The 72,089-nt window shown below is 47.5% G+C and overlaps 1 protein-coding gene across 2 annotated transcripts; it reads right to left on the reverse strand.

The window, feature by feature from the left end:
• Positions 1 to 12,534: 12,534 nt before the first annotated feature.
• On the reverse strand, positions 12,535 to 35,014 carry LOC134943855 (galanin receptor 2b-like). Of its 2 annotated transcripts, XM_063932451.1 has the most exons (4): positions 34,831 to 35,014; positions 17,126 to 17,243; positions 14,744 to 15,134; positions 12,535 to 14,427 (listed from the first exon to the last, which is right to left on the reverse strand). In XM_063932451.1, exons 3-4 carry the CDS (start codon positions 15,115 to 15,117, stop codon positions 13,692 to 13,694), a joined length of 1,110 nt encoding a protein of 369 aa, XP_063788521.1. In that variant the 5' UTR covers positions 15,118 to 15,134; positions 17,126 to 17,243; positions 34,831 to 35,014; the 3' UTR covers positions 12,535 to 13,691. The 2 variants fall into 2 exon arrangements, with proteins under 2 accessions (XP_063788521.1, XP_063788520.1); XM_063932450.1 differs by lacking the exon at positions 17,126 to 17,243.
• Positions 35,015 to 72,089: the final 37,075 nt, after the last annotated feature.

The raw sequence follows: 72,089 nt of genomic DNA on the forward strand, positions 1-72,089 counted from the left end.
GCAGGGGAGAGTCCTGGGAGCCTTCCTCACAGCGGAGCTGAGCAGTAAAATGGCGCTGAGTGCTGAGGAGAATAAGCTCCGCCCCCTTTTCGGCAGGCTTTTCTCCCGGGTTTTGAGATATCTGGCCTGGGTTAAATACATACATATAGCCTTAATGGCTATATGTGATGTATTCTTTGCCATCAAAGGTATTAAATATTGCTGCCCAGGGCGCCCCCAGCAGCGCCCTGCACCCTCCGTGACTGGTCAGTGTGAAGTGTGTAGCAACAATGGCGCACAGCTGGCGTGCTGTGCGCTACCTTCATGAAGACTGAAGAGTCTTCTGCCGCCTGTTTCCGGACCTCCGATCTTCAGCATCTGTAAGGGGGATCGGCGGCGCGGCTACGGGACGAACCCCAGGGTGACCTGTGTTCCGACTCCCTCTGAAGCTATGTCCAGTAGCCTAAGACTCCAATCCATCCTGCACGCAGGTGAGTTGAAAATCTCTCCCCTAAGTCCCTCGATGCAGTGAGCCTGTTGCCAGCAGGACTCACTGAAAATAAAAAACCTAAAAACTTTTTCTAAGCAGCTCTTTAGGAGAGCCACCTAGATTGCACCCTGCTCGGACGGGCACAAAAACCTAACTGAGGCTTGGAGGAGGGTCATAGGGGGAGGAGCCAGTACACACCATGTGATCCTAAAAGCTTACTTTTGTGCCCTGTCTCCTGCGGAGCCGCTAATCCCCATGGTCCTGACGGAGTCCCCAGCATCCACTAGGACGTTAGAGAAAGGGGTATTGCAGGGATAACTTGTGAACACTCCTCCAGCACAAAGCATAACAGTTACAGTGGATCCTATATCAGGGCACCTCCTCCAGCGCATCGCTTAGTCGCAGCGGCATATATATGGCGAACATCAGTACGTACCAGGGCATTCTGTGACCAGTAGTGCTACACATCAGGTTGCCGTCTCTCTCTCTCTTACTTAGCGAGGATTAATTTCCATGGGGGGCTTCTAATCACGCCGCGTGGCTATCCGACCACTTCACCCAGATACCTCTCGAGATTCTTTTCCATAGGGGCTTTTAATCACGCCGCTTGGCTTCCGACCACTTCACCCAGATACCTCTCGAGACTCACACCTTTAGCACACTTTTCTCCTGGCATCACCCTTTCACTGGATTCTGCATACTGCTGCTCTCACACTGCAATGTCTCCCTCTGTCAAGTGCCTTGCTGTGGCTGGCATCACTCCCCACCAAAACATGTGGGGAGCCCTCACTGGGGCTACATCTTTCTAGCTAATCCACCACACTTCTGCTAGCTAATACACGTGCTTCTCCTCACTGTCTGTCTGCTCTCTGCTGTAGTTGTGTCCTCTCTCACTGCAGGACAACCTTTTTATAACCTTGTATTCCCAGGGACACATTCCATCTGGGATCTCCCGCTCTGAGTTTCCCGCTCTCAGTTTGCAAATGGGTGAGTCATGCCCTTTGCATTTTGCAGACTGATCTGTATTGCTGTGAGCTGGGCTGTTAACTCCTTCTGTACTGCAAGCTGTAGGCTGCTGGCTCTGTTCTATATTACACAGCCATGCTGGCACCTGTAGTGCCACAGTTGATTTGTGCTTGCAGTTCCAGGGTATTACACAACTACTAGGGGCAAAGAAACGGGGCACAACTACTGGGGGCAAAGCAACATGGGGCACAACTACTGGGGGCAAAGCAACAGGGGGCACAACTACTGAGGGCACAGCAACAGGGCACAACTACTGGGGCATATCTACAGGGGGCACAACTACTGGGGCAAATCTACAGGGGGCATATCTACAGGGTGCATAGCTACAGGGGGCATATCTACAGGGTGCATAGCTACAGGGGGCATATCTACAGGGTGCATAGCTACAGGGGGCATAGCTACAGGGGGCACAGCTACAGGGGGCATATCTACTGGGGTCAAATCAAAGGGGGGGCACAACTACTTGGGGCAAATCTGGGGGCACAGCTACTGGGAGCATAACTGTGGCCACACCCCTCCCCTATGAAGCCACGCCCCTATTTAAAAAATTTGCACGCGCTGTTTTGCCACAGGGAGGGGGGGGAGGGTTGGGGGCAGTGGAAATTTTCACACTGGGCGCCACAAGGTGTAGAACCAGCCCTGTACCCAGAGAAAGCATAGCATAGGGAGAATATACAAACTCCACACAGGTAGGGCCATGGTGGAAATCAAACCTGTGAGGTAGTAATGCTAACCATTACACCATCCGTACTGCCCAACGTATTTGTGGTTCTTTCTGACAGGTGTCTACAGGGAGCTCAACGTAAGCAAACCTTTGAAAATCACACCAGCTTCATCACCCCAGGTGCCACGTTGTACACGGTGGTGGCAGTGTATATTACTTGGCACTGACAATTGTGCATATACAGTAAGACTTCCGTGTGGTGTTCTATGTGCCACAGCTTTTCCTGACGCTTGTCTGAACAGCAGAGGTAAACAGGCATCAGAATCATTGATTTTCAAAGCAGGCTGCTGACGTCGCTTTGTGGTGCTAAGAGTCTGAGAACGAGCCCTTAGAGCTTCGCATTTTCTCCGAGAACGACCCCTCTTGTAGTGTGTGACACTGCTGGCCATTCATCATCACTGATTTCACATGGTATGTGACTGTCATCTTCCATTTGACCTACTTATGCTGTAATTGTATTAGGTTACAAATAATACAGATGCGTCCTCATACACTGGGCGCCTGTATGCCATACAGCACGAAAGCAGCATGCAGGACTGAGCTGCTCCAAGAGTAGTAGTGTACATACATTTTTACATTTTCCACCTCAGTCGCATCACAGATGCAGCTTAAACCCCCCCACAGTGTGTACTAGAGTCGCTGGACTGTGTCTTTAACTGCACAGGAATTGGTTTTATGCTATGCAAACACGCAGATGAAGCACAACAAAACGTGGCGTGAGGGAAAGCCGCAGCCTCTGCTTCTTACGCAGACTCGGGCCCTCATTCAGCTATGACCGCTAATATGGTCGCATCGCAGATTGCTAAATTACGGCAAACTGCGCGCTCAGCTGCCACAGCGCGCCTGCGCGGTCTTACGCATTGCGGTCGCATTTCGGAAGGATGTGACCGCAGCATGATTGACATCAGCGTCCGTTGGGTGGGCGTTTGTGGGGCGGCGACGTGGCATTGTGGGGGGGGTGTCTGGAGCATTTGCAGGGTGGCTGCGTAACGTCACACGCAGCCGCTCCGATTGAAAAAATGGCAGTGGTATGCCAGGCTTCACAGCTGGGCTGTGCAGGCAGGGGTCAACCATAGTTTGCAATCTAATTGCGAGGCGATTGCAGTTAGATTGAATCGCATCACGGCGCAGCGATTCTCACGCTGGTCGGCCTGGCCCTGCAATGGGCGGCCCCCAGCTGAGATTTTTCCAGTTTCTGCTATCAGACTGCACAAATGTCGCATACCCCAGTGGTCAGTGTTCACTGGCAGTGCAGTTCCGTTGCTTCTAGTTGTTTTATTTATGTGTATAAGACGCACAGGTTGTGCCAAAAAGACCCTCAGCTCAGCCACGTCCCACCTGGAGCACCTAGAGGGGCTATATACGGCACAAATGAAGCAAGAGACAGAAAAGACGCATCTGTAAAAGACAAATTTCCCTGATTGTACATTACCTTTACCTGGATTTTACCTCAGAAAATATTCCCAGATACAATATTTTCTACCGGTATAGTACTAAGAATGCAGACAGTACATAAGGAATATAACAGTTCTTGAAAATGCATTAGATGAAATAATGGCAATAACACACATTTTATTACCAATCATATTAAAGCGATTTTGGGGTATGTTTGAGATACATATGACAGGAGGGAAGAAAAACACAACGTAAACCGCTCAACTGACATCTGTCAGTGACCAGTCACTTATACCCAGAGGGGGGATATTCTAGAATGATCGCGGAGAGAACACCTGGAATAGGCGTGTCTCAACTTCTAGAAATTTGGCATATGCTTAATGCTAAGGTCCCTATTAATTAGTGATGTGCACCGGAAATTTTTCGGGTTTTGTGTTTTGGTTTTGGATTCGGTTCCGCGGCCGTGTTTTGGATTCAGACGCGTTTTGGCAAAACCTCCCTGAAATTTTTTTGTCGGATTCGGGTTTGTTTTGGATTCGGGTGTTTTTTTACAAAAAACCCTAAAAAACAGCTTAAATCATAGAATTTGGGGGTCATTTTGATCCCATAGTATTATTAACCACAATAACCATAATTTCCACTCATTTCCAGTCTATTCTGAACACCTCACACCTCACAATATTATTTTTAGTCCTAAAATTTGCAGCGAGGTCGCTGGATGACTAAGCTAAGCGACACAAGTGGCCGACACAAACACCTGGCCCATCTAGGAGTGGCACTGCAGTGTCAGATAGGATGGCCGATTTAAAAAATAGTCCCCAAACAGCACATGATGCAAAGAAAAAAAGAGGTGCACCAAAGTCGCTGGATGGCTAAGCTAAGCGACCCAAGTGGCCGACACAAACACCTGGCCCATCAAGGAGTGGCACTGCAGTGTCAGACAGGATGGCACTTCAAAATATAGTCCCCAAACAGCACATGATGCAAAGAAAAAAAGAGGTGCACCAAGGTCGCTGGATGGCTAAGCTAAGCGACCCAAGTGGCAGACACAAACACCTGGCCCATCTAGGAGTGGCACTGCAGTGTCAGACAGGATGGCACTTAAAAAAATTGTCCCCAAACAGCTATGTTTATATGTTGTATAAACAGGACATGCACACTTTAACAAACCCATCATTTCAGCGACAGGGTCTGCCACACGACTGTGACTGAAATGACTGGTTGGTTTGGGCCCCCACCAAAAAAGAAGCAATCAATCTCTCATTGCACAAACTGGCTCTACAGAGGCAAGATGTCCACCTCCTCCTCATCCTCCGATTCCTAACCCCTTTCACTGTGTACATCCCCCTCCTCACAGATTATTAATTCGTCCCCACTGGAATCCACGATCTCAGGTCCCTGTGTACTTTCTGGAGGCAATTGCTGGTGAATGTCTCGACGGATGAATTGATTATAATTAATTTTGATGAACATCATCTTCTCCACATTTTCTGGAAGTAACCTCGTACGCCGATTGCAGACAAGGTGAGCGGCTGCACTAAACACTCTTTCGGAGTACACACTGGAGGGGGGGGGCGGGCAACTTCAGTAAAATAAAGCCAGTTTGTGCAAGGGCCTCCAAATTGCCTCTTTTTCCTGCCAGTATACGTACGGACTGTCTGACATGCCTACTTGGATGCGGTCACTCATATAATCTTCCACCATTCTTTCAATGGTGACAGAATCATATGCAGTGACAGTAGACAACATGTCAGTAATCGTTGGCAGGTCCTTCAGTCCGGACCAGATGTCAGCACTCGCTCCAGCCTGATGAGGGGAATGACCTGACTCAGGCTGGCAGTGTCTGAACTGACTTCACGTGTGGCAAGTTCAAAGGGTTGCAGAACCTTGCACAACGTTGAAATCATTCTCCACTGCGCTTGAGTCAGGTGCATTCCCCCTCCTTTGCCTGTATCGTAGGCAGATGTATAGGCTTGAATGGCCTTTTGCTGCTCCTCCATCCTCTGAAGCATATAGGTGGTTGAATTCCACCTCGTTACCACCTCTTGCTTCAGATGATGGCGGGGCAGGTTCAGGAGTGCTCCAGTCTTCGGCACGCGGTGGCTGAATGCCGAAAGTGGCCCGCAATTCTTCGGGCCACCGACAGCATCTCTTGTATGCCCCTGTCGTTTTTAAAAAAATTCTGCACCACCAAATTCAATGTATGTGCAAAACATGGGACATGCTGGAATTTGCCCACATGTAATGCACGCACAATATTGGTGGCGTTGTTCGATGTCACAAATCCCCAGGAGAGTCCAATTGGGGTAAGCCATTCTGCGATGATGTTCCTCAGTTTCCGTAAGAGGTTGTCAGCTGTGTGCCTCTTATGGAAAGCGGTGATACAAAGTGTAGCCTGCCTAGGAACGAGTTGGTGTTTGCGAGATGCTGCTACTGGTGCCGCCGCTGCTGTTCTTGCTGCGGAAGGCAATACATCTACCCAGTGGGCTGTCACAGTCATATAGTCCTGAGTCTGCCCTGCTCCACTTGTCCACATGTCCGTGGTTAAGTGGACAGTGGGTACAACTGCATTTTTTAGGACACTGGTGATTCTTTTTCTGAGGTCTGTGTACATTCTCGGTATCGCCTGCCTAGAGAAGTGGAACCTAGATGGTATTTGGTACCGGGGACACACTAACTCAATTAATTGTCTAATTCCCTGTGAATTAAAGGTGGATACCGGACACACGTTTAACACCACCGAGGCCTTAGTTATCTGCTTTGCAGCAGGTTGACTGCTGTGATATTTCATCTTCCTCACAAAGGACTGTTGGACAGTCAATTGCTTACTGGAAGTAGTACAAGTGGTCTTCCGACTTCCCCTCTGGGATGACGATCGACTCCCAGCAGCAACAACAGCAGCGCCAGCAGCAGTAGGCGTTACACTCAAGGATGCATCTGAGGAATCCCAGTTAGGAGAGGACTCGTCAGACTTGCCAGTGACATGGCCTGCATGACTATTGGCTTTCCTGTCTAAGAAGGAAATTGACACTGAGGGAGTTGGTGGTGTGGTTTGCAGGAGCTTGGTTACAAGAGGAAGAGATTTAGTTGTCAGTGGACTGCTACCGCTGTCACCCAAAGTTTTTGAACTTGTCAATGACTTCTGATGAATGCGCTCCAGGTGACGTATAAGGGAGGATGTTCCTAGGTGGTTAACGTCCTTACCCCTACTTATTACAGCTTGACAAAGGCAACACACAGCTTGACACCTGTTGTCCGCATTTCTGTTAAAATAATTCCACACCGAAGAGGTGATTTTTTTTTTGTAATTTGACCAGGCATGTCAATGGCCATATTCATCCCACGGACAACAGGTGTCTCCCCTGGTGCCTGGCTTAAACAATCCACCTCACCATCAGAATCCTCCTTGTCAATTTCCTCCTCAGCGCCAGCAACACCCATATCCTCATCCTGGTGTACTTCAACAGTGACATCTTCAATTTGACTATCAGGAACTGGACTGCGGGTGCTCCTTCCAGCACTTGCAGGGGGCGTGCAAATGGTGGAAGGCGCCACCTCTTCCCGTCCAGTGTTAGGAAGGTCAGGCATCGCAACCGACACAATTGGACTCTCCTTGGGGATTTGTGATTTAGAAGAACGTACAGTTCTTTGCTGTGCTTTTGCCAGCTTTAGTCTTTTCATATTTCTAGCGGGAAGATGAGTGCTTCCATCCTCATGTGAAACTGAACCACTAGCCATGAACATAGGACAGGGCTTCAGCCGTTCCTTGGCACTCCGTGTCTTAAATGGCATATTGGCAAGTTTACGCTTCTCATCAGACCCTTTTAATTTAGATTTTTGGGTCATTTTACGGAACTTTTGTTTTTTTGGATTTTACATGCTCTCTACCATGACATTGGGCATCGGCCTTGCCAGACGACGTTGATGGCATTTCATCGTCTCGGCCATGACTAGTGGAAGTGGATCTTGATCTTTCCCTATTTTACCCTCCACATTTTTGTTCTCCATTTTTTAATGTGTGGAGTTATATGCCAGTAATATATCAATAGCAATAGCCTACTGTACCGTACTGCTATATAATTATATACTGGTGGTCAGCAAAATTCTGCACTGTCCTCTTACTATATAATACTGAGCACAACTAAAATGCACCACAGGTATGGATGGATAGTATACTTGACGACACAGAGGTAGGTAGAGCAGTGGCCTACTGTACCGTACTGCTATATATTATATACTGGTGGTCATCAAAATTCTGCACTGTCCTACTACTATATATTCTGCGCACAACTAAAATGCACCACAGGTATGGATGGATAGTATACTTGATGACACAGAGGTAGATAGAGCAGTGGCCTACTGTACCGTACTGCTATATATTATATACTGGTGGTCAGCAAAATTCTGCACTGTCCTCCTACTATATAATACTGCGCACAACTAAAATGCACCACAGGTATGGATGGATAGTATACTTGACGACACAGAGGTAGGTAGAGCAGTGGACTACTGTACCATACTTCTATATAATACTGGTGGTCACTGGTCAGCAAAATTCTGCACTGTCCTCCTTCTATATATACTGCGCACAACTAAAATGCACCACAGGTATGGATGGATAGTATACTTGACGACACAGAGGTAGGTAGAGCAGTGGCCTACTGTACCGTACTGCTATATAATTATATACTGGTGGTCAGCAAAATTCTGCACTGTCCTCCTACTATATATACTGCGCACAACTAAAATGCACCACAGGTATGGATGGATAGTATACTTGACGACACAGAGGTAGGTAGAGCAGTGGCCTACTGTACCGTACTGCTATATATTATATACTGGTGGTCATCAAAATTCTGCACTGTCCTACTACTATATATTCTGCGCACAACTAAAATGCACCACAGGTATGGATGGATAGTATACTTGATGACACAGAGGTAGATAGAGCAGTGGCCTACTGTACCGTACTGCTATATATTATATACTGGTGGTCAGCAAAATTCTGCACTGTCCTCCTACTATATAATACTGCGCACAACTAAAATGCACCACAGGTATGGATGGATAGTATACTTGATGACACAGAGGTAGGTAGAGCAGTGGACTACTGTACCATACTTCTATATAATACTGGTGGTCACTGGTCAGCAAAATTCTGCACTGTCCTCCTTCTATATATACTGCGCACAACTAAAATGCACCACAGGTATGGATGGATAGTATACTTGACGACACAGAGGTAGGTAGAGCAGTGGCCTACTGTACCGTACTGCTATATAATTATATACTGGTGGTCAGCAAAATTCTGCACTGTCCTCCTACTATATATACTGCGCACAACTAAAATGCACCACAGGTATGGATGGATAGTATACTTGACGACACAGAGGTAGGTAGAGCAGTGGCCTACTGTACCGTACTGCTATATATATTATATACTGGTGGTCAGCAAAATTCTGCACTGTCCTCCTACTATATATACTGCGCACAACTAAAATGCACCACAGGTATGGATGGATAGTATACTTGACGACACAGAGGTAGGTAGAGCAGTGGCCTACTGTACCGTACTGCTATATATTATATACTGGTGGTCAGCAAAATTCTGCACTGTCCTCCTACTATATAATACTGCGCACAACTAAAATGCACCACAGGTATGGATGGATAGTATACTTGACGACACAGAGGTAGGTAGAGCAGTGGCTTACTGTACCGTACTGTTATATATTATATGCTGGTGGTCAGCAAAAGTCTGCACTGTCCTCCTACTATATAATACTGCGCACAACTAAAATGCACCACAGATATGGATGGATAGTATACTTGACGACACAGAGGTAGGTAGAGCAGTGGCTTACTGTACCGTACTGTTATATATTATATGCTGGTGGTCAGCAAAAGTCTGCACTGTCCTCCTACTATATAATACTGCGCACAACTAAAATGCACCACAGATATGGATGGATAGTATACTTGACGACACAGAGGTAGCTACACTAACTACAGGAGCTCAGGCCTGCCCCCCGGGCCTGAACCCCTGTAGTTAGTGTTAGGGACTTAAACAATGAGAGGCTACATTGGTGCAGTGGGTAAGCTCATAGCCCTGGCCAAGATTATGCTAAATGCCTCTGGTTATTACAGGTTGAGCTAGTGTGAGATAGTGCACCTGCACCTTTTTCCCCTTGTATATTGAGGTAACATTTATAAAGTGCATTCTATACAATTATACATAGCAGCTAATTGGTTGACATGGGTAAATTCTCCACTGGCTCACTTCTCCACTCTTTTCACTGCTTCATGAATAGACTCCTCAGTCCTGTCTCAATGATGTCACTAATTCTGAGTGATTTGATAGGCTGAATATTGGTTCAGCCCACAAAATGTCTGCTTGCAAGACAATTTAAATGGGATTACACAAATGAGGCCTTTATTTGGAGACACTTTGCCAGAACAGAATAGTTCAGTACAGCATTGCATTCAGTTGTTTATACATTTGTGAAAGGAACAAACTATCCAAAAAGGTCCCAGAGATTCTCATGTACAACATAACAGGAGCAGAAATGCTGTATGTAATGTATGGCGCTGCCTTATACCAGCAATCCTTGCATGCCGCATTTGCTCAGTAGCAGGTGCCGAGGCCGGTTCCGTCATCCGCATGATGCCGATATCTTTGCACACAGAGGTTAATGCCACATCAAAGCTCAAAGAATTAAATCATAAGTCTGCACTTCTCTATGAAATCCCAATGTCCACTGTCCGTTCACTGCTGTAAATCTTCCATTGGCTTTGTAGCCAGCAGCTGCCCTTTTCACATACTGTACTCGTATCATACACAGATCCACAAAAGTACCTCGCGGGGAATCTCAGATGTCTGCAGCCATCCACATATATTACAGTAACAGGTTGCCATAGCAACGGGTGCAATTCAAAATAATTTGCCATTAATATATATATATATATATATATATATATATATGTTAAAAACAAATTGTTAAATGAAACATTTGTGCGGTCAGGTTTTTTTTCCATGTCCCAAAGCAACCGTAACCTTTGTGATATGATTATCTCCTATGTATTATGGTCACACAGCTGGCGGCACTTTGGTTGCGGTTTAATACTGTACTTGAGATTTGCACTTCTTATATATGTCACTGTTGGCACTCAGTCGGACACTCTATTTAAGGCCACCGCTGCTGGCGTCTAAGAAATTGCGCTGCCTGTTCTGCAGATAATAAGCTTATTTAAAGTCATAATGAAGTACTGTATAAAACGTACTTGAATATGTTTATTTTCACGCATGTCATGACCTCATCACACACATATACAGATGTGTCCTCATACATTATTGCTGCAGTTGCGCCAAAGAGCCCTTCGTGGCGCGACCTAGTCGCAAAGTGCATCTTAGTCGCAATGTGATGTGACTAGGACGCAACAGGAGACTGTGCTGAGTAATTTGATAGATGACACTTGTATATCTGTGTGCGACCGAGTCTCTGAATCTGTATAGGAAGTGCTACAAGGCAGCAGCCACAGTTTTTTCCAATACAAGTTCCGCTGTGCTCCGTATACAAGTGTCACGTATCACATTGATCTGTGGAGTTTTCTGGTGTGTCCTAGTCGCAGTGCATTGTGACTAAAGGCCCGTACACACTGGCCGATATATTGTCCATTCTCGTGAACGGACGATATATCACGGGTCCGTCGGCCAGTGTGTACGGCCGATACGTCTGTGAACTTCGTCGTTCACAGACGTATCGCGCCGGCCCCGCAGCACAGGCGCCGGCCAATATATCTACCGATATATTGGCGCGTCGCTGTGTGTGTACGGGCGGTCGGGCGGGTGTACACGCCCGCCCAGTTCATGATGTCAGTCCCCGACGGATCGGGCAGTGTGTATGCTCAACACACTGCCCGATCCGTCCATAGATATATCTGCCGATCAATTGATCTGCAGATATATCTTCCAGTGTGTACCCACCTTTAGACGCATTTTCAGTAAAAAAAAATGAAAAGGATGCCCAATGCCTGCAGAGTCGCACAGGATCTGGCAGCTCACCATGCCATTCATCTCACATAAGATAGTGTACTGAGGCTAGTTGTCTGAGGACACATCTGTAATGTTAACCATAGACGGTCAGCTAAAAAAGCTGGTTACTGTGAAGTACCATTAGTGCGGTCGGCTACATAAATGTATTGTGACAGGGATCAGTATTATTTGACGATGGACGGGATGCCGGAGGTTAAAATACCGACAGCGTCATCCCGTCTATCAGAATCCTGACAGCCCCCAGTAAGCCCCCTAACCCTCCTCTGCCCCCTACCCTAACCCTCCCTCATAGGTGCCTAACCCTAACTCTCCCCCCTGTACCTAGCCCTAACCCACCCTGCTTTATGCCTAACCCTAACCCTCCCTACCCTGCTGCCTAAACCTAACCCTACCCGCTAGTACCTAACCCTAACCCTCCCTTCCTTGGTGCCTAACCCTAACCCTCCCCACTAGTACCTAACCCTAACCCTCCCTGCTTTGTGCCTTAGCCTAACCCTCCCTTCCCTGCTGCCTAAACCTAACCCTAACCGCATGATACCTAACCCTAACCTCCCCTTCTATGTGCCTAACTCTCCCTCCCCGGTCCCTAACCTTCCCGGCCCTGTAGCCTAACCTTAACCCTCCTTCTTCTGCCTAAACCTAACCCCCAACCCCCCCCCAGGGCAGGACGCCAGTGCGTCCCGCTGTCCAGACGATCGGAATGCCCGTCTGACGGTAATGTGATGCTGGCATCCCGTGCGTCGTCGGCATCTCAACGCCGGCATTGCCTCCTACTTCGGGATCCCAGCGTCGGTTTAACTGCTTCCCTTGTTACACCAATCTATCGAAATAAGCTTGCACTTTTTTACATTGTATGTAAAAAAAAAATTTGTGTCCTTGTGCACCCCCCGTGCTGCCTCATTGCATCACTCAGCAAGCAGTAATGTTCTAGATATTTGTAAACCTTAATAATACTTCACGGTATTGGCACAAGTCATTAGTGAGTAGAACAGTCCGGGTCATTAGAACAGGCTTAGGCCTTGCGTTCCACTGTTTTCCATATATGCCAATAGTAACAGTTTTACTGAGACAGCACAAATATTCTGTGGTCCAAAGAGGTGTGGATGTGGCTTGGCATGGATGTATATGACTGGCTAGCTGCAATAGTGGGAGTGTGAAGACCTGAACATTCTCGCTTCAGTCTGTCTTAGGACGGAAGTGTCCCTGTTGCCTTCACAGTGTGGAGTTAGATCATCTGCACTGTTACAAAAAGAGAAAGCAGTCACATCGCTGAGGCACTTTATCTTGCCCACAGTTCCGATTTCCGTGGGACAGTGCCGAATTGCCCTGGCAACAATGGGTTTAGTTTAACATAAAGTGGATATGTCAAACGCCAAAAGAAATAGGAAATCCTGAGTACTGGTGCAGTGACCCCTACATGTATAGACGAAGGTGGGTTACTTCATTTGCCTTGTTTAAAATAGGGGGGAGATTTGGAAAGATCTGAAGCGCTGTCAAAAATGGCCCCATTCTGCAAAGGGGCCATTGTATACTTCCTGTCCAAACCATTCTCATGCATATTTATCCATCCCTCAAGATGGTTGTCTCCTTGAACGACCTGCACTTTAAGTGCAAAATTTCTGAGCCACAACAAGTTTCCTACTTTTTAATCCTCTGTAAAATATAACTTTTCAAATGCACTTAAAAGTGTTCCATTAAATGAACGTCAAATAGTCCACTGGTGTTCATGAGGGACAACAAGGTCTTGACCAAATTTGAGATAAAATGTCACTTCCAGCCCATGAAGTGCAACCACTTCTTGGGTGGAGTGTTGGCTCTATGAAATGTTTCTGATGGTATATTGTCTTCTGCAGACAGTAATCATTTACAGTTAGGTACTCTACGGTGGAGACATTTCAGCTACTCAAGGATAGTCATCTTACACACCTTTTACTGGTCTCTTCATACAGTCTGTTCCAGACAAGGTGTGCTAGCTTAAATGTGAGTACCCGTATCCTTCTTTGAGTCTCTTCTCCTTGTACAGTTTATGGAGTGCCCAGTGGTCTGGAAGAGTCCGACTGATTCCCAACTGCCTGCCGGACTTTCCTCTTTCCGTGGTCTTCATTTATGTGGGAGACTTCTGTGGAAGCGGCGTCAAACCCGGGTTCAATGTTGGCAGTATTAACCACGTGTACCTTGTTTCGACCCTTCTTCCTCAAGAGGCAGCTGAATACTTTCTGGAACCCTTTCCGGAAGTGTTTGGACACTAAAGCGTAAACGATGGGGTTTAGGCAAGAGTTGGCATAGGCCATGCAGTGAGAAAGCAGTCGGAAGGCATACGTGGCTTGGTTAAATGGAAAGTCACCATAAAGGTAGCACATAACCACGACATGGTGAGGAAGCCAGCACAGGCAGAAGAGGACGGTCACAATAATGATCATCTTGGTCACTTTTCTCTTAGCTTTTTTAGACTCTGACATGTCTTCCAGAGGATCAACAGCAGTCCACAGATACTTAATGGTCCTGGTGTAAGACAGACTTACTATAAGCACAGGGATGACATACCCTACAATGAAGGTGCCAGTGTCCATAATTTTGCGAGTCTTCTCTTTCCACCCTGGCATGCAAATGTGGCTGGTCTCAAAGTCCATGAGATCATAGTAGCTTAAATAGGGCCCTGCAAAGACCACAGAGAGTCCCCATATTATGGCCATGGTGGCTACTGCATTGCACGGCGTCCTTAGTTCCCGAGAGCGCAGAGGATAACGGATAGCAAGATATCTGCAACAGAAAACAACATTTTTTATTAGTTTTCTTATTCTGTTCTAGTTGCCACATGATCTTTTAATTACAAGATAGTTTACTTTCTGATTTTTTACTTAGCTATACTCAAGTTTTTATGCTGTGGGATAAACATGTATCTTTGATTTGTAGATCTTTCTAGAACTGCCCAACATATCATAACCATTTCAGACTTCACTCCATTTCCTTCGCAACGAGTTACAAAAAAAAATCCTCTGCTGGGTCATAAAACTTCTTATTTAAATTCTGCAGAGCTTGAGATAATGGATTCTAGTACTGCAGACAGAAGACATACCTGTCAACAGACACTGCTGCCAGGGTGAAGCTGCTTGCATACATGGTCAAGTAGATGAAGAAGTGGACAGCTTTGCACATAAATGCCCCGAAGACCCAGTTTTCCAGGGAGTAGATGGTGGCCTGGAATGGTACACAGAAGATGATGAAGGAGACATCTGCTACGCTGAGGTTGAGGATAAAGAGGTTTGTGGTGTTGTGCGTCCTTTGGCCACTCCGAAGAAGCACAGCTAGGACCAGGCTGTTCCCCACCGTGCCCAGCAGGAAGATGAGGGAGAAGATAACTGGGACCACCACGCTGGCTGGATTGAAGAGACTGAGGTCGGATGAGTTCCAGGGGCCAGCTAAGTCTGCAAAATCATCGAGTTCCGACATGGACCCAGCTGGAGGAGCTGAAGGAGGAACGGTAAAAGTAAGTTAATGACACTGAATCTCCCCAAGCACCTCAAAGTCTTATCCGTAGGTGACACAATATGGATTTTTTACTTACTGAAGCAAACATATGTTTTGTGTGACTGTATGTGTTGTCTAGAACAAGGGCGCCATTAGATTGTAAGCTCTGTTGAGAGGTGAGCTTTTTCCTTTTGTGCCACTTGTTCCACTGTACCCAGAAATAGTTTTTATTTCCCAGCTCTGTACTGTTGTAGAACATGTTTTCATTTTGCAATCAGGATAGGTAAGAGTAAGTAATATGGGTTATAATGTACCGTTTCTGTGATGAGGTGATGACATCAGAATTCACTGGTTCATGAGTGATCCCCATTTATACAGATACTATTTGCAGGAGCTATTTATACTTACTAGCTTCAGCTTTTGTGTTATAATTACAGTAAACACCAGTTCACTTTCTCTGGTAATTAATCCATTGCAGCCACCGCTACTTTGTTCATTTGTGTTGAGTGTCATTTGTGTAATTTACATTTGTGTGGATTTTATAGTGTGTATTTTTTTGTTACACTAAAATAATGTATTATGCTATGCGTGTTTTTTCTGGCATTTTATTGTATGCAGTGGAACATTAATGAGACACCACTGACAAATTGTTTGAAACAGCATTACATGGAATATCAGTAGAAGGAACCTTTGGATTCTTGCATTGGAGACTGCATTATAAAAGGACAAAACCACCCTCATAAGAAAAGTGACATATATGTACTCTTAACGCCGGTACAGGGATCACTTGGGGCTAATTCAGACCTGTTCGCTAGTAGGCGATTTTTGCACTGTTGCAATCAGATAGTCACCGCCTACAGGAGAGTGTATTTTTGCTTTGCAAGTGTGCGATCGCATGTGTAGCAGAGCTGTACAAACAGATCTCGTGCAGTCTCTGCGCAGCCCAGGACTTACTCAGTCGCTGCGATCACTTCAGCCTGTCCGGGACCGGAACTGACGTCAGACACCCGCCCTGCAAACGCTTTGACACGCCTGCGTCTTTCCAGAAATCGGTCAGTTGCCACCCACAAACGCCCTCTTTCTGTCAATCTCCTTACGAACGCCCGTGCGAATGGATCCTTCGCACAATCCCCTCGCTGAGCGGCGATCCGCTTTATACCCGTGCGACGCGGCTGTGCATTGCGGTGCATACGCATGCGCAGTTTAGACCTGATCGCTCGCTGTACGAAAATGCAGCCCAGCCATCAGGTATGAATTACCCCTTTATTCTTTGTCTTTCCTTGTGTTAACTTAGGGGTATGAGGATTGCCCCACAAGAGTGACTGTATTCTGGCGGCTTCGCTCAGTTGCGCACTGTGACGTTCCATATTCTTGTTTTTGTGCAACAACAGTGGGCCGATGCGCAGAGAGGACTTCTTAAAAATAAGCCTTCCTTGCGTATCCGCCCTCTGTGAATTCTTCCTCCAGGTAGGCGATGCTCCACTTCTATGTGATGTCACGATGTCTGATGTCACATGGGGGTGGAGGCATGCGGCACAATAAGGGGATGGTGCTGCCTATTTTGTCAGTCCTGGTGCCAGGCATTACAAGGCAAAAACATTTCCGGAGTGCTGCCTGCCGTCAACATATGCAAACCTTTACAAAAGTAATTGATGGACACTGAGCGGGTTAGGCATGCGTGACCGCCTGTCAGGAGACCGCCGGTAAGCATACCTCCGCCGAGAAGGGGCGAGCGCAAGAGGCCCCTTTGCGTGCTGGGTGGCGTTCACTCTATGGGTATCATGGACACCCACAAGTGGGAATAGTCACTGTTGATCGGCGTGCCGGCCTTCGGGATTTTCAGGGAGTGGGATGTAGGGGGAGGTGTTGTGACTGGTGGTCTCCTGAGCGCCGGTCACATAACTACATCCCCACTATACATGTTCCTGTTCTTCCTTTTTTGAAGGTACAGTATTACGACTTTTAGTAAGACTTTTCTACTGTTAGTCACCTGCGATCAGGACTACTGTGGCAGGATTCACTCACTAGATCCCCAAGCTTTGCCGGGTATTCGGGCCACGCTTTGGTTCTCCGGGTTAGAAAGGATCTGTTGTGCTGACAAAGGTCTCCTATGTGAGAGAAAGAGGTGAAGCATGAGGAGCAGCACAACACCTATAGTAGAGGGACTGACCCCACGAGTGCCACTGAAAACATTCTCACGTGCCATGACTTTGTGTCACTAGTGCCAAGGGTTGCCTATGCTTGTTGGCACAATGAAAGTGTCTGGTTGGCTGTGCAATGGTAATAAATGAGTCCCAGTGCAGGCTGCCATTGTCATGACAACAACTATAGTCCTTGTAATATACCATCCTTCTTTATTTGGAACTATTTCTTCTGGCCAGATGATAGAGCGGCCTTTACTTTCATTAGCGTCTCTTCCTCCGTACAAATGCAGTCTTCAGATACTTATTGGCATGACACTGAAATAAGGATGTCATGGGCTACCATTTTGTTTTTTCTACAGACCTCAGCTGAGATCATTTGTTTATTGTAGTGCCTCGTTCCCATTGTAATGATAGAAAAGCACTTGTAAAATATAATCCATTGACTTTATGTATTACATGAAAATATCATTTATCACATGATCATGTTTTTAGGACAAACTTTTTCTAAAGGGACAGTCATTTACAAGGCAAAACCATACCATGCACGTCCTGCAAACTCAGACTCTATTGCATCCCAGCCTATAGCTCAAGATATGATTCTAGAGATGAAAGTGGGGAAATTTTGTCTGCAACCAAAGAATATGCGTGTAATGAAGAGCGAGTGCTTAAAATAAGAATTTACTTACCGATAATTATATTTCTCGTAGTCCGTAGTGGATGCTGGGAACTCCGTAAGGACCATGGGGAATAGCGGCTCCGCAGGAGACTGGGCACAAAAGTAAAAGCTTTAGGACTACCTGGTGTGCACTGGCTCCTCCCCCTATGACCCTCCTCCAAGCCTCAGTTAGGATACTGTGCCCGGACGAGCGTACACAATAAGGAAGGATTTTGAATCCCGGGTAAGACTCATACCAGCCACACCAATCACACCGTACAACCTGTGATCTGAACCCAGTTAACAGCATGATAACAGAGGAGCCTCTGAAAAGATGGCTCACAACAATAATAACCCGATTTTTGTAACAATAACTATGTACAAGTATTGCAGACAATCCGCACTTGGGATGGGCGCCCAGCATCCACTACGGACTACGAGAAATAGAATTATCGGTAAGTAAATTCTTATTTTCTCTGACGTCCTAGTGGATGCTGGGAACTCTGTAAGGACCATGGGGATTATACCAAAGCTCCCAAACGGGCGGGAGAGTGCGGATGACTCTGCAGCACCGAATGAGAGAACTCCAGGTCCTCCTCAGCCAGGGTATCAAATTTGTAGAATTTAGCAAACGTGTTTGCCCCTGACCAAGTAGTTGCTCGGCAAAGTTGTAAAGCCGAGACCCCTCGGGCAGCCGCCCAAGATGAGCCCACTTTCCTTGTGGAATGGGCTTTTACAGATTTTGGCTGTGGCAGGCCTGCCACAGAATGTGCAAGCTGAATTGTACTACAAATCCAACGAGCAATAGTCTGCTTAGAAGCAGGAGCACCCAGCTTGTTGGGTGCATACAGGATAAACAGCGAGTCAGATTTTCTGACTCCAGCCGTCCTGGAAACATATATTTTCAGGGCCCTGACTACGTCCAGCAACTTGGAGTCCTCCAAGTCCCTAGTAGCCGCAGGCACCACAATAGGCTGGTTCAAGTGAAACGCTGAAACCACATTAGGGAGAAATTGAGGACGAGTCCTCAATTCTGCCCTGTCCGTATGAAAAATTAGGTAAGGGCTTTTATAGGATAAAGCCGCCAATTCTGAGACACGCCTGGCTGAAGTCAGGGCTAACAGCATTACCACTTTCCATGTGAGATATTTTAAGTCCACAGTGGTGAGTGGTTCAAACCAATGTGATTTTAGGAACCCCAAAACTACATTGAGATCCCAAGGTGCCACTGGAGGCACAAAAGGAGGCTGTATATGCAGTACCCCCTTGACAAACGTCTGAACTTCAGGAACTGAAGCCAGTTCTTTCTGGAAGAAAATCGACAGGGCCGAAATTTGAACCTTAATGGACCCTAATTTTAGGCCCATAGACAGTCCTGTTTGCAGGAAATGCAGGAAACGACCCAGTTGAAATTCCTCTGTAGGGGCCTTCCTGGCCTCACACCACGCAACATATTTACGCCAAATACGGTGATAATGTTGCACGGTTACATCCTTCCTGGCTTTGATCAGGGTAGGGATGACTTCATCCGGAATGCCTTTTTCCTTCAGGATCCGGCGTTCAACCGCCATGCCGTCAAACGCAGCCGCGGTAAGTCTTGGAACAGACAGGGTCCCTGCTGGAGCAGGTCCTTTCTTAGAGGTAGAGGCCACGGGTCCTCCGTGAGCATCTCTTGAAGTTCCGGGTACCAAGTCCTTCTTGGCCAATCCGGAGCCACGAGTATAGTCCTTACTCCTCTCCTTCTTATGATTCTCAGTACCTTGGATATGAGAGGCAGAGGAGGGAACACATACACTGACTGGTACACCCACGGTGTTACCAGAGCGTCCACAGCTATTGCCTGAGGGTCCCTTGACCTGGCGCAATATCTGTCTAGTTTTTTGTTGAGGCGGGACGCCATCATGTCCACCTTTGGTTTTTCCCAACGGTTCACAATCATGTGGAAGACTTCTGGGTGAAGTCCCCACTCCCCCGGGTGGAGGTCGTGTCTGCTGAGGAAGTCTGCTGTCCACTCCCGGAATGAACACTGCTGACAGTGCTATCACATGATTTTTCGCCCAGCGAAGAATCCTTGCAACTTCTGCCATTGCCCTCCTGCTTCTTGTGCCGCCCTGTCTGTTTACGTGGGCGACTGCCGTGATGTTGTCCGACTGGATCAACACCGGCTGACCCTGAAGCAGAGGCCTTGCTTGACTTAGGGCATTGTAGATGGCCCTTAGTTCCAGGATATTTATGTGAAATGACGTTTCCATGCTTGACCACAAGCCCTGGAAATTTCTTCCCTGTGTGACTGCTCCCCAGCCTCTCAGGCTGGCATCCGTGGTCACCAGGACCCAGTCCTGAATGCCGAATCTGCGGCCCTCTAGAAGATGAGCACTCTGCAACCACCACAGGAGAGACACCCTTGTCCTTGGAGACAGGGTTATCCGCTGATGCATCTGAAGATGCGATCCGGACCATTTGTCCAGCAGATCCCACTGAAAAGTTCTTGCGTGGAATCTGCCGAATGGAATCGCTTCGTAAGAAGCCACCATTTTTCCCAGGACCCTTGTGCATTGATGCACTGACACTTGGCCTGGTTTTAGGAGGTTCCTGACTAGCTCGGATAACTCCCTGGCTTTCTCCTCTGGGAGAAACACCTTTTTCTGGACTGTGTCCAGAATCATCCCTAGGAACAGCAGACGTGTCGTCGGAATCAGCTGCGATTTTGGAATATTTAGAATCCACCCGTGCTGTCGTAGTACTACTTGAGATAGTGCTACTCCGACCTCTAACTGTTCCCTGGACCTTGCCCTTATCAGGAGATCGTCCAAGTAAGGGATAATTAAGACGCCTTTTCTTCGAAGAAGAATCATCATTTCGGCCATTACCTTGGTAAAGACCCGGGGTGCCGTGGACAATCCAAACGGCAGCGTCTGAAACTGATAGTGACAGTTCTGTACCACAAACCTGAGGTACCCTTGGTGAGAAGGGCAAATTGGGACATGGAGGTAAGCATCCTTGATGTCCAGAGACACCATATAGTCCCCTTCTTCCAGGTTCGCTATCACTGCTCTGAGTGACTCCATCTTGAATTTGAACCTTTGTATGTAAGTGTTCAAGGATTTCAGATTTAAAATAGGTCTCACCGAGCCGTCCTGCTTCGGTACCACAAACAGCGTGGAATAATACCCCTTTCCCTGTTGTAGGAGGGGTACCTTGATTATCACCTGCTGGGAATACAGCTTGTGAATGGCTTCCAATACCGCCTCCCTGTCGGAGGGAGATGTTGGTAAAGCAGACTTCAGGAACCGGCGAGGGGGAGACGTCTCGAATTCCAATTTGTACCCCTGAGATACTACCTGCAGGATCCAGGGGTCCACTTGCGAGTGAGCCCACTGCGCGCTGAAATTCTTGAGACGACCCCCCACCGTACCTGAGTCCGCTTGTAAGGCCCCAGCGTCATGCTGAGGACTTGGCAGAAGCGGGGGAGGGCTTCTGTTCCTGGGAAGAGGCTGCCTGCTGCAGTCTTTTTCCCCTTCCTCTGCCCCGGGGCAGATATGAGTGGCCTTTTGCCCGCTTGCCCTTATGGGGACGAAAGGACTGAGCCTGAAAAGACGGTGTCTTTTTCTGCTGAGAGGTGACCTGGGGTAAAAAGGTGGATTTCCCAGCCGTTGCCGTGGCCACCAGGTCCGATAGACCGACCCCAAATAACTCCTCCCCTTTATACGGCAATACTTCCATATGCCGTTTGGAATCCGCATCACCTGACCACTGTCGCGTCCATAACCCTCTTCTGGCAGAAATGGACAGCGCACTTACTCTTGATGCCAGAGTGCAAATATCCCTCTGTGCATCTCGCATATATAGAAATGCATCCTTTAAATGCTCTATAGTCAATAATATACTGTCCCTGTCCAGGGTATCAATATTTTCAGTCAGGGAATCCGACCAAGCCACCCCAGCACTGCACATCCAGGCTGAGGCGATTGCTGGTCGCAGTATAACACCAGTATGTGTGTATATACTTTTTAGGATATTTTCCAGCTTCCTATCAGCTGGCTCCTTGAGGGCGGCCGTATCAGGAGACGGTAACGCCACTTGTTTTGATAAGCGTGTGAGCGCCTTATCTACCCTAGGGGGTGTTTCCCAACGCGCCCTAACCTCTGGCGGGAAAGGGTATAATGCCAATAATTTTTTAGAAATTAGCAGTTTTTTATCGGGGGAAACCCACGCTTCATCACACCACCTCATTTAATTCATCTGATTCAGGAAAAACTACGGGTAGTTTTTTCACACCCCACATAATACCCTTTTTTTGTGGTACTTGTAGTATCAGAAATGTTCAAAACCTCCTTCATTGCCGTGATCATGTAACGTGTGGCCCTACTGGAAAACACGTTTGTTTCCTCACCGTCGACACTGGAGTCAGTGTCCGTGTCTGGGTCTGTGTCGACCATCTGAGGTAACGGGCGCTTTAGAGCCCCTGACGGTGTTTGAGACGCCTGGACAGATACTAACTGATTTGCCGGCTGTCTCATGTCGTCAACAGTCTTTTGTAAAGTGCTGACGCTATCACGTAATTCCTTCCATAAGACCATCCAGTCAGGTGTCGACTCCCTAGGGGGTGACATCACTATTACAGGCAATTGCTCCGCCTCCATACCATTTTCCTCCTCATACATGTCGACACAACGTACCGACACACAGCACACACACCAGGGAATGCTCTGATAGAGGACAGGACCCCACTAGCCCTTTGGGGAGACAGAGGGAGAGTTTGCCAGCACACACCAGAGCGCTATATATATACAGGGATAACCTTATATAAGTGTTTTTCCCTTATATAGCTGCTGTATTGATTAATCTGCCAAATTAGTGCCCCCCCTCTCTTGTTTTACCCTGTTTCTGTAGTGTAGGACTGCAGGGGAGAGTCAGGGAGACGTCCTTCCAGCGGAGCTGTGAGGGAAAATGGCGCTTGTGTGCTGAGGAGATAGGCTCCGCCCCCTTCTCGGCGGCCTTTCTCCCGCTTTTTTAAGGAAAAACTGGCAGGGGTTAAATGCATCCATATAGCCCAGGAGCTATATGTGATGTATTTTTCGCCATCTAAGGTGTTTTTATTGCGTCTCAGGGCGCCCCCCCCCCCAGCGCCCTGCACCCCTCAGTGAAGTGAGTGTGAAGTGTGCTGAGAGCAATGGCGCACAGCTGCGGTTGCTGTGCGCTACCTTATTGAAGACAGGACGTCTTCTGCCGCCGATTTCCCCGGACCTCTTCTGTCTTCTGGCTCTGTAAGGGGGCCGGCGGCGCGGCTCTGGGACCCATCCATGGCTGGGCCTGTGATCGTCCCTCTGGAGCTAATGTCCAGTAGCCTAAGAAGCCCAATCCACTCTGCACGCAGGTGAGTTCGCTTCTTCTCACCCTTAGTCCCTCGGTGCAGTGAACCTGTTGCCAGCAGGACTCACTGAAAATAAAAAACCTATACTTAAACTTTTTCACTAAGCAGCTCAGGAGAGCACCTAGTGTGCAGTGTGCACCCTTCTCGTTCGGGCACAAAAATCTAACTGAGGCTTGGAGGAGGGGTCATAGGGGGAGACCAGTGCACACCAGGTAGTCCTAAAGCTTTTACTTTTGTGCCCAGTCTCCTGCGGAGCCGCTATTCCCATGGTCCTTACGGAGTTCCCAGCATCCACTAGGACGTCAGAGAAATTAGCGCAAACGACCGTAAACTTCGAGTAGTAGGATTGTATGAGCTTCACACAATTAGGTTAGGTAATCAAACAGTTAATAGGACTGGAGCAGGAACCAGTTAGGTTAGTGGGAGTGTTTAGGGAGGAGCTAGCAGACATTTTGTGTGAGGAAGTAATATGATTCTTCCTCTTTCTCTTTGGATTTCCCAGCCTCCTCCCCAGTCACCTTTTTCCACCCCCGTTTTTTCTATTTCTATGCCGGATGGGGTTTGTCAACCTATATGTGGCGGGAATAACGGCAGTTACAGTGGCTACTGCGCTGCTGTTTGGAGGTGCGCTCTTTGCCCAATACATGTATACTCTGGCCTTCCTTACCGGGGGTCACTGGCTTGGCTGTCTGGACGGCCCTATCATGGTGTATTGGAGAGAGAGTTGGAGACTCAGCACTTATTGCCCGTGGACATGCGTAGCGGCAATCAGTCGTAATGTCACTGATGATCTGGCCGTTCTTGCTTATTGCCACCATACTTAGTTAAGTATTATAAATAAATAACGGTTTTAATGGCATTTCAGTGATCTGTGACGTTATTTCCTAGAGATAAATGAGTTTAGTTAATTTTAGCAGGTAAGAATATTGTGTGATGATGTCATTCGAGCCAACTGCCGATAGAAAGTTTATGACGTATTAATATCTGCTATGGTCATGGTTAGCCTGAAAAGCTGCATATTCCTGATATCGTCCGGTGCAGCACCAGCGACATGCTAAGTAGGGGTAATGTGCCACCAGCAGTAATACGCCCCCTGCAGAAAGTATGAGGACATTACAAGTCACCTCACTTGCTTCCGCAGGGCAAGAGTGCAGCAGATTGTAATATCCTTATTATGGACAGCAGAGTATTCAGAGTCTGGAATTTACAAGCGGTGTATCCTCTCTCCGCTGGAGCATGAGGAGAGGACAATGGGGATGGGGATACATAGATTTGTAACTGCTCCAGCAGGAAGACTGGCAGAGGATCAGATAAATCACTTTATTACTAGTCATGCTCTCCCTTGCGTCACGCAGGCTCATTACTATAGCTGCAGTTTGCTGTTTATACTTTATGTGGAATACATACGTTTGACTGGCGGACGGGATGCCGCCTGTCAGTATACCGACAGCTGCATCCTGTCTGTCGGAATCCTGGCAGCGAGTCCCCTCGCGGGCTCGCTACACTCGCCACGCTTTGGGCCTGCCAACCGAGTGGGAATAACCTGTGTTGTTTGGGATTCTGTCCGTCGGCATTTCACCGGCTCTCAGGATTCCGGCGTTGGGTCTCCTGGTCACCGGGATCCTGACAGCCGGTATATTAATTGCATCCCTTTTACACAGTAGCAGACTATGCAAATATACAGTATTATCTTGTTGCTGTAATAGTATTTCCTATTTCATATCTTATCGTGGAGTGTAGGTTTGTGAAAGACATTGGAAATGTAGATATGTATATATATATATATATATATATATATATATATAAATAATACAATAGAAAGTTCCATCAGCGTACATTATACAGTAGGTCATTACTGAACACATCCCAGTCACCATGGGGACTGGAGATTTCACCCTGGTGACCTGGATAAGTTCCCCCCTTGTTAAGCAGCAGAGGCAAAAACTGGGCCACAGGTGACTCTGTAAACGCTGGGCGCTGTCTGGCTTATGCTGGCTGTTTTTAAAAGCAAACGCCACTTTTGTTTTTACTTTTTTTCCATTCAAGGATAGATGAGTGTAGCTGCTGCATGGTGCCCCGTAATTACTGTCCGCACCCCTCCAAACACCCCTTCATCTGCACATGTTTACTGATACTCGGCCATGCAGGACACCGGTAACTGGGAACATAACTCCCTAACCTCCAGGCCAATCAGTACAATGCAGTCCTGATCAGGACGGGGGCACAGAGCTTTCAGTTGAGGACTGTCCCACCAAATTCAGTAGAGTTGGGAGGCAGTGTTGGACTTGGGCACGAAGGGCCCACTGGGGAATGCAATGGGAGGGGCTCAAGCTTAAGGGATGTGGCCAGCCACCACAGAGGGACTTGTCCATCCATTAAAGAGAACATGCAGTGAACAGGGTCCCTTTATTAAGCAGGGGATAGTGGTGTGTTAGGACCACCTACTTAGTTGGCAGAAGGACTAAAGTTTGTGTAGTTTCCACAGAAACAGGTTCAGCCATGATCCTGCTCCATAAAGTTACTGACCCATGGTGCGAGTGGGGCCCTCAGGCAGCGAGGCCCACCAGGGATTTTCCCTGTGCACCTGTGGGCCAGCCTGGATGGACTATTAGACACCATTTTGCAATAATAAACCCTATGATTCTACATTTTTAGGGTTTTACCATGGTGTTTTCACTATGGTCAACCCTCTGAAGACAAAGGGAACTTAATGGCAGGTTAAGGGGTAAATGTATCAAACCTTCCAAGGAGTGCGGAAGTGAAGAAGTTACCAGACATCTCCTAACTAGTATTTATCAGGTACATTAAATGATAGGTATAAGCTGCTACCCGGCCACTGAGGAGGAGCTGGCATTTTGGTGCCCCCCTCTGGAAGGGTGACACCAGGAGCAGGCCCACCCCACCCAACCACCCCAGTGACACCACTGGTACCAACCAACATACAGATTGATATAAGGTCTCACATTGAAGAATTTAGTAAGAATTTAGCATCGCTACGATGTACGTTAGTAAATCCCGCTGTCTACGTAGAATGATGCTTGAGGGGTGCCTACTCTTCCAGGCGTGCAGAGGACTACCCAAAAAATTGTGTGTCTCCCGCAGAGTAGGCAAGTATGCCTAATTTGGATACTTGTAAAATAGCATATGTTAGTAAATCTGGCTGATAGAACACTCTATGGACCCCGAGCACTGAAGATCCTGAGTTGCGGTTTGCCACAGAAGCCAGTTACTATTTTATTCCCATGCATGCTTCCCTACAGGCAATGTGAGGATCTGTGTCTGCAAGTGGGAAGCTGCGCCATTCACTGATTATACGCCAGCCTCTGCAACCACCATAATTCAGCATTTGTGCCAGCCCCATGCTAGGTGCAAGACATCCATCAGAGACAGACGTCCCTTCCCTATATGCACGACTCAGAATTGCACAGAGCTTTACACTCCCATGGCACTCCTATGACACTACCGTGACACTTCCATGCTACTCCCACAGCACTCCTACAACACACCCACAGCACTCCCGCAGTACTCCCACAACACGCCCGCAGTACTCCCACAACACGCCCGCAGTACTCCCACAACACGCCCGCAGTACTCCCACAACACGCCCGCAGTACTCCCACAACACGCTCGCAGTACTCCCGTGATCTGTCTTGCATAAGACAGATCTCTTGTGTGTTGCCGTTAGTTTCAGTCCATTTCAAAGATACACAGATCCGGTAGAGATTAGACCGACTCGGAATAGGACGGACATACGCAGGAATGTGTAACATTAGCATCTGCACACGCTCTGTATGCTAACAGGGGTACGGATAGCGACACTGCGGTGTGTGTTGCGGGATGTACCACGGATGCCTAGTACATCCCGCCCTGTCTGGTGCTGGTAAGTGGCGCCGAGAGATGGTGGCGGGAGGGTACAAATTACCTGGGCCCAGGTCTGATAGAGGTGCCCAGGTCCATGCCTCTTTGGATTGGGCCATGTGCCTCGAAAAGTACCTGGGTCCAGCCAGGCTCTCTACTGCACTGGCTGGGAGACATGCCATTCTCCTGTGAGTGGGTGCTTTTGGTGTGCTACTCAGAATGCTGTGGTCACACCCTCTCCAGTGGGGGCAGGGGGGCCCAGGAAGTTGTTGTACCGAGGCCCAGTATTTCTTTTGGCAGCCCTGGTGCTGGTTACCGCACTCACATTATGGAGATCTATTTTAGCAGTGAAAACAGTAGAGAAGTTGCCCGTAGCAACCATTTAGCTTTGACGCACATTTATCAAGAGCACTCTATGAAACGGCATGTAGAGGCTGATCTCCCCCTGTATGTGGCATCTGTCCCTGAGCTGCAGCAGTGCAGGAGATGAGCAGACGGGAAGCGCGGCAGTCAGGGCTATCTGTGGACGTGTAGCTGTCAGATGCGCTGTGATCATCCCCCGTTGCCTGGGCAGCCTGGCTCTCCGGCTGCTGTCAGTCCCTCCGCTGTGCTGTGTATAACACCGGCCCTTTCCCATCATTCAGAATTCCCAGTGTGTGCCCCTGATCTGGTGCTGTAGATGTATAGCGTTCCCTCCCTCTCTATCTGACCAGTCATCAGTCACACCACCACTGAGATGACATAATGAGCAAGAGAATTAATAGCCTTCGTCCTACACTGAGCAATTAAGAGATGCCTAGCCAACCGGGGCAGTAGCAATCTCCTTGCCACGTCTGGACTATACACACACAGATCTGCCACGTGCCACGCTGTCAGGAGTACTGCCAGGTCACAAATCATTATAGCATGGGAGAACTAGCAGGCATTACAGCATGTCATAATGGCTTACCCACCGCCATCACACTGCACAATCTGTACAATGAGGGTATACACACAGCGTGTGCCCGGTACACTTCCTGCACTGCATCAGGCCTAATACACCTGTGCCGCGCGTGAGTACTACTCCTGTGCCACATGAGTACCATTATATACACCTGTGCCACCTGAGTACCATTATATACATCAGTACCACGTGAGTACCATTACATACACCTGTGCCATGTGAGTAACATTTCATACTCCTGTGCCACATGACTTCCATTACATACACCTGTGCCACATGAGTACCATTTCATACACCTATGCCACGGGAGTACCATTATATACATCTGTGCCACATTACTTTTTTTTATACACCTGTGCTATGCGAGTACGATTACATACACCTGTACCATGTGAGTTCCATTACACCTGTATCATGTGAGTGCCATTACATACACTTGTGCCACGTGAGTGCCATTACGAGAGTACCATTACATACACTTGTGCCATTACATACACTTGTGCCACGTGAGTACAATTGCATACAGTACACCTGTGCCACATGAGCACCATTACATAAACCTGTGCCACATGAGCACCATTACATACACCTGTCCCACGGGAGTACCAATACGTACTCTTGTGTCATGCGAATACCATTAGATACACTTGTGCCACGTGAGTACAATTGCATACAGTACACCTGTGCCACATGAGCACCATTACATACACTTGTGCCATGTGTGTACCATTACATACACCTGTGCCACGTGAGTACCATTACATACACCTGTGCCACGTGAGTACCATTACATACAGCTGTCCCACGTGAGTACCATTACATACACCTGTGCCACGTGAGTACCATTACATACAGCTGTCCCACGTGAGTATCATTACATACACCTTTGCCACGTGAGCACCATTACATACAGCTGTCCCACGTGAGTACCATTACACTCACCTGTGCCACGTGAGTACCATTACATACAGCTGTCCCGCGTGAGCACCATTACATACACCTGTGCCACGTGAGTACCATTACATACAGCTGTCCCGCGTGAGCACCATTACATACACCTGTACCACGTGAGTACCATTACATACACCTGTGCCACGTGAGTACCATTACATACACCTGTGCCACGTGAGTACCATTACATACACCTGTGCCACGTGAGTACCATTACATACACCTGTGCCACGTGAGTACCATTACATACAGCTGTCCCGCGTGAGCACCATTACATACACAAGTACCACGTGGGTACCATTACATACACCTGTGCCACGTGAGCACCATTACATACACCTGTGCCACGTGAGTACCATTACATACACCTGTGCCACGTGAGTACCATTACATACAGCTGTCCCACATGAGTACCATTACATACACCTGTGCCACGTGAGTACCATTACATACAGCTGTCCCACGTGAGTACCATTACATACACCTGTGCCACGTGAGCACCATTACATACACCTGTGCCACGTGAGTACCATTACATACACCTGTCCCACGTGAGTACCATTACATACAGCTGTCCCACATGAGTACCATTACATACACCTGTGCCACGTGAGTACCATTACATACAGCTGTCCCACGTGAGTACCATTACATACACCTGTGCCACGTGAGTACCATTACATACAGCTGTCCCACGTGAGTACCATTACATACACCTGTGCCACGTGAGTACCATTACATAACCTGTGCCACGTGAGTACCATTACATACAGCTGTCCCGCGTGAGCACCATTACATACACCTGTACCACGTGAGTACCATTACATACACCTGTGCCACGTGAGCACCATTACATACACCTGTGCCACGTGAGCACCATTACATACACCTGTGCCACGTGAGTACCATTACATACACCTGTACCACGTGAGTACCACTACATACACCTGTGCCACGTGAGTACCATTACATACACCTGTGCCACGTTAGCACCAATACATACACCTGTGCTACGTGAGTACCATTACATACGTTATCCCCGTGGGTAAGATGTGGACTGTCAATATCCCGAAAGCGGCATCCGCCCGCCAGAATGCCGGTAGCGGGCCGAGCACTAAGATTCCCCTTGTGGGCCGCTGTGCTGGCCACAGGATCTATTCCCACTCTATGGGTGTCGTGGACACACACAGAGTGGGAATAGATCTGGTGCGCCGCGATTCTGCCTAGCAGCTGTTGGGATTTCGCGTCGGTATCCTGAACGCAGGTATCCCGACAGCCGGCATTATAACTGCATCCCATACCACGGGAGTAACATTTTGTACCCCTGTGATGTGTGTTATGACAGGTCATCCCTTGTGCTACATTTTAGCTCTTTATAACACATATTGGTCATTACTTACTTTCTGTATGTTTCCTGGAATAAGTGAGTTCTGAGCCGAGTTATTATCTTACAGAGCAGGTATCACAGTTTACATTATAACCAGCCCATCACTGTAATTATTCCTGCTGCGTTATTACACATACATCATACTGCCTGCCCCATATAGCTGCAATCAGTCTGACAAGTGTTTAGGATCTGCGGGAGAGCTTGGGTTAATGAATGAAAGTCTGCAATGATATGGACTGAGGTTTATATACAGTAGTGGCGGGATATTGCACAGCATACAGTGTATACAGAGGGAAATGTTATTACCGAGACACAGAATAATGGCGGTGTTGTTAGTTCCATGCAAAGCATGCATCCTTTATAACTGACTATGGGCAGAGGTGTAGCTAGGTGCCATGGTGCCCAGAGCAAGAGTATGTTTTAGCGCCCCCCTCCCCTGTACTGAATTGAGAGCCTAGCCAACATGTGGTGGCATGTTACAGTTTAAAATAAAAAATATTTAAAAATCCTAAATTGGTGACAGGGCCGGTTCTAGTCCTTGTGGCACTCAGGATACATAAAAAATATAGGGGTGTAGCTTCATGGGGAAGGGGTGTGGCCACAGAATACTACCAAATCACATTACACAGCATACTAGTGTCTGTTAGTCACATTACACCACACAGTAGTATCCCTTATACACAATATGCTACTAGGGAGGCCAATCCCGGGGCATTTTTTCAATCCCGGGATTCGGGATTGAAAAATGCTCAATCCCGGGATTCCCGGGATCCCGGGATTGCAGTAGGGATCAGTGTAGGGAGCAGGGAAAGTATATGTGGAGGGCAGCAAGGCAGGGTGGATGTAGGGAGCAAGGGAGGGTGGGTGTAGGGAGCATGTAAGGAACAGGAAGGGAGGGTGGGTGTAGGAAGCAGCGGGAGAGTGGGTGTAGGGAGCAGCGGGAGGATGGGTGTAGGGAGCAGCGGAAGAGTGGGTGTAGGGAGCAGCGGAAGAGTGGGTGTAGGGAGTAGTGGGAGGGTGGGTGTGTAGTGAGCATGTAAGGTACAGGAATGTGCCGGTGGGTGTAGCGAGCAGAGGGAGGATGTCAGGAGCAGAGAGTGTGGGTGTAGGTAGCGAAGATAAACAGTTACTACTAACGGGCGGGCCGCGGGCACCAGCCATGGACACACACACACTGACCGCGCTGGCAGCATTTCAAACGTAGCGCTGGCCGCCAGCCAGTCAGAACTGGCAGTCCGGCAGCCAATCAGGGGCCGCGGCTGCTGCCGCTTCCCTGATTGGCTGCCGGTCTGCCAGCTCTGATTGGCTGGCGGCCAGCGCTACGTTTGTGAATGCCGCCAGCGTGGTCAGTATGTGTGTGTCCATAGCTGATGTAACTCCCTCGCTGACAGCCGGGCAGCGCTGAGCTATAGTGCTCAACGCTGTCCGGCAAAACTGCGCATGCGCACTCTAATCCCGTGAATCCCGGGATTGGAGGCTCCAATCCCGGGATTCAAATCCCGGCATTTTTGGGCCCAAATCCCGGGATCCCGCCGATCCCGATCCCGGGATTGGCCTCCCTATATGCTACATAGTAGAGTCCCTTATTCACAATTCACCATACAGTAGAGTCCCTTATACACTTTACGTCACAATAAGGACACTTATACACATTACACCACAGTATAGCCACTTATACATGGGGCACAGAGAGGTGCTGCAGCAGCTGGGTCAGAGAGTAGTGCTTCAGAAGCCTGGTCAGAAAGAGGTGCTGCAGCATCTGAAGTAGAGACATATGCTGCAGCTTTCAGGATAGAGAGAGATGCTGCAGAATGTGGGTCAGAGAGAGATTATGCAGCAACTGGGGCAGAGAGAGGTGCTGCAGCAGCTGGGCTAGACAGAGAGAGGTGCTGCAGCAGCTGGGCTAGACAGAGAGAGGTGCTGCAGCAGCTGGGCTAGACAGAGAGAGGTGCTGCAGCAACAAGAGTAGAGAGTGGTGCTGCAGGACAGAAGTAACCATGCTGCACAGCTACAAGCAGACAGGGGTGGTCATTCCGAGTTGTTCGCTCGTTGACGTTTTTCGCAACGCAGCGATTAGGTGGAAAATGCGTATGCGTATGGTACGCAGCGCGCATGCGCTAAGTAATTTAACACAAAACTTTGGAGATTTACACAAGCTCGAGCGACGTTTTTTCAACGCTTGAGTGATCGTAGTGTGATTGACAGGAAGTGGGTGTTTCTGGGCGGCAAATCAGCGTTTTCAGGGAGTGTGCTAAAAAACGCAGGTGTGCCAGGTAAAAACGCAGGAGTGGCTGGAAAAACGGGGGAGTGGCTGGCCGAACGCAGGGCGTGTTTGTGACGCCAAACCAGGAACTAAACGGACTGAGGTGATCGCAATCTGTGAGTAGGTCTGGAGCTACTCAGAAACTGCAAGGAATTATTTAGTAGCAATTCTGCTAACCTTTCGTTCGCTATTCTGCTAAGCTAAGATACACTCCCAGAGGGCGGCGGCCTAGCGTGTGCACTGCTGCTAAAAGCAGCTAGCGAGCGAACAACTTGGAATGACCACCAGTGAGACATATAAAGAGGGCGGCAGAGCTCCAGCATGTACCGTCTGTCAGTGCCACCTGCTGTATTGCCTCTGGCCTGCCCTGTTTCCTACCTATGGGTTTCTCTGAGTCAGAGACAGTGTGCACCCCCTCTGCTCCTGCTCTGCAGCTGCATATACAGCAACCCACAGTGCAGAATGAGGAGGGAGGGTGGCAACGCGCCCTCTAACTTTTTGGGCGCCCGGAGCTTGCTCTCCACCGGAGCCACCCTCGCTACACCCCTGACTATGGGTTAAATGTAAGTACTGTTGACATGCGGGGGGAATCAGTATCAGCGCACAGTATGTGTTCTATACCGCGCTCCTGTCCATATCGGCGTTGCTAGCTCTAAACTAGCAGGTTTATATGTGCTGGCAATGTATGAATGGACATCGCTGACCATTCCGGCACCTGCAGCTGTCCATTTCAACAGCTGCAGGTGGCGATTCCTGTACAGCACAGCAGGGACAGGGCAGTCCCTGGCTGTGGCCAGTTCAGGCTCCGTACTGAGTAGCGAGATCCCGCACATGCAGAGAAGTCGGCCGGGAAGGAGACACTGCGAGTCAGCACTGAGCTGATGCGTGGTGTACTCAGGGGGACAGCGCCGGGGGGGGGGGGGGGAAGGTGGGGGGCAGAGGTTTCACTCCCCCACTTCGGCAGACAAGATGTTAATACATCTTGTCGATGTCCCTTTCTGCTTCGCCTCAGTAATGAAGTTTTATAGCAGCATGATGCGTTTAACCATATATGATCCACATTAATACGTTATATGACACAATAAGCATGGATCAACTCCATAGACCAGGCAGAGGTAATCTGCAACTCTCCAGTTGTTGTGGAACTGTAAATCCCAGAATGCTCTGCCAGCTAAACACTGCCACAAATTGCCTACTGTCCCATAGGAGTCTGCTCTGAGCTGTAATTCCAGACCCTACAACATGACCCGCCCCACTAGGTACAAAATGCTCTGTTTCTGGACTTCCCTCTTAATTTATTATTGCCATCACCTGTGAAGAAACAGCTTTCTTATCATTTAACTGGTTCAACACAGGTGATGGAAATCATAAATTCAGAGGGAAGTCCAGGAACAGAGCATTTCGTACCTAGTGGGGCGGGTCATGTTGGAGGGTCTGTAATTCACGTGTCCTGGACAGTATTCCCAGTATAATTCCACTAGCCACTTACCATACATACATACATACTGTACATGCATACATTACATACATAATACATGCATTCATACATACATACAAATAGTACATATATAATACATGCATACATACAGAACATAACTACATACTGTGCATACATATACATACAGTACATACATACTCTACATACATACATAAATACTGTACGTACGTACATACAGACTACAAACATACAGTACATACAGTACATACATACTGTACATACAGTACACACATGCATACATACATACTGTATATATATATATATATATATATATAGTTACATACTGTACATACATACTGCTTTTCGACATATATTTTATGATATGAAGAGCATTTCATACCCAATTCCCCAATTCCCTGTGTACTCCTCACTGTTTGTCTGACGTCAGCCGGACCGTACTGTATGTGAAGTTGAGGAGACCCTGTACTGCATTCTGCCCTGCACACTGAGGAGCTTGGCTACTATGATACAGCTGTGCCCCAGATGTGCCCATATAGGTGACACAGGTCCTATGACCACAGGGTACCCTGCACTACGACCATAACCCCAGCTCCCTGCACCTCACACCCAGGGTTATCCAGCCCTTAGCAATCCCCCACAGCCTGCAGGTAGAGGTACTCACCAATCCACTGCTGCTGTAAGTCCTAGTGGGGGCTAGATACACGTTCCATAGAGATGAGAAGACTGTACATCTGAGGTACCGGTAACAACCTGCTCTCTCTCTCTCTATCACACATTGCAGCTCTGTCTCATTAGCACTACTGAGTTCTCTCTCGCTGCCAGGCGTTACCTTGCAAATGATGAGATTACAGTACTCCTCCTCTGCCTGCCAGGCTCACACAACACGGACAGCCCCAGATATATCATTCAGTGGTGACAGGAGATGGACCAGATGGGGAATGGTAGGGTGGAGGGGTGGCAGGGACAGATAGGAAAGTGTCTGTGGGGATTTTACTAAAAATAAAGGTCACAGAAGAAGAATAGCGGACTGGCAAATAGATATGTCATTGCTACACATGGATCTCTAAGTCCTCTGATACCACATTTCCCAGCCCCCTTTGCCCATTGCATTATACTAAGCCCTTGTGAAGAAACTTAGCAGGGGGGTAGATTCATTTATTTGCTAACAGGAACAGTTCTCATTGTTAAAGTTGGTGGAGGATGGAGAAGTCATGGAACAGCAATAGGAAAAAGCCTCTAGAAGGGGACTGATCCTGTAAGCTGCAGTAGTGTACCATACCTCCCAACTGTCCCGGTTGTGGCGGGACAGTCCCGTTTTTCATGGTCTGTCCCGCTGTCCCACCCGCGGGTCGCAGTGTCCCGCGGGTGGGGGGGCAGTTGGGAGATCCCCCCTGTCACCCGCTGCTCTCCTCAGCTATGCGCTATTCCCCGACAAAGAGGGACAGGGGGCATGGCCAGCAGCTTAGTGAGCGCTGTTCATGCCCCCATACTGACGGAAACGGGGGGCGTGACCACGCCACCTACCAACAAGGTCACGCCCCCACCCACTAAGCCACGCCACCTAATTTCGTCCGCGCGCCTTCGCCGCGCAAAGGTGTCCCTCCTTTGCAGCTTCAGAAGTTGGAGGTATGGTGTATCCAGGGCCAGCAACAGAAATCTTGTGGCCCGGTACAGTGTTATCTCTAGGGCCCCCTCATAATATATATATATATTGTGGTGAGAAGGCTTGTGTCTCACCACAATTGCCCACATTCTGGTGGGATCAGCTCTCTCCAAGGGAGAAGAAAACAAGTCCTGCACATTCTGCACAGCTGCAACAGGAGAAAACAGAGGCCCAGGTTTTCCAGCTCACCCAGAGACAGCAGTCAGGTGCAGGTGAGGGGTTTAAAAATCCCATTTACCCACAGTGCATGGCGCTGATGCCTGTTAGAGGCCAGTGAGCAGGGAACAGTTTGTAGTGCCAAGGACTGTGGACATTGGCTGTGCCAGGAGAGCATGGCATGTGCGGCTGTAAGCCACTACAGGAGAGTAACTATTGAGCACAAGAAGTACTAGGACCTTTTATGTTCATCTGTTTATTTTCTGAATGTACCCAAGTTACCATTCCCAAGCCTGTGTGTGCTGTTCTACAGTTTCTGATGCCAGCAAAGACACTGTGGTTGTAACCAGAAAACCTGACTGAGAGTCCTTATTTCAAGTACCTGTTTTACATTTGGTGGCCCGTACAGAGAAAATTGCGCTACTGAGTTGCATCGCAAAAGCCAGACGCCTCCAGCGTGGCCAAAGGATTTAAAGGCAAAATACCGGTTACTTGAGTACTGGTTTGAGGGACAAAAAAACGTAGTTATAGTAAATCTGAGTTGTGTTATGACAAGTTACTACTGTAAAGTTTAACAGTTGCTATTTTTGTTTTTTTCATAAGTGCAAATGTCTGCTATTCAAAAGACAGGTTTGGCTGCTGTGTAATCAGAGACACCTTAATGCTGCTTTCACATCGCAAAACCTGCTTTTGAAATGGTTATTTAAACGGTTCTTAAAACGGGTCTGAGCAGTTAAACCCCCTTCACATTGCATGTTGTAACCAGTATATTACCATTTCATTACCGTTTTGGTACCTTTCACACTGAACCCGTTTCACCCATACAAAACAGTGGTTGTCATTTTAAATGTTTATTTCCTGCTTATGCCTGGTGACATCACACATGGAGACAGCCTATCACCTTCTGGGGCTTGCAAATACCGTTTCAGACCCTTTCACACTGCACAATGAAACTGGTCTGAAACGGGTAGGATCCTGCTTTTTTACCGTTTCAAAATACCGGTATTTCGAAAACGGTAAATTGAAGGTGACCCTTTCACATCGCAGCTCGAACCGTTTAGGAAGCCTTAAAAATCGGCAATTTACCGGGTTCAAGCTGCGGTGTGAAAGGGGTATAAGTTGAACAGAGCAGGGCACACATTGAGGTTAATTAAGCACTGCACTGCTGAAGGGAAAAACAAACACATTCTTTTTTTCTGTGTACTGTTTAACCCCTGCATTGCTGGGAGAGAAAAAAAACAGTGTTTTGTTTTTATTGTGTGCAGTACTAAATAGCTATCAGTTTGTGTAAACTGGATTCTTATTTAAAAACACCAAACTTTTTGTATACTCCGTCTGCTGTAAACACGGGGGAACTTTTTCGCACTGTAGTAAATCTGCTAGCCTCACATCAAAAGACACAGGAGCCGATGTTACAATTAGTCATACTTACCTTCTGTACTGTACCTCACCCTCTCCATGAGGGAGAAAATGCTCTGTTCCTGGACTTTCCTGGTAATGTATGATTGCCATCACCTGTGGTGAGCTAGTTAATTGATAAGAAAGGTGTTTCACCACAGGTGATGGCAATCATACGTTACCAGGAAAGTCCAGGAACAGAGCATTTTCTCCCTCATGGAGAGGGTCCGGTAGGCATGTATGCAATAAGTGACCCAAACAATGGGTACAACAACTGCTGCAGGGCAAGAAAATATCTGCGTCAGATGATACGAGGCATATTTAATAGAAATCACGCTCTAATGGTGTGTACACACGGTGAGATTTTTTTCTTACAATTTTGACACTATAGTCAAAATAGTAAGAAAAGTTAGTGCAGATCGCAAGGTGAAAGTCACCTTGCGATCCCGATGCGCGGTTGGCATCGCAAGCCTAGATAGACTGTGCAGGCAAGTCAATTTTGACTAACTCTTAGAAAAGATAGTCAAAATTGACACTTATCCAAAATCGCACGTAGTCAGTATCGCAAGCACAGTCATTATGTGCTTGCGATACCGACCTAGCCCCTATCGCATAGGGAGAATCGGGGTTAGCCTGAATCTCACCATGTGTATTACACACCTTAAGGCAGACTTCCTCCATTACAAATTCATGCTCTCATCCTTCTTGCCCCTGTCAACTCCTTCCTCTGCCCACCACCATCTCCTCTCCCTTCCTCGTTGTCTGCTCTTGACTTTGCCACTTATTTTACATCCAAGATTGACTCCATACGTCAGGACATCACATCCCACCAGACCAGCCACCACCCATCCCTTGCCACCCCTCCCCATCCCTATCACCAACTCTGACATCTTTCTCCCATGTATTTGGTAAGGAAGTCATGGCCCTCATCAGTTCCTCCCCCCAAACCACTGCCTCAGTTGACCCTATCCCCTCCCACCTCCTCTGCTAAACCTCTCCTTCTGCCTGTTCCCATCTTGCCCACCTTCTCAATCTCTCCCTCTCATCAGGCACTGTCCCCTCTGCCTTCAAGCATGCACTCATCTCCCCTATTCTTAAAAAACCTACCCTTGATCCAAACACCCTCTCCAACTATCGACCCATTTCTGTCCTCCCTTTTGCCTCCAAACTCCTTGAGCATATTGTCTATAACCGCCTCACTGCCTTTCGTTCGGCCCACTCACTGCTTGACCCATTCCAGTCTGGTTTCCATTCTCTCCACTCCACTGAAACTGCCCTCACAAAAGTGTGCAATGACCTCCATGCAGCCAAATCTAAGGGCCACTACTACTGCTTATTCTTCTTGACCTCTTTGCTGCTTTTGAGACTGTGGACCACCCTCTCCTTCTGCAAATCCTTCACTCTCTTGGTCTGCGTGATACTGCCCTCTCCTGGCTGTCGGTAGCAGATCTTGCCACGGGCAAGCAGGACTTTTGCCCGGGGCGCCGCCTTCCGGACGGTGCCGGCGCCATCCGGAGGACGCCGCACCATGGCAAGATCCACTACTGCTGTGCCCCCCACTGCCCGCTGCCCGCGTCTAGTTTCCCTTCGTGGAGAGGACCTTTGCTGAGCAGTGCGCGATGACGTCATTGCGCACCGCACAGCATTTCAGCGGCGCTACTCTACTGTACAGGGGGCGTAACTGACCATGCCCCCTGTATGAAGCCATGCCCCTATTTCCCGCACTGGGCGCAAAAAGGGCTAGAACCGGCCCTGCTGGCTGTCCTACTACCTCTCTGATTGTTCCTTCTCTGTCTCCTCTCATGACACTACCTCCCCCCCACTTCCACTAACTGTTGGTATCTCCCAAGGTGCTGTTCTTAGTCCTCTCCTTTTCTCCCTCTATACGTCCTCTTTAGGTGAACTCATTAGTTCTTTTAAACTTCCAATATCACCTCTATGCTGATGACACTCAAATCTACCTTTCCTCCCCGACTCTCCTCACTCGTACCTCCAACTGTCTCTCTGCTATCTCTTCCTGGATGTCCCAGCGCTTTCTTAAACTCAACATGTACAAGGCTGAGCTGAACATCTTCCCACCCTCCTGCACAACCTCACCTCCCACAATCTCATTAGCCATTGATGGCACGACTATCTCCTCTAGCCCCCAAGTACGCTGTCTTAGCGTAATCCTTGACTCCTCCCTCTCCTTCAAACCACACATTCAGCACCTCTCACATACCTGTCATTTTCATCTCAAAAACATTTCCAGGATTAGACCCTTTCTCACCCAGGATGCCACAAAGACCATTATCCTATCACTGCTCATCTCCAGGCTGGATTACTGCAATCTCCTCCTAACTGGCCTCCCTGACAATTACCTCTCTCCACTCCAATCTATCCTCAATGCTGCAGCCCGGCTCATCTTCCTCACCAAATACACTACGTCCACCTCCCCTCTCCTACAAGCCCTTCACTGGCTTCTCTTCCCTTTCAGAATCCAATGCAAACTTCTCACTCACTTACAAAGCACTCACCCACTACTCTCCCAGTGACATATCTGACCTTATCTCCCTGTACTCTTCTACCCGTCCGCTTTGTTCTGCTAATTCACGCCGATTCTCCTGTCTTCTGATTACTTCCTCCAACTCCTATCTCCAAGATTTTTCACGTGCTGCTCCCTTACTCTGGAATTCTCTACCTCTCCCCCTCAGACTCTCCACTTCTCTACAGAACTTCAAATGGGCTCTCAAGACCCACTTCTTTACCAAACCCAGCCAAATCTCATCCTAACCCTCTGTCCCACACTCGGTCTACCCCATCTGTGTCACCCCTGTCTGTCTGCCCGTCCCCTTTAGAATGTAAGCTCTCACGAGTAGGGCCCTCTTCCCTCATGTGCTTATCCTTTTCCTACTTTAATAATCCTCAACTGCCCAAATCCTGCAGTTCTCTGCCACCTTGATACTTATCTCAGTGTCGTCTCCTGATGTAGTTATGCTTAGTTACCCTGTACTTGTCCCATATTGTCTTCAACTGTAAGTCACTGGTTTCCTGTTCTGATTATGTGCATATGTACTCTGTATGTGGGCGCTGCAGAACCCTTGTGGCGTCATATAAATAAAGGATAATATAATAATAATAATAATGTGAAAGGGTGGTGTCAAAGTCAAAAATAATACATGCACACAACATGCAAACTCCAAACAGAGCGGCCTCTGTTCGGTCGCGTTGCCGCCGTGCGTACACATACACGCACATTACGTACACAGGTTCACGAGCCTTGCGTATTGGCATGTGGTATGAGTATATATAGTAGCATACGCATTTGCACAGAAAAGCCACAAAGACATATTCAATATTCTATTCATATAGTGCAAAATTCACACATAGGGGTATATTTACTAAGGTCCCGATTTTGACCGAGATGCCGTTTTTTCTTCAAAGTGTCATCTCGGTAATTTACTAAGCAAAAATCACGGCAGTGATGAGGGCATTCGTAATATTTTGGAAGTCCTAGGAAAAAATCACGAATCAATACACCATCGGTCAAATACGCCTGCAATTTGGTAGAAATCGGTCATTTACTAAAAAGTGCAAAACACAAACACTGCCGACAATAGCCAAACACTGCCGTGCTAAAATACAAATCGTGAAAAAGTGCTAAAAAAAACCAGACCTGCTTTTTTATCCCGTGTTTGTATAGGCATGCACGGATCTATGAGATCCGTGCATGTTTTTCAGTGGGAAGGGGTGGGAAATGTTATAATTTTTCCAAAAAAAAATGCGTGGGGTCCCCCCTCCTAAACCAAACCAGCCTCGGGCTCTTTGAGACGGCCCTGGTTGCAAAAATATGGGGGAAAAAATCGACAGGGGTTCCCCCATATTTAAGCAACCAGCACCGGGCTCTGCGCCTGGTCCTGGTTCCAAAAATACGGGGGACAAAAAGCGTAGGGGTCCCCCGTATTTTTGAAACCAGCACCGGGCTCCACTAGCTGGACAGATAATGCCACAGCCGGGGGTCACTTTTATACAGTGCCTTGCGGCCGTGGCATCAAATATCCAACTAGTCACCCCTGGCCGGGGTACCCTGGGGGAGTGGGGACCCCTTCAATCAAGGGGTCCCCCCCCAGCCACCCAAGGGCCAGGGGTGAAGCCCGAGGCTGTCCCCCCCATCCAATGGGCTGCGGATGGGGGGCTGATAGCCTTTGTTGAAAGTAATGAATATTGTTTTTAGTAGCAGTACTACAAGTCCCAGCAAGCCTCCCCCGCAAGCTGGTACTTGGAGAACCACAAGTACCAGCATGCGGCGGAAAACCGGGCCCGCTGGTACCTGTAGTACTACTACTAAAAAAATACCCCAATAAAGACATTACACACACACCTTGAAAGTATAACTTTAATGCATACATACACACCACCATATACACATACTTACCTTATGTTCACACGAGGGTCGGTCCTCTTCTCCAGTAGAATCCATGGTGTACCTGTTGAAAAAATCCTACTCACCAAATCCAGTGTAGAGGGCTCCTCGGATAATCCATTTGTAATCCACGTACTTGTAAAAATAAAAAAACGGGACACCCGACCACGAACTGAAAGGGGACCCATGTTTTCACATGGGACCCCTTTCCCCGAATGCCAGAAACCCCCTCTGACTGATGTCTAAGTGGGTTTCTTCAGCCAATCAGGGAGCGCCACGTTGTGGCACCCTCCTGATCGGCTGTGTGCTCCTGTACTGTCTGACAGGCGGCACACGGCAGTGTTACAATGTAGCGCCTATGCGCTCCATTGTAACCAATGGTGGGAACTTTGAGGTCAGCGGTTGACCGAAAGTGACCTCACCGCTGACCACAAAGCTTTGCTGCTGCTGGGAAGACGATAGGCTGCTGGTAATAATTAAAATTGAAGGAATAGAGGAGAAAGACAGCGGAAAACATCGAAAGAAACCTTTGATGTGAAAGTACACCGCACCTTGAAGTAAGCATACACGTGAGCATCCTATATACCCAGAGACCTACTCGTGGGTGCTTGATTATTTTGGATACTGCATTTGTATGGGTGAAAGAAACCTTGATGTGATTTATACAATTGTTTTAGAAGTAAGCACATGTAAGCAGTCCATTTATGCGAGTCACTGAGGTGGACCTTACGAGTAGAACTGCACATCCCAAGTACTGAATAGTCGAAGGAACCTGGGTGTACATTTTGTTCCTCTAATACCCACAGAGACTGTACTGAACATTTGTGTTTATATTGTGTTTTTTTTCATACATCATCTTTGGACGACGGATTCATATATGAACTCACTTGTATGAAAAGGAACGGACTTTAGCCCACACGGGTAATTTCTTTGGACTTTTTACTATTTGCGCCACCTAGGGATTATTCTAATATTCCCTTTCTAACACCATGGATTCTACTGGAGAAGAGGACCGACCCTCGTGTGAACATAAGGTAAGTATGTGTATATGGTGGTGTGTATGTATGCATTAAAGTTATACTTTCAAGGTGTGTGTGTAATGTCTTTATTGGGGTATTTTTTTAGTAGTAGCACTACAGGTACCAGCGGGCCCGGTTTTCCGCCGCATGCTGGTACTTGTGGTTCTCCAAGTACCAGCTTGCGGGGGAGGCTTGCTGGGACTTGTAGTGCTGCTACTAAAAACAATATTCATTACTTTCAACAAAGGCTATCAGCCCCCCATCCGCAGCCCATTGGATGGGGGGGGGACAGCCTCGGGCTTCACCCCTGGCCCTTGGGTGTAGGGGGGACCCCTTGATTGAAGGGGTCCCCACTCCCCCAGGGTACCCCGGCCAGGGGTGACTAGTTGGATATTTGATGCCACGGCCGCAAGGCACTGTATAAAAGTGACCCCCGGCTGTGGCATTATCTGTCCAGCTAGTGGAGCCCGGTGCTGGTTTCAAAAATACGGGGGACCCCTACGCTTTTTGTCCCCCGTATTTTTGGAACCAGGACCAGGCGCAGAGCCCGGTGCTGGTTGCTTAAATATGGGGGAACCCCTGTCAATTTTCCCCCCATATTTTTGCAACCAGGGCCGGCTCAAAGAGCCCGAGGCTGGTTTGGCTTAGGAGGGGGGACTCCACGCAATTTTTTTTTTAAGTTTAAACATTTTTTTTTTTTTTACAAGGTGCACAATGAAGCCCAGCACGGATCTCTCAGATCCGGCCAAGATTCATTGTAATAAAGTCGGCAGTGTCTTACAAGTCACTCACGTAAAACACTGCCTAAAAAACGAATGACATCGACATCGGAAAAACCGAAAATGCAGAATACGGCAGCTTAGTAAATTAGTCGTAATCAATTCAAAAAGTTGCATATTTACACTTTCGATGTCATTCGTGATTGAACTTTGACCTCAAACGGGAAAATACGATTCTTAGTAAATTTACCCCATAGTCTCCACACACTTTGCCAGCAACTTACATACACTTAAAAGGTAAAACAACAGAGATATTCAGCTTTACATGATGTGAGGGGATGGAACAATGTTAGGACTTAGTGTTTGGTATCCAGATGTGCAGTGTTTTGAGATCTATATGCCGGTTGCTATTTGCAGTTTATCGCGTGTTTCTGCGTGTAGATATACGCAGAATTGTAATATTCGCAAACTGCTATGATACTGTACTCAGGATATTCGGCGGGAAACCAGAGGCGGACACTTGCAAGTGCACCCTGGACCAAGCATCGCCCACTGGTTCAAACCAGCCTATGACCCCTCATGTACTGTAAATAACTTGCCCTCTGACCTATGAAAGAAGAGCTTACATTTCCCATTGTACTGTACTTGGACACATTGTATAAAAGAGAGGCCCCCTGACCAGGCTCACTCTCTATTCTCTGAAGGTCATCTTGCTAAGACTGACTGAGTCCTGGATCCAGGAGCGCTCACGATCAAACGTATGTATTATTAGTTGTAGCTCTTCTCTGTATATTGTTGTACCTTTTATCTGTTTATTCTAAAGTAAATACTGTAGATGCGTTGGACCACAACATTACATTTAACTTCTGGTGTCGCAGTCCATTCTTGTTTGGGGTAACGTGTATTCAGCCACACTTGTCGCTATATCGTGTACATAACGTGACGGTATGAATACGCAACGTATATGCACAATTTTCCTGATATATCATATGATTAGCGGGCGCGTCGGCTCAAACCACAGCGTGCGTATGTATTGCTTTATCTTTGTAAGTTAAACAAACTTAACAGTGGACCATGACCCCCGAGGAAGTCCAATCAATATGTAAAGGGATGAAACGCGTTGGACACCTACCGCTACTCCACCACTGATGCATGATATGCTGATAAGCATTTATTTTACTGTTCTATTGTACGGGTCCATGTTTTACTTTACTTGTGTGATGTGATAAATAAATGTGTTGAAACGTTATCACACTATCAAGTTCCTCTTCTGTGCTGGGAGCTTTTTGTTTTAAGGTATTTGGTGTGGCTCTTCAGGAAAGAAACCATAGGGACACCAATGCTTACAGAGGAATGACAGTAGTTATATCACAGTTTTTGGTCTATTGGGGGTAATTCCAAGTTGATCGCAGCAGGATTTTTGATAGCAATTGGGCAAAACCATGTGCACTGCAGGGGGGGCAGATATAACATGTGCAGAAAGAGTTAGATTTGGGTGGGTTATATTGTTTCTGTGCAGGGTAAATACTGGCTGCTTTATTTTTACACTGCAAATTAGATTGCAGATTGAACACACCCCACCCAAATCTAACTCTCTCTGCACATGTTATATCTGCCTCCCCTGCACTGCACATGGTTTTGCCCAGTTGCTATCAAAAATCCTGCTGCGATCAACTTGGAATTACCCCCCATTGTTCCATGGGTGATTGCCATTCACAGGCATAGTTGGTGTGATTTTGGTAATTGACCACAAGGTGGCAAAAGATTTCTCTTTATTAAGATAAAAAAGCACTTAAGCACTTAATGTTGAACACCGAAGGTGCGGAAGCTTTACTATTGATGTACGTCATATACAGTATATATAAAGGGCAACGGAGTTTGCTGAGCTATACAGGTTGCGTATCCCTTATCCAAAATGCTTGGGACCAGAAGTATTTTGGATATGGGATTATTCCGTATTTTGGAATAATTGCATACCATAATGAGATATCATGGTGATGGGACCCAAGTCTAAGCACAGAATGCATTTATGTTTCATATACACCTTGGCCCTCATTCCGAGTTGTTCGCTCGTTCTTTTTCATCGCATCGCAGTGAAAATCCGCTTAGTACGCATGCGCAAAGTTCGCACTGCGCCAAGTAACTTTACTATGAAGAAAGTATTTTTACTCACGGCTTTTTCTTCGCTCCGGCGATCGTAATGTGATTGACAGGAAATGGGTGTTACTGGGCGGAAACACGGCGTTTCAGGGGCGTGTGGCTGAAAACGCTACCGTTTCCGGAAAAAACGCAGGAGTGGCCGGAGAAACGGTGGGAGTGCCTGGGCGAACGCTGGGTGTGTTTGTGACGTCAACCAGGAACGACAAGCACTGAACTGATCGCACAGGCAGAGTAAGTCTGGAGCTACTCTGAAACTGCTAAGTAGTTAGTAATCGCAATATTGCGAATACATCGGTCGCAATTTTAAGAAGCTAAGATTCACTCCCAGTAGGCGGCGGCTTAGCGTGTGTAACTCTGCTAAATTCGCCTTGCGACCGATCAACTTGGAATGAGGGCCCTTATACACACAGCCTGAAGGTCATTTAATACAATACTTTTAATAACTTTGTGCATTAAACAAAGTGTGTGTACATTCACACAATTCATTTATGTTTCATATACACCTTATACACACAGCCTGAAGGTCACTTAATACAATAATTTTAATAACTTTGTGTATTAAACAAAGTTTGTGTACATTGAGCCACAGAAAACAAAGGTTTCACTATTTCACTCTCACTCAAAAAATTCTGTATTTCGGAATATTCTGTATTTCGGAATATTTGGATATGAGATACTCAACCTTTATAAGAAACTATAAATAAATAAATATATTTATTTATGTAATATATATATATATATATATATATATATATATATCCTTCCTCCCACACACACGCCAGAGTCTGTGTCTCCCTCTCTTCTTCCTCCCTCACACCCCACAGTCTGTCTCTCCCCAATGACTCCATGCTGCATTCCCAGCTCCCTCACCCCATCTCAAAGCCCTGTATCCCCTCACCAACTACCCAGAGGAGAGACTCACCTGCACTGCATGCCCCAGTATTCAGACCCTCACACCACACAGCAGTTACCGTGCGGCCCTCACACCCCCCAAGAAGAGACAGGCGCAGGGCACGGGAATCCTGGCCAGTGGAGCTGCTGCCATGTCTGGTAACTGCCTGCAACAGAGCTGGACCCGGAAGAGCGGGCGCACACTCACGCCGCACAGTCACTCTGCGTCTGTGCCCACACCACCTACAGCTCGCTGCCCTATTAGGACAAGACGGCTCAAATCCCTGCCGGGCACTAAGCAGCATATCCTAGAGGCCCCTCTGATCCTTGGGGCCCGGTACAGGTGTCCCCTTTGACCCCCCCCCCCGTCACTGGCCCTTAGTGTATCACCAGCAAATGACTGACTGATGACATCACTGAATGAGAGGGTATCACAGCCAATACAACATATGTGCAGCTATTTGGCAAATCTGTTTTAAATGCCCCTCACCCTCCCTGGAATTTACTTATAAGTAAAGTCACATACTGTGGCCTGATTGTCAGAAATCAGCTTAATGCACATGCTCGGAAGAAAGAAATCAGTGAACGCGCAGACACCAGATCAGACTTACACTTATACCCCTATCAGACATACGCCCCAGCAAATACAGGGCTCCTACCCGGGATTTTCAGCATGGGTGTAACCCAGGTCCCAGCTCGGGTTTTTCTCAAGTTGACTCCTTTCACACAAAAGCCGTGTCTGCCCTGGCATTCAGTCCAATGTAATTTAAAGCTTTTTTGGTAGCCCTTGTCTCAGCTGCCTGAACCCCAAATTTGGTGTATTTTGGGCACAGAGAACCCGAGTTATTCACCGACTCCCCTCAAAAATACTGACTGCATTGGGTTCCCGAGCGATATTCCCCAACATCCAGTTAAAAAAAAAGAACTCGGGCTGTGCTCCTTGTCTACTCTCATAAAAAAAGTGCCCAGAAGGCAGCTTCAATCGATAGGGGGTGTTTAATCCACAGTGCCAGCGTGGACCCAGAGAAGGTTCAATATTTCTGGTGGGGTGGAAGTCCAATTCCCCCCCCCCCCCCCCCAGGTCCGATCATCAAGTCCCTGGTACAATTGGAAAGCGAAGAATCTCAGGCATCAGCCTACCCGGTGGCTGGAAGTCGAATAACTCGTCCCCCTAAGTCCTATATACTGATACTATTTGAAAGATGAAACTCTCAGCATTCAAGGGGGTACCATCAGAAAAATTATTTACCCAGGAGAACCAAAGATATTTACCATCAAAGTTGGAAACTGTGACCCGGCCGGGGCTATACTCTAATAAATCTGACGGCTGGAAGTCTAATATCTCATCCAACTGAGGTCCAATATTGAAGCTGCTGGTACCTTCTGAATGCAGGGGATCTCAGCTTTCAGTGGGTACCCTCATCTACCCCAGGCATCATTAATACATAAGCCAGGGCTCTGACCCGGGTTGCAAGTCCGGGGAATAACCCTAGTTGATTGCAGAGTCGCGGACCCGGGACTGTCAACCCGAGTCTGATCCTTTTAGATATAAGCAGGACCCAGGTCTGCTCAACATGACCAGGCAAATTCATGGGTTTTTTCTTATGTCTGAAAGGGGTCCTGTGAACGGATTGATCTGTCTGATGATGGACCACACTTGCCGGTAACTGGGTGGTGACCATGTATTTGCAGGAAAGAGCCCCATTTAGTGAGAGTGTCGTGGGCAGGTAACCCAACTTCCATGTGTGATTGTAACGGTCAGATGGAGATAGGATGTCAATTCCTGATGGATCTTTTTCACATAGAATGCGGCTGATGTAGTGATGACCATCGATTGCTCTACCATTGATGGTTGATGGTATTCAACTATTGTCAGAAATCCACTGATGTTTGACCCATTGATGTTTTTTTTTTTGTAAACACATTTTATTGTATTTTCACAGTTGTACAGATTCTGCAGTAACAATGATAGACACTCTTCATAACAGGAACAAGACAATCGGCTAATTGGTCTGATATTCAAGTATTGAGCGAGAGTATCATCTCTTCTGAAATCTGGGAATTTGTTACGACATAACAGACAGGGTAAAAGACAAGACAGGAACAAAAATGAATTGAGTCAAGAGGATGGGGAGGGGAAACAGGATGTAAAGGGATGGAGTAGTATATGGGGGGATAGACCTGGGATACCAGTGTACAGTGTATTAAAAGGAAATGGTTAGCATATGGATACAATCTTAAACTGTAAGGGGTAAGGAGCGATAGATTGAGTATATAAGGCCGTAATACTGTAGAAAAGTCAAGGTTAAAGGTATCCCTTAACTAGGTGGAATATTTGGAGGCAATCCGCAATCAAAGTGGGATTGTATTCTGGACCAGTCTTGGTTCCCAAAGTAAAGGGAGAAAGTTTGTTTGGACTGGGCATCCAATGAATCCAGAAATGAGTCCCATTTAATGTGGTATGTGGAAAGAGACAATGGTTCATTGAGAAGCAAAGATTTCATGTAAAAATACATCAACTGGAGAAGACGAGACTTCAACTCCAGTATAGTGGGAGCTGTTTTTTTAATCCAATGAAGTAGAACTAACTTTTTTGCCAAAGTTAAAATAATGACAAGGAAGGGTATTCGTGAATGGGGTCTAGGCCCCAACACCCAGTCGTCGAACCAAAATAATAAACATGCTTCAGGTGAAGGTAAGAGTGAGACTTTGAGAATTTCATTGATATATCCTATTACCTTGCACCAGAATCTATATATTTTGGAACACCCCCAAAAACAGTGATAGAATTTTGCATTAGACATAGAACATTTCATGCAGACACCTGGTTCATTACCGGACATGTGTTTCCTCTGGGCGGGAGAAATGTAGGCTCTATGAATAAATCTAAAGTGAGTTTCTTGTAAGTAGGCAGATTGCAGATGTTTAGAATACGCTAAGTATTGGGTAAACATGAGATCATAGCCTGTAATGAGAGAGGGTATGTCCGTGACCCAGCTGCAGAGTATTTTATTTGAAAGTTGGGTGACCTCTGGTTTAGCAGAAATGAGCCGGGGATAGATGTAATTAAGTCTGTACCCTATGGATGAGCGAGATTGTAGGAGATGGAGAATGATGTGTGTATTGGACGGGGTGGGGACCTGGCGAGGGAGAGATTGTGCATAATGTCTGACCTGGAGGTATAGGTAAAACATGCTGCTGGGAAGGAAGAATTGGTCCTGGAGATAAGCAAAGGGGATGACATTGCCACCTGGGTCAAAGACCTTGTTCACGAGAGCCACACCCTTACGTCTCCAAACTAGGGATGAGCGGGTTCGGTTCCTCTGAATCCGAACCCGCCCGAACTTCAGCTTTTTTCCACGGGTCCGAGCAGGCTCGGATCCTCCCGCCTTGCTCGGTTAACCCGAGCACGCCCGAACGTCATCATCCCGCTGTCGGATTCTCGCGAGACTCGGATTCTATATAAGGAGCCGCGCGTCGCCGCCATTTTCACACGTGCATTGAGAGTCATAGGGAGAGGACGTGGCTGGCGTCCTCTCCGTTTAGAGAAGAGAGAGACACAGTATTTTGGGGAGCATTATTAGGAGCAGTACTACTATACTGTATACTACTATACTACTTGCTGAAGTGATATTTATAGAGTCATAGGGAGAGGACGTGGCTGGCGTCCTCTCCGTTTAGAGAAGAGAGAGACACAGTATTTTGGGGAGCATTATTAGGAGGAGTACTACTATACTGTATACTACTATACTACTTGCTGAAGTGATATTATAGAGTCATAGGGGGAGAGGACGTGGCTGGCGTCCTCTCCAATTAGAGAAGAGAGAGACACAGTATTTTGGGGAGCATTATTAGGAGGAGTACTACTATACTGTATACTACTCAGACACAGTATTTTGGGGAGCATTATTAGGAGGAGTACTACTATACTGTATACTACTCTACTACTTGCTGAAGTGATATTTATAGAGTCATAGGGAGAGGACGTGGCTGGCGTCCTCTCCGTTTAGAGAAGAGAGAGACACAGTATTTTGGGGAGCATTATTAGGAGGAGTACTACTATACTGTATACTACTCAGACACGGTATTTTGGGGAGCATTATTAGGAGGAGTACTACTATACTGTATACTACTCTACTACTTGCTGAAGTGATATTTATAGAGTCATAGGGAGAGGACGTGGCTGGCGTCCTCTCCGTTTAGAGAAGAGAGAGACACAGTATTTTGGGGAGCATTATTAGGAGGAGTACTACTATACTGTATACTACTCTACTACTTGCTGAAGTGATATTTATAGAGTCATAGGGAGAGGACGTGGCTGGCGTCCTCTCCGTTTAGAGAAGAGAGAGACACAGTATTTTGGGGAGCATTATTAGGAGGAGTACTACTATACTGTATACTACTCTACTACTTGCTGAAGTGATATTTATAGAGTCATAGGGAGAGGACGTGGCTGGCGTCCTCTCCGTTTAGAGAAGAGAGATACACAGTATTTTGGGGAGCAATATTAGGAGGAGTACTACTATACTGTATACTACTCTACTACTTGCTGAAGTGATATTTATAGAGTCATAGGGAGAGGACGTGGCTGGCGTCCTCTCCGTTTAGAGAAGAGAGAGACACAGTATTTTGGGGAGCATTATTAGGAGGAGTACTACTATACTGTATACTACTCTACTACTTGCTGAAGTGATATTTATAGAGTCATAGGGAGAGGACGTGGCTGGCGTCCTCTCCGTTTAGAGAAGAGAGAGACACAGTATTTTGGGGAGCATTATTAGGAGGAGTACTACTATACTGTATACTACTCTACTACTTGCTGAAGTGATATTTATAGAGTCATAGGGAGAGGACGTGGCTGGCGTCCTCTCCGTTTAGAGAAGAGAGAGACACAGTATTTTGGGGAGCATTATTAGGAGGAGTACTACTATACTGTATACTACTCTACTACTTGCTGAAGTGATATTTATAGAGTCATAGGGAGAGGACGTGGCTGGCGTCCTCTCCGTTTAGAGAAGAGAGAGACACAGTATTTTGGGGAGCATTATTAGGAGTACTACTATACTGTATACTACTCTACTACTTGCTGAAGTGATATTTATAGAGTCATAGGGAGAGGACGTGGCTGGCGTCCTCTCCGTTTAGAGAAGAGAGAGACACAGTATTTTGGGGAGCATTATTAGGAGGAGTACTACTATACTGTATACTACTATACTACTTGCTGAAGTGATATTTATAGATTAGATAGTGTGACTGTAAGTGTATTATCTGACTTGTGGGGGAGACACTGACAGTGGGGAGCAGTTAGAGTCTGAGAGCAGGACTCAGGAGTACATATAACGTACAGTGCACACTTTTGCTGCCAGAGTCAGTGCCACACTGCCATTGTTGTGACCACACTGACCACCAGTATAATAATATATTTTGTGATTGTCTGCTTAGGACTCGGAGTACTAGTTGCAAGTTGCAACGTGACCTGACCACCAGTTTAATAATCAATCACCACCAGTTTAATATATATATAATTGTATATAATATATATATATATATATATATATATATATATAATATTGTATACCACCTACCCGTGGTTTTTTTTTTTCTTTCTTCTTTGTACATACTACTATAGTATAGTAGCTTACTGTAGCAGTCTGCGGTGCTGCTGAGCTGACAGTGTCCAGCAGGTCCGTCATCAGTCATCATTACCAATACCTAATAAATATATTATCTACCTGTCCGGCTGCAGTACTAGTGATATTATATATACATACATATATATATTGATTTCATCTCATTATCAATCATCCAGTCTATATTAGCAGCAGACACAGTACGGTAGTCCACGGCTGTAGCTACCTCTGTGTCGGCACTCGGCAGTCCATCCATAATTGTATACTAGTATCCATCCATCTCCATTGTTTACCTGAGGTGCCTTTTAGTTGTGCCTATTAAAATATGGAGAACAAAAATGTTGAGGTTCCAAAATTAGGGAAAGATCAAGATCCACTTCCACCTCGTGCTGAAGCTGCTGCCACTAGTCATGGCCGAGACGATGAAATGCCAGCAACGTCGTCTGCCAAGGCCGATGCCCAATGGCATAGTACAGAGCATGTCAAATCCAAAACACCAAATATCAGTAAAAAAAGGACTCCAAAACCTAAAATAAAATTGTCGGAGGAGAAGCGTAAACTTGCCAATATGCCATTTACCACACGGAGTGGCAAGGAACGGCTGAGGCCCTGGCCTATGTTCATGGCTAGTGGTTCAGCTTCACAGGAGGATGGAAGCACTCAGCCTCTCGCTAGAAAACTGAAAAGACTCAAGCTGGCAAAAGCACCGCAAAGAACTGTGCGTTCTTCGAAATCCCAAATCCACAAGGAGAGTCCAATTGTGTCGGTTGCGATGCCTGACCTTCCCAACACTGGACGTGAAGAGCATGCGCCTTCCACCATTTGCACGCCCCCTGCAAGTGCTGGAAGGAGCACCCGCAGTCCAGTTCCTGATAGTCAGATTGAAGATGTCAGTGTTGAAGTACACCAGGGTGAGGAGGATATGGGTGTTGCTGGCGCTGAGGAGGAAATTGACCAGGAGGATTCTGATGGTGAGGTGGTTTGTTTAAGTCAGGCACCCGGGGAGACACCTGTTGTCCGTGGGAGGAATATGGCCGTAACATGCCTGGTGAAAATACCCAAAAAATCAGCTCTTCAGTGTGGAGGTATTTCAACAGAAAAGCGGACAACAGGTGTCAAGCCGTGTGTTGCCTTTGTCAAGCTGTAATAAGTAGGGGTAAGGACGTTAACCACCTCGGAACATCCTCCCTTATACGTCACCTGCAGCGCATTCATAATAAGTCAGTGACAAGTTCAAAAACTTTGGGTGACAGCGGAAGCAGTCCACTGACCAGTAAATCCCTTCCTCTTGTAACCAAGCTCACGCAAACCACCCCACCACCAACTCCCTCAGTGTCAATTTCCTCCTTCCCCAGGAATGCCAATAGTCCTGCAGGCCATGTCACTGGCAATTCTGACGAGTCCTCTCCTGCCTGGGATTCCTCCGATGCATCCTTGCGTGTAATGCCTACTGCTGCTGGCGCTGCTGTTGTTGCTGCTGGGAGTCAATGGTCATCCCAGAGGGGAAGTCGGAAGACCACTTGTACTACTTCCAGTAAGCAATTGACTGTCCAACAGTCCTTTGCGAGGAAGATGAAATATCACAGCAGTCATCCTGCTGCAAAGCGGATAACTGAGGCCTTGGCATCCTGGGTGGTGAGAAACGTGGTTCCAGTATCCATCATTACTGCAGAGCCAACTAGAGACTTGTTGGAGGTACTGTGTCCCCGGTACCAAATACCATCTAGGTTCCATTTCTCTAGGCAGGCGATACCGAAAATGTACACAGACCTCAGAAAAAGACTCACCAGTGTCCTAAAAAATGCAGCTGTACCCAATGTCCACTTAACCACGGACATGTGGACAAGTGGAGCAGGGCAGACTCAGGACTATATGACTGTGACAGCCCACTGGGTAGATGTATTGACTCCCGCCGCAAGAACAGCAGCGGCGGCACCAGTAGCAGCATCTCGCAAACGCCAACTCTTTCCTAGGCAGGCTACGCTTTGTATCACCGCTTTCCAGAATACGCACACAGCTGAAAACCTCTTACGGCAACTGAGGAAGATCATCGCAGAATGGCTTACCCCAATTGGACTCACCTGTGGATTTGTGGCATCGGACAACGCCAGCAATATTGTGTGTGCATTAAATATGGGCAAATTCCAGCACGTCCCATGTTTTGCACATACCTTGAATTTGGTGGTGCAGAATTTTTTTAAAAACGAGAGGGGCGTGCAAGAGATGCTGTCGGTGGCCAGAAGAATTGCGGGACACTTTCGGCGTACAGGCACCACGTACAGAAAACTGGAGCACCACCAAAAACGCCTGAACCTGCCCTGCCATCATCTGAAGCAAGAAGTGGTAACGAGGTGGAATTCAACCCTCTATATGCTTCAGAGGTTGGAGGAGCAGCAAAAGGCCATTCAAGCCTATACAATTGAGCACGATATAGGAGGTGGAATGCACCTGTCTCAAGTGCAGTGGAGAATGATTTCAACGTTGTGCAAGGTTCTGATGCCCTTTGAACTTGCCACACGTGAAGTCAGTTCAGACACTGCCAGCCTGAGTCAGGTCATTCCCCTCATCAGGCTTTTGCAGAAGAAGCTGGAGACATTGAAGGAGGAGCTAACACGGAGCGATTCCGCTAGGCATGTGGGACTTGTGGATGGAGCCCTTAATTCGCTTAACAAGGATTCACGGGTGGTCAATCTGTTGAAATCAGAGCACTACATTTTGGCCACCGTGCTCGATCCTAGATTTAAAGCCTACCTTGGATCTCTCTTTCCGGCAGACACAAGTCTGCTGGGGTTGAAAGACCTGCTGGTGAGAAAATTGTCAAGTCAAGCGGAACGCGACCTGTCAACATCTCCTCCTTCACATTCTCCCGCAACTGGGGGTGCGAGGAAAAGGCTCAGAATTCCGAGCCCACCCGCTGGCGGTGATGCAGGGCAGTCTGGAGCGACTGCTGATGCTGACATCTGGTCCGGACTGAAGGACCTGACAACGATTACGGACATGTCGTCTACTGTCACTGCATATGATTCTCTCAACATTGAAAGAATGGTGGAGGATTATATGAGTGACCGCATCCAAGTAGGCACGTCACACAGTCCGTACTTATACTGGCAGGAAAAAGAGGCAATTTGGAGGCCCTTGCACAAACTGGCTTTATTCTACCTAAGTTGCCCTCCCACAAGTGTGTACTCCGAAAGAGTGTTTAGTGCCGCCGCTCACCTTGTCAGCAATCGGCGTACGAGGTTACATCCAGAAAATGTGGAGAAGATGATGTTCATTAAAATGAATTATAATCAATTCCTCCGTGGAGACATTGACCAGCAGCAATTGCCTCCACAAAGTACACAGGGAGCTGAGATGGTGGATTCCAGTGGGGCCGAATTGATAATCTGTGAGGAGGGGGATGTACACGGTGATATATCGGAGGATGATGATGAGGTGGACATCTTGCCTCTGTAGAGCCAGTTTGTGCAAGGAGAGATTAATTGCTTCTTTTTTGGTGGGGGTCCAAACCAACCCGTCATTTCAGTCACAGTCGTGTGGCAGACCCTGTCACTGAAATGATGGGTTGGTTAAAGTGTGCATGTCCTGTTTATACAACATAAGGGTGGGTGGGAGGGCCCTAGGACAATTCCATCTTGCACCTCTTTTTTCTTTAATTTTTCTTTGCGTCATGTGCTGTTTGGGGAGGGTTTTTTGGAAGGGACATCCTGCGTGACACTGCAGTGCCACTCCTAGATGGGCCCGGTGTTTGTGTCGGCCACTAGGGTCGCTTATCTTACTCACACAGCTACCTCATTGCGCCTCTTTTTTTCTTTGCGTCATGTGCTGTTTGGGGAGGGTTTTTTGGAAGGGACATCCTGCGTGACACTGCAGTGCCACTCCTAGATGGGCCCGGTGTTTGTGTCGGCCACTAGGGTCGCTTATCTTACTCACACAGCTACCTCATTGCGCCTCTTTTTTTCTTTGCGTCACGTGCTGTTTGGGGAGGGTTTTTTGGAAGGGACATCCTGCGTGACACTGCAGTGCCACTCCTAGATGGGCCCGGTGTTTGTGTCGGCCACTAGGGTCGCTTATCTTACTCACACAGCTACCTCATTGCGCCTCTTTTTTTCTTTGCGTCATGTGCTGTTTGGGGAGGGTTTTTTGGAAAGGACATCCTGCGTGACACTGCAGTGACACTCCTAGATGGGCCCGGTGTTTGTGTCGGCCACTAGGGTCGCTTATCTTACTCACACAGCTACCTCATTGCGCCTCTTTTTTTCTTTGCGTCATGTGCTGTTTGGGGAGGGTTTTTTGGAAGGGACATCCTGCGTGACACTGCAGTGACACTCCTAGATGGGCCCGGTGTTTGTGTCGGCCACTAGGGTCGCTTATCTTACTCACACAGCTACCTCATTGCGCCTCTTTTTTTCTTTGCGTCATGTGCTGTTTGGGGAGTGTTTTTTGGAAGGGCCATCCTGCGTGACACTGCAGTGACACTCCTAGATGGGCCCGGTGTTTGTGTCAGCCACTAGGGTCGCTTAGCTTAGTCATCCAGCGACCTAGGTGCAAATTTTAGGACTAAAAATAATATTGTGAGGTGTGAGGTATTCAGAATAGACTGAAAATGAGTGTAAATTATGGTTTTTGAGGTTAATAATACTTTGGGATCAAAATGACCCCCAAATTCTATGATTTAAGCTGTTTTTTAGTGTTTTTTGAAAAAAACACCCGAATCCAAAACACACCCGAATCCGACAAAAAAAATTCGGTGAGGTTTTGCCAAAACGCGGTCGAACCCAAAACACGGCCGCGGAACCGAACCCAAAACCAAAACACAAAACCCGAAAAATTTCCGGCGCTCATCTCTACTCCAAACCCGGAACGCGGGGTTGTTCAGGGAGGGAGAGAAGTCCGGGTTACCCCATAGGGGAAGATAGGGGGAGTACCGAAAATCTCTTTTCAGTTTCTTGTGAAGGCTTATCCAGTTAATGTAAGTATCGTGGAACATGATATTTGAATACACTGAGGGAGGGATGCTTGAAGATTTGAGGTGTAGTAGTGCTGCGGGGGAGAGGGGAGCGAAAATGGCATTGTCCAGTGCTACGTCTGTGAAGGTGGAGTCGTCTAACAACCAGTCGCCAGCATAGCGGAAGAAAACAGCGGTGGTATAGGCTTTGAAATCAGGGATCCCTAGGCCTCCCAGTTGTTTGGGAAGCATAAGTTTGGCCAGGGCAATACGGGGACACTTTCCATTCCATAAAAATGAGGAGATGGCAGAGTTGATGGGGAGAATATCCCCATTGGAGAGAGCAATAGGGAGCATTTGGATCATATAAAATATTTTAGGGAATATAACTGTCTTTACCGCCGCCGCCCTCCCCAATAGAGATAAAGGAAGATGGCTCCATGACCGCATCAAGGCAGTCACTTTTTGGATAATATGGGAGTAATTTGCCTTATATAAGTCCTCTACCCGTCTGGTGACATGGACCCCAAGATATTTGATTTGAGACAAACTAATCTGAAATCGGGAGAAGGCTGGGGCAGATGCTAGGTCCAAGGTATATGAACCTATCGGCATCAATTCTGACTTTTCTACATTAACTTTATAGCCGGAAATTAATCTGAAGGCTTCAATCAGGGCCATAATGTGTGGAATCGAGGTAAGCGGGTCCGTGACAAAGAGTAGCATATCGTCTGCATAAAGGGAAACTTTTAATATGCAGTTGGAGATTGTTATACCTTTAAAACCAGATGAGTTGCGTAGGAGGATGGCAAGTGGCTCGATGGCAATTGCAAAGAGGAGAGGGGAAAGAGGGCACCCCTGTCGTGTACCTCTGTGCAGGGGGAAGCGGTCCGAAATCTGGCCGTTACATAGTATCTGCGAGAGGGGATTAGAGTATAAAAGTTTAATATACGAGATGAAAGTGGAGGAAAACCCAAAGGTAGACATGGTATTGAAAAGATGTGGCCACAGAACCAGGTCAAAGGCCTTCTCTGCGTCTAGTGACAGGATGACGCCTGGTGGAGAAGAGCCTGAGGTGTTTTGTAAGTGTTGTATTGCCGCTATGACCTTCCGTACATTCAGGACCGAGTGCCTACCTGATATAAACCCAGTTTGATCCGGATGTATAATAGAAGGTAATATCTTTTTAAGCCTTTCAGATAAAATCTTAGTAAGAATCTTATAATCCGAGTTTAACAAGGAAATTGGCCTATAAGAGGCTGGTAAGGTTAGGTCCCGGCCTGGTTTGGGTAATACTCTGATATAAGCTGCATTAAAATATAGAGGGGCCTGACCCGACTGCAATATGTGATTAAAAACTAGCACCAATGTGTCCTGAATGCACGGAAGCATTAGTTTGTAGAAGCAACTACCAAATCCATCGGGGCCCGGGGCAGTCCCCTGCTTCAGGGTCCCAACCACGTAAGAGACCTCCGCTGGACTTATGGGGACTGTCAATTCTGCATCTAGAGGGGCGGCTAGTTTAGGGAGAGTAAAGTCAGAGTCGGGGAGATATGGAGTCTGCGAGAGAGACATTCTCAGGGGACAGAGCAGGGCCAGGTGAGTAGAGGGACGCATAGAAGTCTTTAAGGACAGAGACTATTTAGACATTAGAGGATGTCATGGATCCGTCAGATGTCTTCAGTGGTTGAACTAAAGAGGAGGGTCTCGTGCCCTTTAACATATTAGTTAGTAGTTTACCAGACTTGTTTCCAAACCGGTGGTAGCGATAATTGACCGCATATAAGGATTTATTCCCTCTAGTGTTTAAGAATTCGTTAAAGTGAGTCTTAGCAGTGAGGTAAACTTGTTTATTGGTTGCATGGGGTCTCTGGCAATAAGCTGAGTAAGCTGAGGATAACCGACTCTGCAATAATAAATAAGTGGCGGCATAAGATTTGTTTAGACGGGCCACATATGACAGAATGTGTCCCCTTAGGACCGACTTAGCTGCTTGCCAGAATAGAGGGGGGTTATCAATCGCATGGGATTGGTTGTTCGTGTGGTACTCCTCCCAACTAGTTCGAAGCATGGATTTAAATTCTAGGGAGGTCAAAAGCTGGGATGGAAAACGCCATATGATTTTGTTAGGGGGTTCGTCTGAAACGTGTAAAGAGAACCATTGCAAAGAGTGGTCTGAGACAGAAATCGGCTCAATCTCCACGGACGAGACTCTCGTGAACAAGGCCAGGGACAGCAACAGGTAGTCTATGCGCGACAGGGTGTGATACGCTGCAGACATACAGGTATACATTTTGATAGTGGGATTTGTGGTTCTCCAGATGTCCACTAGGGCTAATTGTGTGGAAAAATGGGGAATACCGTACTTGGGAAGTGAGAAAGTGTGTGAGGGGGCAGATGATCTATCTAGGTAAACATCAGAGACGAGGTTGAAATCACCACATACCATCAGACCTTCCTCCATGTAAGGGGTCAATAGCGTAATCAATTTTACAAAGAAGTGTCTTTTGTATACTGTTGGGGCATAGATATTGCATAGAGTGTATCGTTTGGAGTGAAGAGAAATGTGGGCGATGACAAATCTGCCTTCTGTGTCAGGAATCATCTTGAGAAGCTCACATGGGAGCTGACGTTTAATCAGAATGGTAACCCCACGGGACCTTGAATTAAAAGAAGCACTGGCTAATAACTTCCACCCCAACATTTGTAATTTCAACATTTCCTCATGAACCAAGTGTGCCTCTTGAATAAAAACAATGTCTAAATGTAATCTATTACAGTATAGCAATATTTTCCTTCGCTTCGCAGGGGAGTTAAAGCCCCCTACGTTTAAGGATCCAATCTTAATTTCAGCCATTACATATACACATGCATTGTAAACTGAGTTGTAAGGTATCCAGGGAAAGGGAAAGTGTAACCAGTATAGGGAGGAGGAGAGACACTGGGAAGGCAACAGAGGAAGGGGAGGAGGGACACATAGACAAAGACAAAACATTAAAGAACACGACTAGCGCGTTCAGGACAGTTATGAAACATTCACATAACTCCCGGAAGCCCGGAAAAACTTGGAGCACCCATAGGTGCAGGGACAAAACCAACATAAACCCGGAGCATTACTCCCTCCGTGCCCGGGGAGAAAATAAGAACCTGAACCTCTTCTGAAAGCGGGACAACATATGATGGAGCCGGAGCTTTATATGGACATATATGACAAAAGTTGCAAAAACCTGAGCTTCAGGCTACAGGTCAGGACAGTATGCAGGCGGTGAGCAGCATTCGTGGAGGGACAAGACTGGTGATGTCCGCATGGTCAGTTAGTGTCAGAGATGTCTGTCTCTGAGCGAGAGCGACCTTCGCATAGGAAATCCGCAGCGTCATCCGGGGTGGTGAAGTCATAATGTCTATCCTTGTCAAAGATCCTTAACTTAGCAGGATAAATCAGTGCAAACTTTTTCTTGTCAGCAATAAGCCGGGAGCAGATAGGGGAGAAGGCACGCCGTGCTTTCGTCAATTCGGCAGAAAAGTCTTGAAAAAGCCTAAGGTTTTTGCCTTCCCAATTCAGGACAGGCTGTTTCCTGGAGGCACGCCATATTTCCAACTTATGTGTGTAACTCAGACATTTAAAGATGGTCACTCTGGGACGGGTATCATTCTGGCGGGGAGGGGGGCCAATACGATGCACCCGTTCTATAACCATTTCTTTACAGGCATCCTGAATGCCAAGGAGGGTGGGTAAAGTGTTAGTGACAAAATTCTCCAAGGAGGCCCCTTTCAGGGATTCAGGGAGACCCACAATCCTAATGTTATTACGTCTGGAACGATTTTCGATTTCCTCCAGTTTGTTAATAAAGGCATAGTTGTCTTTTTCAAGACGTTTTATTTCACACTGCATATCAGCAATATTGTGGGCTATGGAGCCTATCCGGTTCTCCGCAGTGGAAACTCGTGTATTTAAGTGTTGCAGCTGCGCTGTAATATCACTCACCGCCTTGGTCAGTAACGGGCCCATGGTGGTTGAGATGGCGTCCTCCAGATCCCCATATAGAAGCGGGCTGTCGCGGTGTCTGGAGGAGGTTTCCGAAGCGCAGTCCTGCGTGTCCGACACAGACTTTTTGGACGCCGGGGAGTGATCACGGGAGACGCCGTCTGGCGCCATGACAGGAACCGCTCCTCTCTTCACTTGTAGCAGCGCCTGCTGCTGCGAGCGCGGCGGCTGCGTGGAAGTTACAAATTTGTCCATCACAGGTATACCCCAGGTGGGGAGGGTTGAAGTGGTGAGGTTTGGAGGCGATTAAGCCTTGCAAAAGTGGCAAAGTAGCCGGGCACGGAGCGGAGCTGTGAGAAGGAGCAGCTCACTCCATGCACCCGGAACCGGAAGTCGACCCATTGATGGTTGGTTTATGAGCAATGGTGCGGCATCGGCAGCCCGCCTTTGATGGAAAAAAATAAACCAATTTCAATTGGTTCAATTGGTTGCAAAAGAATCGATGGTCAGTGGCCCTTCCTAGGCTGGTGTAAGCCCCGATAGTAATGATGTCCCTGCAGATGGATACCCAGTGGGCGGAGTAAGCATCCACTTTCAGTCTCAGAGATTTCCTGCGCACTTCGGATTATTCTCGCATTTGAATTCGCCCCATTGACCGGGTACCACGGCTCATATATTAGTTGTTTAAATCTGATGCAATACAAACGTTGGAGAGGATGAGCCGGAACTGAGCACATTACAACAGGAGGGTGAGAACTCCCTGAAGGAGACAAGAGTCATTTGCATACATATTAGAAAATGGAAAACATAGGATAATTACCTCTTGAGATCATGACAGTCGAACAGAGAAGAAATTGTATAAAGGACAGTAATGAGACTGAAACTTGACAGAGATGGGAATAACGTATCACCGGTGATGCTGTTTCACAGAATGTATGGCTGCAGCAGCATTTAGTGGGAACTAGTACCTTAGAGTTTATTATAGCTATAACGGAGGTAATCGGAACTGGGGAGTCAGAGGATATAATAGTGGTGATCAGGAACTGAGGAGTCAGAGGATCTAATAGTGGTGATCAGGAACTGGGGAGTCACAGGATCTAATAGTGGTGATCAGGAACTGGGGAGTCAGAGGATCTAATAGTGGTGATCAGGAACTGGGGAGTCAGAGGATCTAATAGTGGTGATCAGGAACGGGGGAGTCAGAGGATCCAATAGTGGTGATCAGGAAATGGGGAGTCAGAGGATCTAATAGTGGTGATCAGGAACTGGGGAGTCAGAGGATCCAATAGTGGTGATCAGTAACTGGGGAGTCAGAGGATCTAATAGTGGTGATCAGTAACTGGGGAGTCAGAGGATCTAATAGTGGTGATCAGGAACGGGGAAGTCAGAGGATCTAATAGTGGTGATCAGGAACTGGGGAGTCAGAGGATCCAATAGTGGTGATCAGGAACTGGGGAGTCAGAGGATCTAATAGTGGTGATCAGGAACGGGGGAGTCAGAGGATCTAATAGTGGTGATCAGGAACTGGGGAGTCAGAGGATCTAATAGTGGTGATCAGGAACGGGGGAGTCAGAGGATCTAATAGTGGTGATCAGGAACTGGGGAGTCAGATGATCTAATAGTGATCAGGAACGGGGGAGTCAGAGGATCTAATAGTGGTGATCAGGAACTGGGGAGTCAGAGGATCTAATAGTGGTGATCAGGAACTGGGGATTCAGAGGATCTAATAGTGGTGATCAGGAACTGGGGAGTCAGAGGCTCTAATAGTGGTGATCAGGAACTGGGGAGTCAGAGGATTTAATAGGGGTGATCAGGAACTGGGGAGTCAGAGGATTTAATAGGGGTGATCAGGAACTGGGGAGTCAGAGGATCTAATAGTGGTGATCAGGAACTGGGGAGTCAGAGGATCTAATAGTGGTGATCAGGAACTGGGGAGTCAGAGGCTCTAATAGTGGTGATCAGGAACTGGGGAGTCAGAGGATTTAATAGGGGTGATCAGGAACTGGGGAGTCAGAGGATTTAATAGGGGTGATCAGGAACTGGGGAGTCAGAGGATCTAATAGTGGTGATCAGGAACTGGGGAGTCAGAGGATCTAATAGTGGTGATCAGGAACTGGGGAGTCAGAGGATCTAATAGTGGTGATCAGGAACGGGGGAGTCAGGGGATCTAATAGTGGTGATCAGGAACTGGGGAGTCAGAGGATCTAATAGTGGTGATCAGGAACTGGGGAGTCAGAGGATCTAATAGTGGTGATCAGGAACTGGGGAGTCAGAGGATCTAATAGTGCTGATCAGGAACTGGAGAGTGAGAGGATCTAACAGTTGTTATGTGTCTGTCATGTTCTTTTGCAATATGTTTCCAGATCACTAGGGGTCACTAGGCTTCCTGACTCTGGGGTGTTGTCAGATATCTGCTAATTATCAACACCTGATATTGGCCTATTTAGGATGCCTGGAACCAGCAGGAATGGCTGGTCATTGAATGCTGTTTCCTAGTTCATGCACCTATCCTGTTGTTACTTCTTGGACTTCAATGCCATACTCCTGTCTGGACGGGTGTGGACTGATAGTGTCTAGTTAGACAGTCAATAGATAGGAACCACATGTTAGACAGACATTAGGTCGACATGGTCAAAAGGTCGACATGGAAAAGGTAGACAGTATAAAAGGTCAACAGGGTCAAAAGGTTGACATGAAAATGGTCGACACCAAAAAAAAAAGGTAGACACAATTTTTGTGGTTTGTGTGGATAGTTTTGTCATCTGGGACCCCCAGTTATAGAAAGGCATCCCCTCACGAAGCTTGCTTCGCTCGCCACGTTTCGGGCTCGGTGCGTCGCTGCGCTCGTCAGAAGGTTTATAACCAACTCTATGCCGGCATGGATAGAGAAGGTATGAAATAGTCCAGAAACATGTAAAATTTGTAAAAAAAAGACCTTTTTTATGTCGACCATTTTCTTGCCAACCTTTTGACCCTGTCGACCTAATGTCTGTCTAACATATGGTGTCTATTCACTGTCTAACTAGACACTGTCTATATATCATCCAGATACCGTCTGGACTGCTGCCCCTGTTCAATGGTATGCATAATGTTTATTCTGACTCCTAGCATCTGAATACCTGCCATCGTCTGCCTGTGTGTATACTACCCTGTGTCTGCATTACTAAGCTAACCTGGAAATCCTGAACACCTGCCATTGTCTGCCTGATTGTATTCTACCCTGTGTCTGCATTTATAAGGTGACCTGGAAATCCTGAATACCTGCCATCGTCTGCCTGTTAGTATACTACCCTGTGTCTGCATTACTAAGCTAACCTGGAAATCCTGAACACCTGCCATTGTCTGCCTGTTTGTATACTACCCTGTGTCTGCATTACTAAGCTAACCTGGAAATCCTGAATACCTGCCATCGTCTGCCTGTGTGTATACTACCCTGTGTCTGCATTACTAAGCTAACCTGGAAATCCTGAATACCTGCCATCGTCTGCCTGTGTGTATACTACCCTGTGTCTGCATTACTAAGCTAACCTGGAAATCCTGAACACCTGCCATTGTCTGCCTGTTTGTATACTACCCTGTGTCTGCATTAATAAGGTGACCTGGAAATCCTGAATACCTGCCATCGTCTGCTTGTTTGTATACTACCCTGTGTCTGCATTAATAAGGTGACCTGGAAATCCTAAATACCTGCCATCGTCTGCCTGTGTGTATATTACCCTGTGTCTGCATTACTAAGCTAACCTGGAAATCCTGAATACCTGCCATTGCCTGCCTGTTTGTATACTACCATGTGTCTGCATTAATAAGGTGACCTGGAAATCCTGAATACCTGCCATCGTCTGCTTGTTTGTATACTACCCTGTGTCTGCATTACTAAGCTAACCTGGAAATCCTGAATACCTGCCATTGTCTGCCTGTTTGTATACTACCTTGTGTCTGCATTACTAAGCTAACCTGGAAATCCTGAATACCTGCCATTGTCTGCCTGTTTGTATTCTACCCTGTGTCTGCATTTATAAGGTGACCTGGAAATCCTGAATACCTGCCATCGTCTGCCTGTTAGTATACTACCCTGTGTCTGCATTACTAAGCTAACCTGGAAATCCTGAATACCTGCCATTGTCTGCCTGTTTGTATACTACCCTGTTTCTGCATTAATAAGGTGACCTGGAAATCCTGAATACCTGCCATCGTCTGCCTGTTTGTATACTACCCTGTGTCTGCATTACTAAGCTAACCTGGAAATCCTGAATACCTGCCATTGTCTGCCTGTTTGTATACTACCCTGTGTCTGCATTTATAAGGTGACCTGGAAATCCTGAATACCTGCCATCGTCTGCCTGTTAGTATACTACCCTGTGTCTGCATTACTAAGCTAACCTGGAAATCCTGAATACCTGCCATTGTCTGCCTGTTTGTATACTACCCTGTGTCTGCAATACTAAGCTAACCTGGAAAATAAGATTTTAAACCTACCGGTAAATATTTTTCTCGTATGTCGTAAAGGATGCTGGGGACACCGTAAGGACCATGGGGATAGACGGGCTCCGCAGGAGACATGGGCACTTTAAGAAAGACTTTGGATCTGGGTGTACACTGGCTCCTCCCTCTATGCCCCTCCTCCAGACCTCAGTTAGAGAAACTGTGCCCAGAGGAGACGAATAGTACGGGGAAAGGATTTTAGTTAATCCAAGGGCAAGATTCATACCAGCCACACCAATCACACCGTATAACTTGTGATACACTATCTAGTTAACAGTATGAAAAAATAACATAGCATCAGTCCAAAACCGATGAAACTATAACATAACCCTTATGTAAGCAAAAACTATATACAAGTCTTGCAGAAGTGTCCGCACTTGGGACGGGCGCCCAGCATCCTCTACGGACTACTAGAAAAAGATTTACCGGTAGGTTTAAAATCTTATTTTCTCTAACGTCCTAGAGGATGCTAGGGACTCCATAAGGACCATGGGGATTATACCAAAGCTCCCAAATGGGCGGGAGAGTACGGATGACTCTGCAGCACCGATTGAGCAAACAGGAGGTCCTCCTCAGCCAGGGTATCAAACTTATAGAACTTTGCAAAGGTGTTTGACCCCGACCAAGTAGCAGCTCGGCACAGCTGTAGTGCCGAGACCCCTCGGGCAGCCGCCCAAGAAGAGCCCACCTTCCTAGTGGAATGGGCCTTAACCAATTTTGGTAACGGCAATCCTGCCGTAGAATGCGCCTGCTGAATCGTGTTACAAATCCAGCGAGCAATAGTCTGCTTTGAAGCGGGAGCACCAACCTTGTTGGCTGCATACAGGACAAACAGTGCTTCTGTCTTCCTGACTCTAGCCGTTCTGGCCACGTAAATTTTCAAAGTCCTGACCACATCAAGGGACTCGGAATCCTCCAAGTCACGCGTAGCCACAGGCATGACAATAGATTGGTTCATATGAAAGGATGAGACCACTTTAGGTAGGAATTGAGGATGAGTCCGCAATTCCGCCCTATCCATATGAAAAACCAGATAGGGGCTTTTATGTGATAAAGCCGCTAATTCCGAAACTCGCCTAGCCGAAGCTAAGGCTAACAACATGACCACCTTCCAAGTGAGATATTTTAACTCCACTGTTTTGAGTGGTTCAAACCAATGTGACGTAAGGAAACTTAACACCACGTTAAGGTCCCAAGGCGCCACCGGAGGTACAAAAGGAGGCTGAATATGCAGCACTCCCTTCACAAACGTCTGTACTTCGGGAAGAGAGGCCAATTCCTTTTGAAAGAAAATGGATAAGGCCGAAATCTGAACCTTAATAGATCCTAATTTTAGGCCCAAATTCACTCCAGTTTGTAGGAAGTGAAGGAAGCGGCCCAGATGGAATTCTTCCATAGGAGCATTCCTGGCCTCACACCAAGAAACATATTTTCGCCATATTCGGTGATAATGTTTCGATGTCACGTCCTTCCTAGCCTTTATTAGTGTAGGAATGACCTCATCCGGAATACTTTTTCCGCTAGGATCCAGCGTTCAACCGCCATGCCATCAAACGCAGCCGCGGTAAGTCTTGGAACAGACAGGGCCCCTGCTGCAGCAGGTCCTGTCTTAGAGGAAGAGGCCACGGATCTTCTGTGAGCATCTCCTGCAGATCCGGATACCAGGTCCTTCGTGGCCAATCTGGAACAATGAGGATTGTTCTCACTCCTCTTTGTCTTATTATTCTCAACACCTTGGGTATGAGAGGAAGAGGAGGAAATACATAGACCGACCGGAACACCCACGGTGTCACCAGGGCATCCACAGCTACCGCCTGAGGATCTCTTGACCTGGCGCAATACCTTTTTAGCTTTTTGTTGAGACGGGACGCCATCATGTCTATTTGGGGCAGTCCCCACCGACTTGCAATCTGCGCAAAGACTTCTTGATGAAGTCCCCACTCCCCTGGATGCAGATCGTGTCTGCTGAGGAAGTCTGCTTCCCAGTTGTCCACTCCCGGAATGAACACTGCTGACAGTGCGCTTAGATGATTTTCCGCCCAGCGAAGAATCCTGGTGGCTTCCGCCATTGCCACTCTGCTCCTTGTGCCGCCTTGGCGGTTGACATGAGCTACTGCGGTGACATTGTCTGACTGGATCAGAACTGGTTTGTCACAAAGTAATGCCTCCTCTTGATGTAGGGCGTTGTATATGGCCCTCAACTCCAGGACGTTGATGTGGAGACAAGTCTCTAGACTTGACCAAAGACCTTGGAAATTTCTTCCCTGTGTGACTGCTCCCCAACCTAGGAGGCTTGCGTCCGTGGTCACCAGGATCCAGTCCTGAATGCATACCTGTGGTCCTCTAGGAGGTGAGCACTCTGCAGCCACCACAGGAGAGATACCCTGGCTCTGGGGGACAGGGTGATCCGCTGATGAATTTGTAGATGTGACCCAGACCACTTGTCCAGTAGGTCCCATTGGAAGGTCCTCGCATGGAACCTGCCGAAGGGAATGGCTTCGTATGATGCCACCATCTTCCCCAGGACTCGAGTGCAGTGATGCACTGACACCTGTTTTGGCTTCAACAGGTTCCTGACCAGAGTCATGAGTTCCTGAGCTTTTTCCGTCGGAAGAAAAACCCTTTTCTGGTCTGTGTCCAGAATCATGCCCAAGAAGGTCAGACGAGTCGTAGGAACCAGCTGCGACTTCGGGATATTGAGAATCCAGCCGTGTTGCTGTAACACCTTCAATGAAAGTGACACGCTGTTCAGTAATGTCTCTCGAGATCTCGCTTTTATGAGGAGATCGTCCAAGTATGGGATAATTGTGACACCTTGCTTGCGCAGGAGCACCATCATTTCCGCCATTACCTTGGTGAAAATCCTTGGGGCCGTGGATAGCGCAAACGGCAAAGTCTGAAATTGGTAATGACAATCCTGTACCGCAAATCTCAGGTACGCCTGATGAGGTGGATATATTGGAACATGAAGGTACGCATCCTTTATGTCTAGGGATACTATAAAGTCCCCCCCTTCCAGGCTGGCGATGACCGCTCTGAGTGATTCCATCTTGAACTTGAACCTTTTCAAGTATAGGTTCAGGGATTTTAAATTTAAAATGGGTCTGACCGAACCGTCCGGTTTCGGGACCACAAACAGGGTTGAGTAATATCCCCTCCCTTGTTGTAGTAGGGGAACCTTGACCACCACCTGTTGAAGATACAATTTTTGAATCGCATTTAACACTAACTCCCTCTCTGAAGGAGAAGCTGGCAGGGCCGATTTGAAAAACCGGCGAGGGGGAACCTCCTCGAATTCCAGCTTGTATCCCTGAGAAACAATTTCTATTGCCCTGGGATCCACCTGTGAGTGAACCCAGATGTGGCTGAAAAGTCGTAGACGTGCCCCCACTGGAGCGGACTCCCTCAGGGGAGCCCCAGCGTCATGCGGTGGATTTTGCAGAGGCCGGGAAGGACTTCTGTTCCTGGGAACTAGCTGTGTTGTGCAGCTTTTTTCCTCTGCCCTTAGCTCTGGCAAGAAAGGACGATCCACGTACTCTTTTGCTTTTATTTGAACGAAAGGACTGCATTTGATAATGAGGCGCTTTCTTAGGCTGTGAGGGAACATAAGGCAAAATATTCGATTTACCTGCCGTAGCTGTGGAGACGAGGTCCGAGAGGCCTTCTCCAAATAATTCCTCACCTTTGTAAGGTAAAAACTCCATATGCTTCTTCGAGTCGGCATGGCACGTCCACTGTCGGGTCCATAAGACTCGCCTAGCAGAAACACGTTTATTCTGGAACTCAGTAAACAAATGTCTCTTTGAGCATCCCTCATATATAACACAGCATCTTTTTTATGCCCTAGGGTCATTAAAATGGTATCCTTATCTAGGGTCTCAATTTCCGCTGATAAGGAATCTGTCCATGCTGCTACAGCACTACAAACCCAGGCCGACGCAATTGCCGGTCTGAGTATTGTACCAGAATGTGTGTAAATGGACTTCATGGTAACCTCCTGCTTGCGGTCAGCAGGATCCTTGAGGGTAGCCGTATCTTGGGATGGCAGCGCTATCTTTTTTGATAAGCGTGTCAATGCTTTGTCTACCCTAGGAGAGGATTCCCACCGTATTCTGTCCTTTTGCGGGAAAGGATACGCCATAAGAATCCTTTTGGAAACCTGCAGTCTTTTGTCTGGGGTTTCCCAAGCTTTTTCGCATAATTCGTTCAGCTCATGTGAGGATGGAAAGGTGACCTCGGGCTTTTTCCCTTTATACATGTGTACCCTCGTGTCAGGGACAGGGGGTTCCTCTGTGATATGCAAAACCTCTTTTATTGCAATAATCATATATCGAATACATTTAGCCACTCTTGGCTGTAATTTTGCATCATCGTAGTCGACACTGGACTCTGAATCCGTGTCGGTATCTGTGTCAACTATTTGGAATAGTGTGCGCTTCTGAGACCCCGAAGGTCCCGGCGACATTGGGACAGACATGGTTTGACTTCCTGACTGTTCCCTAGCCTCAGCTTTGTCTAATCTTTTGTGCAATAAATTTACATTAGCACTTAAGACATTCCACATATCCATCCAGTCAGGTGTCGGCGCTGCGGACGGAGACTTACATTCATACACTCCCCCTCCTCCTTAGGTGAGCCTTCAACCTCATACATGTCGACACACGCGTCCCGACACACCCCACACACACAGGGAAGCTCTTTTCTGAAGACAGGTTCCCCACCAGGCCCTTTGGAGTAGTGGTCTTCAGTATGCCGACTGACGGGATCCCGGCGCACAGTATACCGGCGCCGGGATCCCGACAGCCGGCATACCGACAGCTGGCATACCGACACTTATTCTCCCTCGTGGGGGTCCATGACCCCCCTGGAGGGAGAATAAAATAGTGTGGCGCGCGTAGCGCGCCACCGTGCCCGCAGCGTGGCGAGCACAGCGAGCCCGCAAGGGGCTCATTTGCGCTCGCCACACTGTCGGTAAGCCGGCGGTCGGGCTCCCGGCGCCGGTATGCTGGTCGTCGGGAGCCCGACCGCCGGCATATCGTAGTGAACCCCTTTGGAGAGACAGAGAGAGAGTATGCCAGCACACACCTCAGCGCTATATGACCCAGGAAAAAACACAGAATGTTTACCCAGTAGCGCTGTTATGAATGTATATGCGCCAATTATGTGCCCCCCCCTCTTGAAAAACCCACTGTCACCGTCAGTAAGCAGGGGAGAGTCCGGGGAGCTTCCTCTCAGCGCTGTGCTGTGGAGAAAATGGCGCTGGTGAGTGCTGAGGGAGAAGCCCCGCCCCCTCGGCGGCAGGCTTCTGTCCCACTCAAAATTCTTAAAAACATGGTGGGGGCTCTTTATATACATGTACAGTGCCCAGCTGTACATGTATATATATACTTTTGCCATTAGAGAGGTTTATATTGCTGCCCAGGGCGCCCCCCCTGCGCCCTGCACCCTTACAGTGACCGATGTGTGTGAGGTGAATGGGAGCAATGGCGCACAGCTTCACCGCTGTGCGTTACCTCTATGAAGATCAAGATGACTTCTGCCGCCTCTGGAGTCTTCTTATCTTCTCATACTCACCCGGCTTCTATCTTCCGGCTCTGCGAGGAGGACGGCGGCGCGGCTCTGGGACGGACGGCGAGGGTGAGACCTGCGTACCAATCCCTCTGGAGCTAATGGTGTCCAGTAGCCTAAGAAATAGAGCCTTGAAACTCAGAGAAGTAGGTCTGTTTCTCTCTCCTCAGTCCCTCGATGCAGGGAGTCTGTTGCCAGCAGGCTCCCTGAAAATAAAAAACCTAACTAAAATACTTTCTTGACAGGAAACTCAGGAGAGCTCCCTGAAAGCACCCAGTCTCCTCTGGGCACAGTATCAAACTGAGGTCTGGAGGAGGGGCATAGAGGGAGGAGCCAGTGCACACCCAGATCCAAAGTCTTTCTTAAAGTGCCCATGTCTCCTGTGGAGCCCGTCTATCCCCATGGTCCTTACGGAGTCCCCAGCATCCTCTAGGACGTTAGAGAAATCCTGAATACCTGCCATTGTCTGCCTGTTTGTATACTACCCTGTGTCTGCATTAATAAGGTGACCTGGAATTCCTGAATACCTGCCATCGTCTGCCTGTTTGTATACTACCCTGTGTCTGCATTAATAAGGTGACCAGGAAATCCTGAATACCTGCCATCATCTGCCTGTTTGTATACTACCCTGTGTCTGCATTACTAAGCTAACCTGGAAATCCTGAATACCTGCCATTACCTGCCTGTTTGTATACTACCCTGTGTCTTGATGGTGTCACAACCGGAGAGGAGAAATTAAAAGTATGTAACTATGGGCCTAATTCAGAGCTGATCGCAAATTTGTTAGCAGTTGGGCAAAAGTATGTGCACTGCAGGTGGGGCAGATATAACATGTGCAGAGAGAGTTAAATTTGGGTGGGTTATTTCGTTTCTGTGCAGGGTAAATACTAGAGATGTGC

This window comes from Pseudophryne corroboree, chromosome 7 (genome assembly GCF_028390025.1).
Source record: "Pseudophryne corroboree isolate aPseCor3 chromosome 7, aPseCor3.hap2, whole genome shotgun sequence".
In the NCBI taxonomy this organism is placed as follows: Eukaryota; Metazoa; Chordata; class Amphibia; order Anura; family Myobatrachidae; genus Pseudophryne; species Pseudophryne corroboree.

Bases quoted from the DNA above. Each gene is read 5' to 3' on its own strand.
- LOC134943855 (XM_063932450.1), bottom strand. From the start codon at position 15,117: ATGTCGGAACTCGATGATTTTGCAGACTTAGCTGGCCCCTGGAACTCA. The intron at 14,428-14,743 runs GTATGTCTTCTG...TTTCTGTTGCAG, and splicing joins GCAGCAGTGTCTGTTGACAG to ATATCTTGCTATCCGTTATC.